The following is a 72,089-nucleotide window of genomic DNA, read 5'->3' on the forward strand; positions in this document are numbered from 1 at the left end:
ATTGTTTTTAAGCCAAAGTTTGGCAGCTTTCAAGACCATGCTCGGGCCGCAATGAGGCACCGCGAAGTCTGAAAACGCCGTGTTTTTTGAAACTAAATTCGGGCTATTTGCAAGACCGTGCTCAGGCCGTATAATCGGGCACCGCGAAGTCTTTTTGAGTAATATTGTTGAATCAAACAAGAGCCACTTTTAAGGCAATACTTTCACGACAATGGTGGTGTTTTATTCTTCAACGAACGGGCTATCTAATGTGTGCCAAAAATGTGTGTCAAGTTGCTCGTTATGCTAACAGAGCTGTTTGTTCAATTAAGATATTTTCTCAAGCACTTGAAGTGCGTAATACAACGTCGCACACTTGTATGCGCTAGGAAAAATATACGCGCTTTATTGTTTTCGAGCTGCGCAGTAGTTGCTTGTAAACATCGTAAATTGTTTTTCAGAATCACGGTACACATATATTTTTAAACCGCGCAATTTCAATATTGTTCAAGAACTTTCTATCACAAAGCTCGGGCAGAATTCAATGTGTATGAAACTGACTCAATGAGCTCAGGCTAAATTTTTTGAGCCGAATGACATTTTATGATGATTAATTTCTCATTTATCATATAATTATTGTAAAGTAGTGATGTCGATATGACGTCTTCAACATCGGAGTTTTTTCATTGATATCTTCGCAATTATTGGTACATATCATGACCAATCCAACTGATTATAAATCACATTTGATGAATGAATTTCTTCGTTCTGTGATCTTAAATCACAACTTGAAAATCAATTTAGCTATCAGAAAATCATATCTTAATCCATAAATTGGAACCAAATGCTATTCATATTTCGGAAGTAAAATATTACATATCTCTTAATCAATTAAGGTATTAGTTGCTGAGATACGCAAAAAATTTCTTACAGATCTAATATCAATATTTTAATCCAGTTACGGATGTGCGATTCATTTACTGTTAACAAAATTTGCAAATCGCATCCACAAATTATACTTGATTCAGATCGTGAATAAGGTGATATGAACTTACATTATATTCAAACGAATTGAACTTTCCGTAAGAACATGAGACTTTGCTTGTTCTAGTCCCACGAATGGCACCAGTTGATCAATCCTAGATCCGTCTTCCTTACGGAATTGGATCAAGGATCGAGTGCAATTAGGAGGATTGGGGTGTTGTTGTTTGTTTTGGGCCCTGATTGTAACACCCTAGGCAAATCCCACATTGCCCACACACATGAGTGATCATGGGATTATAATGTAATACTCACGCTTAAATGACACAACGCGTTTTGGGATCACAGGCAGAGCAGATGTGCGAGTACGTTGCAGTTAAGCGTGCTCGGGCGAGAGCACTACCAGGATGGGTGACCTCCTGGGAAAGTGCTTCTCGTGTGTGGTCGCCAAGAAAAAGCCGTGCGCCTGCGGGCAAAGCGGACAATATTGTGGTCATGTTAAGCTGGGGTGTTACAGAATGGTATCAGAGCCACTCATGTGCCGTTGGGGGTGGTGGGGCAAACCTCATCGAGGACGATGAGTCCCTAAGGGGGGGTGAATGTAACACCCTAGGCAAATCCCACATTGCCCACACACATGAGTGATCATGGGATTATAATGTAATACTCACGCTTAAATGACACAACGCGTTTTGGGATCACAGGCAGAGCAGATGTGCGAGTACGTTGCAGTTAAGCGTGCTCGGGCGAGAGCACTACCAGGATGGGTGACCTCCTGGGAAAGTGCTTCTCGTGTGTGGTCGCCAAAAAAAAGCCGTGCGCCTGCGGGCAAAGCGGACAATATTGTGGTCATGTTAAGCTGGGGTGTTACACTGATGATCATCTTTCACTTTTACAATTAAGTGATCAACCACCCCGACCCGGTCTTGACTCTTCGTTAGCATAATTCACCTTAGCTCAATGTCGAAATTCCTTGGGCGAAGTCACAAGTGAAAATCACAAAGGCTTGGGGCAAATGGTAGAGAATCAACAACCTATAAATGAGAGGCCAAGCTCCCTATTTATTGGATTCAGAATATTCGCGGTGAGCGGATCGTAGATCGTGGATTATCATACATTTGTGCGGATCACGGATTATCGCGGATTATTGCGGATCATCGCGGATTATCGCGGATCATTGCGGATCATCGCGGATCATTGCGGATTCCTATACACTTGTGCTAAAACTTAGTGCAAGGTAGTGCTATATGCACTATCAGTTATATTCTCATTGCTATAAAGAATACTATCAGAAACACATACAACAGGCTAACATATTGTAACATCCTTAATCGGGCCTAGTTGTAAGATTACTATTTTGCCCTTAAGTTTGTATTGCGTTATTATATGCTTTTATTTCTATTTAATATTTATTATTATTAATGATGTGGTTAGGACCAGTTTGTGACAAGGGTCACAGAATAGGTTTGTTTATTTAATTTGGACTCCGTTTGGGTTGCCAAATGACGTACGAAAGATATCAGATAACTGATAAATACCCGTGTGTTGTGAGGTGGGGAATATAGCAGCCTTAAGTGATTAAGTGTAGGATAATACTTTCATTTTCCAATTATTCCCAAATATCACCAACCGTGCCTAACCTTCATCATACATCAAACCCTAATCCTTTAACATTGATCTTGAGCTCAAATTGGTGTTAGAATTGTGTTTGTTATCGTTTACTGAGTCTATCAAGGTAAGTAACATGTGTTTTGTGTTCAATTCGTTGTTAAATTCATAGTTTTGTGTGAGTTTTGTAAAAAGCTTGAATTTGTGTCAAAACAAGTGATTTAAGTGTTGTTATGGTCAAATTTTTGTGGATTTTGAGTCTATAACAAGTAGTGAACAAGTTGTGGTCGATTTTGGTGTTTAAAACGAGCTCTAGATCGAGATTTGAGGATTTCATCGTGAAGTCCGTAGCCTTTGTTCAGTTTCTGATGAAGATGAACACACTGGGCCGACTGTCGGTCGACAGTCGACCGACTGAGGGTTGAACCGACCGACTGTTGAGTGAACCGACCGACTGAGAATTACCTTCGGCCGATTGATGTATTACCAAATGAATCGACCAACTGGGATGGTCAGTCGACCGGTTGTGTCGACCGGTTGTGTCGACAGTCGACCGATTGTAAGGGTCAGTCGACTGGCTGAGTGTCCAGGGCAGAATATTTTACCTAAGTGTTGATTTTTAGCCGTTATGCTGCCCGTTTGTATTTTGATGTTCTGGATGTAAATTTTGAAAGTGCATAAGTGTTAAGCAAAAATTTTTAGCGGATACTTTTTATGACAAAAATTTATATATTGTGTTATTTGATGTTAACGAACAGAAACTAACTTGTGGATATGTTTTTCTCAGGAGAAAGAGAAGATTCAGTGATTAGATAGCTGAATACCTTCTCGTTTGCTGGTAATCGGTGAGTGGGACTAACTGGAGATTATAGTATATAGAAGCATGTTATATTATGATTGTCATGCTTGTTAGATATACTTATTGTTGTGGTTAGTTAGTTCTTGTGATGACTGCATGTTAGTTGATGCTTGTCTGCTGGAGCCCAGTGCGTCCCTATTGTGTGGTAGCCTCGGTAGGAGAGATCAACCTGCGGGTTTGGTTCCTTTGTGGTAGCCTAGACAACCGTGGTGTATATATATGTGAATGACGCGTCCGTCGCGTATGGATTATGTATATATATACGGTGGTGGAGGAACTTCTGGTAAGCCCCAGTCCGATCAGCTGGTGGTTAATGGTTTGGCCGAGCCGCCAGAGTCTCTGTAGACGGCACTTGGGTGATGTTTGTGTGTTAGACTATTGTGACATGATTAGTATAACACTTATGTATGCTATGGCCTATAGTTAGTCGTACTCACTTAGCTTCATGCTAATTCCCCTCTATCTCCTCCCTGCAGGTTGTTAGCTTTTGTAGATAGTGCTTTTGGGAGAAGACGGACATGATGATGTTATGTTTGACAGGGTTAACTCTGATGTGGTCTTTTAGAATATGAACCATGTACTTTTGATAACAGAATGTATTTACGTCTTTTCCTGTTAATATGTAATTTGTTTTAATGACACGTGACATCGGTTTGTACAATTGTTGATATCGTATTTAATTATTATTATTATGCTTCCGCCACGTATTAAAAAAAAAAAAAATTAGCGGTGTCACACATATGAATGCTGATTTGGTGGTCGATTGATCAATCGATCATTAATTAACCTCACTCATCCATCGTCGGAAATGCTTGTGCGATTCCATGAACAACGAAACTCTTAGTCGACAACAAATCTGGTGAAGTTATCTCGATTCTGTTAACCGATAGCAACTGACCACCACCAAAACTAACTGCATTTCCAGTTATTGTAACTTTTTTACCCGGGTACAAACTATTTATCGATTCGCCTTTGTGCATAGACACCAAGTCACTAAAAGAATATTTCTTTGGCACAATATGAGACCTCATCAACTTATTAATCACAAATGAAGGCATTTTAGTAACTTCAATAATTGGAGGTGCAAATATCGTCATCGAAGTTATATCAGGATGGTCATTTATAATCCCATTAAGTACGTTGTATAACGCGAATGCAAACGGTGCATAACCTGATGAACTCAAGAATTTCACCACAAATTTCCATTCAGCTTTAACTTTCAAAAAATCAAGACTCATTTTATTCGCACCGTTAACATTTAACAACACCCGGGTTTTATTATTCGTGTTGCAAATGGGCAACTGGTTGAATTCTTGATGACTTTTGAAAGAAGCAAAAGTTCCATTAACTCCATGAATTACAAGTGGGCCTTGTAGAAACAAGTCTGGATGAGTGATTAAGATGTTATTGATTTCAAGAAGACGGTTTTCAATGTCTTTTTTAGTAATGGAGATTTGTTGTTGTTGAAAGTTTGTAATGAAGCAAGTGTTCAAGGGTTTGTTTAGTAAATCTTGAAAGGTAAGTTTTAAATGTGAGATGTGATAATTGATAAGTCATTGCGGAATCGGGGATTGCGAAAACGGTGGATTCGGGTGTTGAGAGGAAGAGATTTGGTGAGATGTGAAGGAGAGTTGCAAAGAAGTTGAATCCGTTTGATTCAAGAAAATGTGTAGCGTTTGATGACATGTCGAGCGGTGTTGTGGTGGTTGATGGTGAATTGAACTGCGGATTCGAAATTACCACCCATTATCGGAGATGGAGAGGAAATTAGAGTTAATGATTTACGCTTTTTGTATTTTTAGTTAAATGACTGTGTGTGTTGTTATGTGTGAATGGCAGGAAAGTTAGTTTAATTATACGGAGGCCCGATTTATATCATATTTAGGCTTTGTTCCCAAGTTGAAAATTGAAGGGAAATGAAATAAGGTGAAAGGGAAATTTAAAGAAATGGTGTTTATAAGTTTAATGTTGGATAGAAGGGAAAGGATTTGGAAGTGTTATTTGATCTAATTTCTCTTCCACTCATTCCTTCTAAATTGGACGGATCCACTTTCTCCCCCTTTCATTTCATTCCCTTTCCTTCAATTGAATACTCTGGAACATAGCCTTACAGTAGGTCCATTGAGTTTTGGATAAGTTAAGTTTATGCTATTCTTCTCTCTTACATATATAATAATAAAAAATAAATGAGATCACCTAAAATAAAAATATGCAATCTTAGCCATCAAATTTTTTCCAACTACTAAATCAAAACCATTAAAAATTCCATGTCAGCATTATGAACTCATAATCAACAATTTAAGAATTAGACTGACTAAATTACCCATCCTCATGATTAAAAACACGGGAGTGTAACAAAAAATTAGGGGTTATGGAATAGAATCTCATAATGGCAAAAATAGCTCACATATCACTCAAATTTCCTCTCAAAAGGAGACTAATCGTATCAGTTACAGTTCCACCAAGAACTTTCAAATATGTTCACCAGATCGATCCACGGTCGAAATTGATTTCACGATCTGCAATTGGAGCCAGTGCGATGGAACCGCCAACGTTACAATGATGAAATATTCAATTGATTGGAGTCAGTTCATGATCTAAATTAATTCAATTGAAAATGGATGAAAATGATGCTCAACAATGGTCTTAATCCGATCACGGATGTCACATAATAGAGGTAATTCGCTGAATAATCAAAACACCACTAGGATTATAATCACATATATTTTTTACTTTTTTTATTTTATTAAATTTAGGTTTAGGTTAAACGGGTTTCTGATATTCATGAGTTTTTTTTTATCAAATTTATTAAGCGTATACATCTTCATACAGTTCCTATTCCGCCAAATAATTAAAACATCACTAGGATTATAATTACATCTATTTTTTACTTATTTATTTTTATAAATTTAGGTTTAGGTTGAACGGGTTTCTGAAATACATGAGTTTTTTTTTTATCAAAATTTTTAAGTGTAAACATCTTCATACAGTTCCTAATTCGATTTCTCTAATATTCATGCTACTGTCATTTGTTAGCTTTAACATGATGGAAATTCCTGAAACATTGTATACATATTGATACATTAACTCTGGAAGTATCTGTTCTCCAATAAACGATCTTTAGTTAAACAGGCAGTAGGATATATAATTTTATTATTGCCATATACAAATGATTTGTAATGAGTATACTTATCATTAAATGGTTAATCTATGAATATAAGATTATTAACTAAAGTTTTTATTATTGCCTCAGTTTATTTCAATACATTGTAACATATGTTATTACATTAATTAGATGGTTAATACTGATCACATTATGTTTGAAAGTTCAATGACAGTTTTAAGTCTTAACATAACATTAATGTACAGGTAATACCTCAATTTAGTCCAAAAATAACTCGATTTTGATACTATACCATTATAGTAGGAAGTTCATTGACAGTTTTATACACCATTAATATACATGTAATACTCTAATTTAGTCCAAAAACTAACTCGATTTGATATTATCTGTTACAGCCACTTTATTCAAATTTTCCTTGATTTTAGCATCAACTAGTTTATAACCCGCGACTTCAAGGGATTATAGATAAAAACTATCGTAATAAGTATAAATGATGTAATGATACATGTCATTTCTAATCATATTGATTTTTTAAGAACGTATGTCATCTAGTTCAGCGTATTTAGTAATTTGATATATAAAGGGGTTTGTATTATATAGGTTTATTGTGATTTGTGTTAATCTATGTTCATTTATTTTATTAAGTGTCGACAACTACTATAAGTTATATATAAATATGAACATTGTAACAATGTATTCCTTACCTATCATATCGGTTGCAAAAGTGGATGTTGATTTTGTTAAATTTTCTTAAGTTACCTTTTCGTGGGAATGTTCTTGTCAATTTGAGTATAAATTTTAATTGCTCATAAATTCATCGTGTACCCAAAGTAGGGTGTCTTCAAGGTTGTTTACTAATATTAGCTTGCTACCTGAAGCCTTCAAATATGATATCCGAAACATAAAAGTTAAAACTAAACCGGCGTACTTTCTACTACATTTTTCTAATTGACAAACCTAATTTATGATCACATAGTCATTACTAAATGCTACAACATGCAGAATCACATATACGTACATCGTCCGGTATCCGAAACTAAGCACAATTATATTAAAAAGAGATAAAAGAAAGTCCCACATTACAATCAATTCATATGCGAGACCTATGGCACGGAAAAAGCTTCTTAGGGCAAGGATCAGCACGGATGGCAGCATGGACCTTTTCGTAAAGCTCTTCAAAGCTATCTAGTTCAACCTCAGCATTGACGTAGTTAGAAGACTCTGACTAGTGTTTCTTTGTTTCATCTTCGATCAACATCTGTATCATTCAGGAAAAAAATTAATTATAAACTCATACACGAGAACATATGTAAGTGACAGTACATGACAAACAAAAAAAGGTCTTGTATTAAAAACGAACATGACTAACAATAAAAAGGTTTTATATTACAAAAGAAAGAAATGATGTAAACATATAAAAGTGAAAGCAAACAAAAAAATAATATATGAGAAGTGCTCACGTTCGTGTAGGCAGCAACGTGGCCACTGTAGATGTACTTGTAATGAAGTTCAGAATCAAGGCTCTTACCATCCTTGATATAACCAGCAAACCTCTTCTCACTGTGAGGAATTTCTAGTCCACCATCCAAGGCTAACTGTTTTCTTGATATAGTACAACATTACTCGTTAACTGTTATTCTTAAATAAACTAATAGAAAAATAAATATATTTATAAACATAAAGAGAATGAAAATAGAATTTATTGATCGAATGAATATGTACCTTGGGAGCACCAAAAACACGGTTTCCAGTGGTACCTATGAAGTTCCCTGACCTCTTTCTGCATAAATATTGCAGCCTTAGCAAATACCACATGATCCATAAAGTCATCATTTATATAAACCTCGAAGCTTATCTTGTAATTGGACAGCACAATCAAATTATACAATCTAGCAATCAAATCATGTCTAATCTAATTTCAGTTGTAGAAACTAATCCTTACAAAACTGACGTCCACTCGCATAATAAGTTTAAACCCATTTTTGACACTCTTTAATACTTTTCACCAAAACTTGAAAATGTTTTAAGGATGGTTTCTTCTACATGGACACAAAATTCTGAACGCACATCGAAACTGACATAAAGACACACAATTAGTAAAATCAAGTATGAACTTATAGTTGGTTTAAGTGTTGTTACAAACTTGTTTTGGTTTAAGTTACTTACATCGTTATCCAGGAGTACACAACAAAAAGCATTCGATTTGGTGCTTCATGGGCGGCGTGAAATCCATTTTCGGTATACTCTAGCACGAGAGGATTTGGTTGGCGTCATTTGCTTTCAAATTAGTTATCATTGTTGCAGGCTCCATTCTGCATATACGAAACCAAGGGTAATTCAGTTATTACATGCACATGATATGTAATTGCTCCACAAAAGTCATGTCATTCTATCATGTTAGTATCAGTTACTATAATGGCACCCAAAATATAATAATCGTTTGTTGTTATATAATAGAGGTAGCTACTTGTTTTCGCATGTTGTTTGATAAGTTGGATGTGTTAACCCTTCCAACAGTTCTTATTTCACGAAATTGTTTACATCCTTTATGCCAATTAAAGGTTTGTTTAAGTTCCGGCGTATCGCCCAAATTTTTTCATTCGCGTACCACATAAATTAGGGGTTGAATTGTAGATAACTTAACTTTGATGACACAATGTATTTCGTAGAAAAACACAGAAACAACACAATGTAATTTTAAACCTTGGTAAGTGAACAACCTGAAAACAACAAACAGAACACAGCCATTTAAACTTGTAAGTTTGGGTAACTAATATATATGTAGTGTACAATGATACATAGCTTATAAACTGATAAAGAACGCAGTAGCTAATACATATATCATCCAAATGTAAGTTAACACATAATGCTATTATTAAGGCGTCAACTCCCAATAACACATTACAAATAAAAATAACAATAAAGTAAACCTACAAAGACACTTAGGATAATGGATCATATACTGCAGCTTTAAACATCAAGTTTAACAACTTTACCAACAAAAAACGATAGTAAACATAAAACATAGAAAGCAACGCAAATTCTACCAAAAAGGTTAAACAACACCACATTACCTCTTACAAAACAAATGTCCAACAGATTGCAAGTTGAATTAAAATTCAAACAACAACGTGATAACAGCAAACACAATGCAGGTTGTATCTCCATAATACAAATATTACAATACATCTAAACCTATAAGAAAGGTAAGAACAGAACAAATCTTCAACCACAAATACAAAAAAAAAAAAAGTGATTAACTACAAAATAAATCTTAGGGTTAGAATTTTAGGGTAACAATTTTGATGCAATATTGTACACAACTTGGAATCAAATTTATCTATTGAAGAAATCGTGTAAAAGTCCTTGTATTTATAAAAGAATAGACAATTTAAAACGAAAAACCAAATCATATATTGGTACTTACAATTAGCAGAATCGATAGATTGGAACGGCATATCGTAAATCATCATAAATCCGATCACGATTTCATCATAAATCGTAAATATAAGAGGTACAATTCCGATTTACGAATCAATGAATCGTAAATATAAAAGGGTATAAACCCGACGACGAATCAAAAGTATTGAAGAATAGTTTGCTAAAACCAAACAATCAAAGTATTCGTTCAGAATTCTTCATTGTTTTTGATTGACGACTGGAACCTACGAACCCTAGATCTATAGAGAAATAAAACGTGTTTTGTTTTTTAATTGGTTACTGTGATAATGATAATGACCCCGTAAATTCATTTGGAACGGAATATTGAGAGGGTAGTGTTGTCACCCAACAATTGAAATGGATGAGAGAGACCATTGTTGAGTGATCAAGTAATCTAAGGGTTCTTATTAAAAGATGCTCTTTAATCTAATGGTCAGTTTTATTCCATTTAAAATTTTTGAATGTTGATTAGCAAAATTTGACTTTGTTATTATATATAATATAGAATATAGATATAGATTGTTTCTAATTGCTTTGAATGTAATTTCATCCATAAATAGAACCGTGTAGATGTCTATGCTTTTCAACCTTATAAATATGTCCTCCATATTACACAATTCCTCACTCACAAATCAATTCAACACTCAATAGCAACTAAAGCAAAACATCAATGGCAAACATTTCTGCAGTAACCCCACAGAACCAATTCACTAAAGAAAGGGATGACTACAAGATTGAATTGAAGGTACACAATGTGCGGAAGAAGTTCTTTTACTCCAATGCATCTGTTCCATCCTCACTTGAAATGATTTTGATCGACATAGAGGTTTGTAGCTTTGTCTATGTAGACATTTTTTAAAGTAACATCTCTAAATTTATGTTACATTTTTGATGATTTGAAATTGATTGTAGGGTAACAAGATTAGGTCTGGGATTGAGAAGGATAGAATCCGTTATTTTGAAGCTACTTTTAAGGAAGGGCGATTCTTATATCTTTCTAGGTTCAGTGTCATCGATAATATAGATGACAAAATCAAGTTTATCACTAATCCCTACAAGATTATGATTTACAAAACTGCTAAGGTGCAGAAGGCTCCTGAGTTTGAACTCCAAAATGTCATATTGTCACACCCCCAAAATGGACCAGGGGTAATTGTGACCAATCATATCATAACACAGTTGTATAAGCGAGAACGACTCTAAATGAGATGTTTTATTTATTAAATAAACAGCGGAAGCATTATTCAAAGTTTTACATCATAAGAGTACAGTAAATGGAAAATGTCTTAAACAAAATGATAAATATGAATGATGGACTCCATGCAAGCAGCAAAGCATACATCAATCATCTAGTAGCAAGTAGCAGCTAGCTCAATCATCACCTGAGATAAAACACGCTTAAAGTGTCAACCAAAAAGGTTGAGTGAAATTCATAGATTTATAAATAATATCCAAAGTTTTAGACCACAAGATTTAGTTTAAAGTTGATTGATATAGAAATATCAATCTAAAAGTGTTGCTGCATTTTGTAATATCGCTACTAAACAAGTTTACCCTATGACACCTTGTACTGTCAGTGTCGTGGAATCATTATTATGTAACCAAAGACCAACGGTCGAAAGGTTAGAGACTTTACTCTCAATAGGCCTACTCACAATAATTAAGTTTGCATCTAAACGTAGCAATTAACGATATTACGGTGGGGATTTAGCATGAATCAAAGCATGACAGCATAGTTAACAATTTAGTACTTGTGTCTAAGCGTAAAACAGTTATAAAGCAAGCATGTGTCTCACCCCAAAAGTTATAAAACAGTTATGAAACAGTAAAAAGTGGGGCTATGAAGTTCACCTTAATAGCACACGAAAGAATTGAACGGAAGGACGTGACCGAGATCTCAACTAGAGATAGAACGTATGATCAGACATTGCCTAACAGACAATAATATATAGTACTATATTGATAGTAATGGTTCACTAAAGAATTTCCATTTTCGAAAGGTTACTATTTATGGAAAGTTTCCACTTATAGTAATTTTCCAATTTTAGAAAGTTCGGGTTAATCTTTAGCAAGACGTTGTATAACTTTACTCAAACTTCGTTGCTATCAAATAAGTCAGGAATGACCAGATGTAACCGGGGGCCCAGGATTCTTGACCAGAATCTAAGTCATGGCATTCGAGATCCACAAGCTTACCCATAAATGGCAACCTAGACATCATTCACTTACGACCGTGAGTAGCGATGAAGTTCACATGAATTATACATTATCTTTGATTAACCTTCACTTTAGGTGTATACACACAACGAAATATTAATGTACTTAATAATTATATATGTGATAATATAACCTAAGTTTTATTTAATATTTAGTTATTATACCTTAGTATGTCTTATATATATTAAATATAATTACCTTTAAATAAATACCTAAATTACTTCAAAAATAATAGTGTTTTATTAATCGAACATTATTCAAAAATGTCTAAATAATAAATTAAATATCTAAAAATTACATACATAATTTTTATAGTCTTAGTTAATCATATAGATTAGTAGAAAAATTTAAGAAAACGTTTTTATTATATTTTTGTATTTATTTTTGTTTTTACCCTTAATGTATTCACAAAACAATTTTAATTCTACATAATTACTAAATAAACCCAAATAATTATTTTTATAATTTTTATAAGTTTCTATCAGTCTAATAACCTGTAGAAAAATATTTAAAAAAATATTTTTTTTATTATTTTATATTTATTCTTAATTTACCTTCGAATTACATAATAATAGAGTTTAATTATATAATAAATACCAATTCGACCCAAGTAATTATTTTTATAATTTTTTCAGATCTATAAAAGTTTTAAAAGCTCAGAAAAAAATTATATATATTTTATTTTTGGTTAAAAGTATTTATTACGAATTTTACATTGTTTTTACTTTTAAACATTACATAATTTGTATTTAATTATAAATAATATTCCATAAATTATCAAAATTATTTTTATGCATCATAACACTTATAATACTAATTATAACATATAAACATAATTAATTTCAAATTTTACAAAGAATATATACAATAAATATAAATATAAATGACAATATTGAAAAAAATTAATAAAAATAGAAAGTACCTCAAATTTTCTTCAAGGTTTTGAGAGAATAACTTAAGTTTTTGTGTTTGGCAAGAAAAAATGAATGAGGAGCCATGTATTTATAGGTAAAAAATGGTTGGTGAAAAGAAAAAAAAAATAATAAAATAAAGGTGCCAATTTTGACAAAATAATAAAATCATGTTAAAAATGTTTTTAATAAGTTTTTGTTTTTGAAAATATTTAGTCAAAATTCATGGGCTCATTATTTAATTTATAAAAAAATCTTATTTCTTTTTATTTTTATTTTTTTTATAAGCTAAAAATATATATAATGATTAAAATAACTTATCATTTAATTAATAATTATGTTACATATAGTTTTAAATATAATACTCATTAATATTAACTAAAGTTATTTTATATAATTAGTGTAAACTTTAGTTAACAGAACATGTCGACTAAAAATAAATATTTGATCAACGTCGAATTTAATTACGTATGGATAACAACCCTATAGTCAAATTAGTCAATTCAGGTATGGAAATATGAGGGTTGTTATAGTACCTACCCGTTAAAAGAAATTTCGTCCCGAAATTTAGTTGTTGCCATTAATCGGTGTTGTTCGTACATAGACGAGGATATTTATGTTTTATTTGGTTTTCACGTTCCCAGGTATGATCGGGGCCTTGCGTGAATTCCAACGGATAGAATATTGTTCTGTTTCAGGAATTAAAATCATACATACCATAATTTCTACAAGTTCTTCTAGGAAGTGCATTTTATTATTAATGCGGAGATCATTCAAAATGATGATGTTATGCAAGTCATTTCAGTAAATTGGATATATAAAATGTGTTATGAATAATATCGAGCTCATTTAAACCTTGAGCGTTTATGCCACAATGTTAGGGTAGACAAAACAGAGAGTAGTTCATGAAAATTATGAAGTTTGATAGAGATCATCATTGTTTACAACAAGAATATTGTAATGATGAATATAAGTTGAAGAATAAAGTTTTATCACTATTGAATAATATGGATAGAACGATTCGATTATAGAAAGAGTATAAACGAAGCAATCGTAAAAGAGTGAATGAGTAAATTAAATGTTCGCCTTAACTTTTGACGTAGTCACGATTGATTTCCGGAATTCAAGGGATTAAAGGAAATCTTCGTAATCTATAAGATTTGATTATCCGGTATTTACGTAATTTTGGGATTTCTTTGATTAAATGCGGTGAATTGCCTCGATTGCTGTGTTTGGAAATTTTACTATAAATTAGCTTCTTTCGTTTCATTATCTTCACCACTTCTATACTTTCTTCCTAGATTCATACTTCCAAAAAATTTGTTAATATGCTCAATCCCGTATTGATATTTGTTATTATATTAACCATATATACAGTCATGCTTCTTTTTCTTTTACCACCAGAGGAATCTGTTTACTTCTACTATGCTCTTGGGGTTATAGTGTTTTTAATTCTCCCGTGTCTTTATGTTGCTATACGCATTGATATACACGATTTGTAATTTCCGTGTTGTTATCGGGCTTTGTATTTTCCCTTATATGTCGGAGCTCTTTACCTTTTTATTCTGCTCTCGACTCTAAGTTAAGCGAGTAATGGTCCAGAATTTGTAGGTATGAAGTTTCGAATGAACCTAATGTTCTAAGCGTAATATCACGATTTGATTTGGTAAATTACCAAAATTACTGAGGATAGAACTATCAAGAATATATGTTATTGATATGTTCAGAGATTAAGTAGAATGTAAGAGTCGTGTAACATGGCAAATAATGATTATAAAGTCTATGAATCATCATCTTCCATTAAAAATTTAACATGACTTACTGTAATATAATCACGTTGGCCTGACGTCATTATATTATACTAACTCATGCTTCAATTTCCAACATTTCTTCAAAACATTTATAATTTAAACTTGAATTTTACTGAATATAGAAACTAAAATAGTTTCCTTTATAAAGATATCGCAAATAGATACTTAATTGTGGACAAGAATCGTTATGAAATTATCTTCAGAAATATAGAGGATATTTATAACGACATTTTGGAATTTCTAAGTTCGAAGGTTGATGAAGAAAAATTTTTCGCAAGCTTTTAACATAACTTCGGAGCAAGATATTCTCTAAAGATTTCATCGGATCCAGAATTACTTGGATTCTTTGAATATAGGGTTTGGTCCTTGTATTTGTCCTTGGTCTCCTCCATGGTTAGCTCAATCCGTTTTTCAGTTCTAAATTTTCTTTTGAGCTTTTCCAACCTACCATTCTTTATTATCAAACTTTTGGCCATTGAGACCATCTACAATTTTGCTGTTTCCTCTGCATTTATTGCAGCCATATTTGATTCATCAGTCATCAATCCGAGATGGTTTCAAGAAATTTCATTTTTAGATGATTAAACGCTGATTGTAATCGTCAACGGATCTAATGGTTGATGAATAGGCGTTGTTGATTTCAAAAGTAATGAACGATAATTTCGGTGGTTTGATGTGATAATTCATCATAGAATACAAATGAATATAATTCATGAATGTAGTGATCTTTCGGAATGAAAGGATCCGAAACTAATCATCCGGACGTTGTCCATATTGATTACAAACGAATTACAATAGTTGATAACATTGCTAGGTACTTTCCCTCTATATGATACATCTTACAAACGTTGCATTTATTCTTAAAAGGCAATCTATAGTTACATCCAGAATTGACATAATCGCCTGATATTTCATAATATTCAAATGACATAAACCGCCATTTACTTAATAATAGTCTCTATGAACTTCAATGACTCGAATGCAACGCCTTATGATATAAGTCCTTAATAGCCTCAAGTAGTATCCTTAGTACGAGCTAATGCACAGCGGAAGACTTAATTCATACCTGAGAATAACATGCTTTAAAATGTCAACATAAAGTTGGTGAGATATAGGTTTAATGCCGGCAGCGATATATATATATATATAGACCACAAGATTTCATATATAAACATTTTCATAAAAATATTCTAAGTGGTTGAGCACTTGGTAACCATACTTAACATTCAATCACGTCGCATATTCCCTTTAATATGAAATCTTACTACACCGTACCAAGTGTAGTCACAAAACGAAGTACTGTGCAACCGTTGAATACTGGTCTTCCAGTCCGGTTGGGATTGTCAGGCCCGATAGATCTATCAACAGGATTCGCGTTTACAATACCGCTGTAAATATTAGTTACCAAGCTACAGGGAAGTATGCCAGTGGTACAACTCAACGTAGAATATATTTTTCAGTTACTTGTGTCCATAACGTAAATCATTTATAAAAAACAGCGCATGTATTCTCAGCCCAAAAATATTTAGAGTTTAAAAGGGACTATATACTCACTTTCATCTTGAAGATATATATATTTTGACTTGGTCTCCGGTTGATATCACGAACCTATCCATATATAATATATCAATACCTTTTCTTTTTAAACAAACGTCACATATATATACTTGTTATACTTTTAATACTTTTAATAATTCCTTAGTCCGTAGTTAGCAGTTCGATGTTAGTAATTCAATTTTAATGGTTCATTTTTAGATGTTTAATAAACCCCCAACGAAATAATAAAACCCCCATCGTATATGTATTGGTCGAGATTAATCTTGACCCACGGTACCGGTGTTGTCAAATGACGTGTTGCGTACATAAAGTACCGGTGTTGTCAAATGACGTGTTGCGTACAATCATGAGATCTTATGATTAATCTTCTCGTGTTGTTTACGGGTAATCCTGAACCATATAAAATTGAATTATAAGTACATATATATAAAATATCATGTTATCTTAAAAAGATGTGATTTATTTAATTTTTCCCAATTATTTTCGTGGCTAAACTAGTCTTGGATATCCGATTTTGTTTCGGTCATAGTTTCTTCGTTACAACTCCGTTTTCGTTGATTCAACTTGCCATCTCCTTGGATCGAGTCCCTCTTTAAGACTATGAACTGTAAATACCTTAGTTTGTATTCAAAATCACACGGCATAGGTGAAGCTTTAGTGAAACTTATGAAGTTAAACATTTTTGTTACAAAAAATATCACTTAATGACCATTTTTCTAAAAATACTTATACTTTGAATTAAATCATGAAATTTTTATGTGTTAACATATTTATAGTAAAAATCATTTTTCCAGAGAATAAACTTCAAATTCAAAGTTTAAGATGGTTTTTAATTATCCAACCCAAAACAGCCCCCGGTTGCACTCCGACGTCGTAAAAACAGTTTTTAAGGTGTTCTTTGAAAAACGAAGTTATACCTTGTTAAATTAGCATATACTTAAGTTATATTACAGGTCTTGAAGTATTTTAAAAGTTAAGTTAGAAGGATCTATTTAGTTTGCAAACAAGTTTGAAAACTTTCAAACTATGTTCTTGTTGTTAAAATTGTATACCACAAAATATGATAGCTATATATATATGAATCGAATAAAGTTATGAACATAGTTACTACCTCAAGTTCCTTGGATAAGGTTGCTGTAAAAGAGGAGTAAAAAGCTAGAACCAAAAGGGTGATGGAATTGGATGAAAGATTGGAAGTAAGTTTGTGTTCTTGGAAGGATTTCTTGAAGTGTTTTTGTAAGGTTTTCTTATGAGGTTTAAGTGTTGTTTTTGAAGCTAAATGATGGGGAAAATGCTTAGAGATGATCAAGTATGAAGTTAAGAGTATTTTGAGAGAGAAATGGAAGTGTAAGTATGAGAAAATGGGGTGAAGAAATGGTGTGCATGCATAAAAACGTTTTTAGGTTATAAAGGAAAAAAAAATACCTAACTTTGTTTTCTTGCTAAATAATTCATGCTACTTGACAAATGGTTGGTTCCACATGTTTCTTAATCATTTAAGGCTGCTAAGGAGCAGATTTTTATTGGTATATACCAATAGTAAATACATCTAGAAGCTGCGTATGATACGGGTACATATACCCTAGGTATACGTATAGAAATCTTTGAGAAAACGGAACGAGGATTCAAATATAGCTATCTTTTGTAAATATACTTATATTGTTTTATGTATTTAAGTCTTTAAAAGTGATTAAATACATTACTTATACGATATATGTATAAACATTATAGGTCATAAGTATTTAAGTCAAATAACGTTACGTATGGTTATCGTTTTGAAAACTTAAGTTAGTAGTTTCAAAATATACTTATAACTTATTGTTATTAATACAAAATGAGATATTAAAACATTCTTAGATCATGTTAAATATGTATATATACATATATATACACAAACGTATAATTATCATATATTGTATAGTTCGTGATATCATCGGTCAAACTAGACGGTCAAACGTTGTGTAAAACTCTTTTCGAAAACATAAGTCTCAACAATTTGGATTACTTATCATGTTGGTAAGGTTTAATTTATGTAAATATTAATCTTATAAGTATAGAACGATCGAAAAAGTGCGGGTCAACTTTAGGGTTTTTGCTTATCGTGTCGGAACCATATAGAGATTAGAGTTTAAATTTGGTTGGAAATTTTCGGGTCGTTACAGTACCCACCCGTTAAAGAAATTTCGTCCTCGAAATTTGGTAGAGGTTGTCATAAATAACAATAGGAATGTTTTCATGACGAATATGAGGTAATAATGAAATTTTATCATTATTGAAAGATTTAGATAAAACGATTCGGTTATGTGAGACGCACGAGCGAAGCTATCACAAAAGAGTGAAATGAGTAAATATAGAATTGTTGTAATCGATGACGTGATTAGGATTGATTTCCGGAATTTATGGAAAATCTTACGTAATAAGATTTGGTTCTTTGGCGATCAAGATCTTCTTTGATTTAGTGCGGCGATCTGTTTCGATTTCTTTGTCGAATATTTTGCTATAAATCCATTTCCTTCTCTTCCTTATTTCCACAACTCACATCGTCTATCCTTTCTCCTTCAACTCATACCTTAAAGTATTCTTTTAAATGCTCCATCCCGTTCTAATTCTTGTTATACTTCTAACTTTCATATCTTTCATTCTTCTCTTTCATTTATCGCCTGAAGAATCTATTTACTTCTATCCTTTCCTCGGAATTATAATATTTTTAATTCTCCCGTGTCTTTACGTTGCAATACGTATTGATATACACGGTTTGTAAATCCTGGGTGATTTTCGGCCTTTGTATTCTTCATTATTTTTCAAAGCTTCATACTTTCGTTTTCTCTTCCTGACTTCGAGTCAAACGAGTAATGGTCCGGAATTTGTAGATATGAGATTCGAAATGAGTATAGCTAATGCTCTAAGAAAGAAATGGTAATAGGACAAATTTTGATTTGTCAAATTACCAGAATACCCCGGAAAAGATAGAACTGTCAGGATGACATGTTCCTATTATGTTTGAGAATTGGATAGAATGTAAGAGCCGTGTAACATGGCACATGATGATGGTACTGTGAATCATCACATTTCATTAGAAACTTAACATGACTTACTGTAATATAATGAAGTTGATCAAGTTTCATTATATTATACTAATTCATGCATCAGTTCCCAACACTGCTTCAGAACATTCCTATTTTAAACTTGAAGGTTTTAGAACTTAGAAACTAACACAGTTTCTTTTATGTTGTAACGCAGATATTACGGAGAGATAAATATTCTCAGATAAGAATAGTTGTGAAAATATTTCCAGAAATATGGAGAATATGTATAACGGAAGATATGAAGATATCTTATAATATCTAGGATAAGATGATGATGAAGAATATCATCGGGAAAGGTTTAGGATAAGGGGTAGGGTTTTTACTAATGGTTTCAGCAGGCACTGAATCGTTTGAATCCTTTGAAAGCAGATTCAGTTCTTGTGATTTATCTACATCCTCCTTCATACTTTGCTCAATCCGTTTTCCAGTTCCAACTCTCCTCTTTTTCTAAGCTTTACCAACACAATGTACTTCATCATTAAACTTTTGACTGTTAAAGTCGTTTACAGTTTTTGCTGCTTCTTCAGCATTTCAAGAACTACTTCATAGTCCAGGATTTTTTTTCAGAACTTCACATTCGAAATATGTAATTCTTAGGGATAGTCGTTCTCGGTATAACTGGGAGAATTTCTACGAGATTTTCAAAATACTGATTGCGGATCTCGCCAAAGAGATAACGAGTTGCTGGTACGTCTGCTGATGATGTTGTGAAAAAGGTTCTCCGGTAACAACGGCGAAAGGACAAAGTATAAATATTGAGATTATAATAGGAGTAGTCTCACTGAGAAGTCGAAGTGGAGCTGTGACAAAATTAGCTTCTTGAAAAGGAATCGTATGATTGTTTTTGATAATGAATGATAAGGAATTCGACACGGATACGTTTTAACTATAACTTCGGTTTCGAAAATTTTTCAGGTGCATCACTGTATGCATAAATCTTTCTTCCGTAAACGAGGTGCGGCTGGTTCAACTTCTCGATCGAGGTGTTTTCAAGAATCATGAAAAGATTTGAATGAGGATTATAATTGTCGAAGTACAAATGAGGTTTAGGATGAAATCAAGTGGCAAACTTGAAGAATTATTTAGTTTCATATGTTATAATCAATATTTTAATTTAATTCATTTTAATTGTCCAAAGTTAGCAGTCCAATAGTCCGATGGTTCAATGATTCATATATAATTTAATATATAATATTCGAATTAAATAATACGTATCGTGACCCGTATACCGGTCTCGGTGTCGATCACAACTCAAAGTATATATATATTTTGAAATCAACTCCGACCCTGTATAGCCAACTCCCGCCTTCACATAGAGTGTCTACGGTTGTTCCGAAATATATATATAGATGGGTCGATATGATAAGTCGAAACCTTGCATACGTGTCCCGTTATTTAAAGTGCGTAAAAGTAAATAACAGAAATTAAATGATGATAAATAAAATTGCGAGAATGTAAATTGCGATAAGTTAAATGTTAATCAGTTAACTGGGAACAGTTAGCCGGAACAGTTAGCGTGAAATCCTATCACAATTTCAATTAATTAATTCGTTTGTTTCTAACACTTTTTATTTTTGTCCAATGTTTTCTTCATTATGCCACTTGTTGGATTCTGATAGATCAAAATCCAAATATGAAATTTGAATAGAAATGGTTATTCTGTGGTGAACGGATACGTATATCGGTAGTTGTAAGTAGGATAGTAAATGACCGTTGAATCAGATTTAGAGAATGTACAACGTAACTTATTAATGTGAATTCTAAATATTCCTCGGGTACTACCCACCCGTTAAAATATTTTCATCATTAACAGTTTGTACGAAAGAATTTTTAATTACAATCTTTATAAAAATATACTTGCATATATATTTTCTTCAGATGTAATCATAGATTCAATGAGTCAATGAAGTATTAAACTCATTTGATTTATCGTTAATACTAGATTACCTAACTTCTAAAGCATTAGAGATTACATAATCGCCAGGTCGAACGAAGATAAATGAGGTAAAACGATACGTAAAGCGAAGATAATCGATGTAGAACGATATATAGAACGAAGATCATACTCGAAGTTTCGATGAGGTTTTTGAGGTATGTGATGTTGATATCCGAGATACAGTTTGTGATGTTGAGATTTTGGGGGTGACAAAAGTACTGTCGGCGTTGTTGATAGTGATACAGATTATGCTGCTGGTGCTGCTGCTGGTGTTTGTAACCTTCGCACCGTATTTTCTAAAGCCACTACCCGAGCGCGAAGCTCGTTGACTTCTTCTATTATACCGGGATGATTGACAGTTGGAACGAGCGAATGAACAAGATTCGAAATATGGGATATTATGTAATCATGACGAGATACTCTAGAAATGAGCGAGAAAAGGGTGTTTCGAATAGGTTCGCCGGTAAGTGCTTCAGGTTCATCGTTAAGAGGACAATTTGGTGGATGGAATGGATCACCTTCTTCTTGTCTCCAGAGATTTAGTATATTACGAACCCATCCCCAATTCATCCAAAATAGATGATGGGAAATTGGTTGATCCATTCCGGTGACGCTGTTCTCGGAGCTCGAATGGAAATCCATATCGGCGTAGCTATCGAAGTCGGAGGAATTCGAACTGGATGAAGAATCCATCTTGTATAGTCGGAGAAATGAATTTTTGGTTTGGAATAGATTATAGGAGTTGGGTTTGGTACTCTTCAATACATAATTTACATATGTATATATAATATCAAAATCCCATGAATTACGGAGAATCTTTGAAATACGTCAGGCAATGTCTATAGTAACAGATACGCTAAGATATGAATTTTGTCTATACACTATCGATGCACTAAATGCAGTAAGACGTGTCTAGACTTAAGAATGATAAGCAGGCAGTTCCCTAAGGATGATAAGCAGATGATTTCCGACTAGGATTGATAAGCAAAACTTTTGACAGGCAGACACGGTCAAAGTCCAGACTCACTTAATGTATCCTAACAACTACTAGTTAGACACACTAATGCAAAGCCTGGTTCGCTAAGACCAACGCTCTGATACCAACTGAAAGGATCCGAAACTAATCATCCGGACGTTGTCCATATTGATTACAAACGAATTACAATAGTTGATAACATTGCTAGGTACTTTCCCTCTATATGATACATCTTACAAACGTTGCATTTATTCTTAAAAGGCAATCTATAGTTACATCCAGAATTGACATAATCGCCTGATATTTCATAATATTCAAATGACATAAACCGCCATTTACTTAATAATAGTCTCTATGAACTTCAATGACTCGAATGCAACGCCTTATGATATAAGTCCTTAATAGCCTCAAGTAGTATCCTTAGTACGAGCTAATGCACAGCGGAAGACTTAATTCATACCTGAGAATAACATGCTTTAAAATGTCAACATAAAGTTGGTGAGATATAGGTTTAATGCCGGCAGCGATATATATATATATATAGACCACAAGATTTCATATATAAACATTTTCATAAAAATATTCTAAGTGGTTGAGCACTTGGTAACCATACTTAACATTCAATCACGTCGCATATTCCCTTTAATATGAAATCTTACTACACCGTACCAAGTGTAGTCACAAAACGAAGTACTGTGCAACCGTTGAATACTGGTCGTCCAGTCCGGTTGGGATTGTCAGGCCCGATAGATCTATCAACAGGATTCGCGTTTACAATACCGCTGTAAATATTAGTTACCAAGCTACAGGGAAGTATGCCAGTGGTACAACTCAATGTAGAATATATTTTTCAGTTACTTGTGTCCATAACGTAAATCATTTATAAAAAACAGCGCATGTATTCTCAGCCCAAAAATATTTAGAGTTTAAAAGGGACTATATACTCACTTTCATCTTGAAGATATATATATTTTGACTTGGTCTCCGGTTGATATCACGAACCTATCCATATATAATATATCAATACCTTTTCTTTTTAAACAAACGTCACATATATATACTTGTTATACTTTTAATACTTTTAATAATTCCTTAGTCCGTAGTTAGCAGTTCGATGTTAGTAATTCAATTTTAATGGTTCATTTTTAGATGTTTAATAAACCCCCAACGAAATAATAAAACCCCCATCGTATATGTATTGGTCGAGATTAATCTTGACCCACGGTACCGGTGTTGTCAAATGACGTGTTGCGTACATAAAGTACCGGTGTTGTCAAATGACGTGTTGCGTACAATCATGGGATCTTATGATTAATCTTCTCGTGTTGTTTACGGGTAATCCTGAACCATATAAAATTGAATTATAAGTACATATATATAAAATATCATGTTATCTTAAAAAGATGTGATTTATTTAATTTTTCCCAATTATTTTCGTGGCTAAACTAGTCTTGGATATCCGATTTTGTTTCGGTCATAGTTTCTTCGTTACAACTCCGTTTTCGTTGATTCAACTTGCCATCTCCTTGGATCGAGTCCCTCTTTAAGACTATGAACTGTAAATACCTTAGTTTGTATTCAAAATCACACGGCATAGGTGAAACTTTAGTGAAACTTATGAAGTTAAACATTTTTGTTACAAAAAATATCACTTAATGACCATTTTTCTAAAAATACTTATACTTTGAATTAAATCATGAAATTTTTATGTGTTAACATATTTATAGTAAAAATCATTTTTCCAGAGAATAAACTTCAAATTCAAAGTTTAAGATGGTTTTTAATTATCCAACCCAAAACAGCCCCCGGTTGCACTCCGACGTCGTAAAAACAGTTTTTAAGGTGTTCTTTGAAAAACCAAGTTATACCTTGTTAAATTAGCATATACTTAAGTTATATTACAGGTCTTGAAGTATTTTAAAAGTTAAGTTAGAAGGATCTATTTAGTTTGCAAACAAGTTTGAAAACTTTCAAACTATGTTCTTGTTGTTAAAATTGTATACCACAAAATATGATAGCTATATATATATGAATCGAATAAAGTTATGAACATAGTTACTACCTCAAGTTCCTTGGATAAGGTTGCTGTAAAAGAGGAGTAAAAAGCTAGAACCAAAAGGGTGATGGAATTGGATGAAAGATTGGAAGTAAGTTTGTGTTCTTGGAAGGATTTCTTGAAGTGTTTTTGTAAGGTTTTCTTATGAGGTTTAAGTGTTGTTTTTGAAGCTAAATGATGGGGAAAATGCTTAGAGATGATCAAGTATGAAGTTAAGAGTATTTTGAGAGAGAAATGGAAGTGTAAGTATGAGAAAATGGGGTGAAGAAATGGTGTGCATGCATAAAAACGTTTTTAGGTTATAAAGGAAAAAAAAATACCTAACTTTGTTTTCTTGCTAAATAATTCATGCTACTTGACAAATGGTTGGTTCCACATGTTTCTTAATCATTTAAGGCTGCTAAGGAGCAGATTTTTATTGGTATATACCAATAGTAAATACATCTAGAAGCTGCGTATGATACGGGTACATATACCCTAGGTATACGTATAGAAATCTTTGAGAAAACGGAACGAGGATTCAAATATAGCTATCTTTTGTAAATATACTTATATTGTTTTATGTATTTAAGTCTTTAAAAGTGATTAAATACATTACTTATACGATATATGTATAAACATTATAGGTCATAAGTATTTAAGTCAAATAACGTTACGTATGGTTATCGTTTTGAAAACTTAAGTTAGTAGTTTCAAAATATACTTATAACTTATTGTTATTAATACAAAATGAGATATTAAAACATTCTTAGATCATGTTAAATATGTATATATACATATATATACACAAACGTATAATTATCATATATTGTATAGTTCGTGATATCATCGGTCAAACTAGACGGTCAAACGTTGTGTAAAACTCTTTTCGAAAACATAAGTCTCAACAATTTGGATTACTTATCATGTTGGTAAGGTTTAATTTATGTAAATATTAATCTTATAAGTATAGAACGATCGAAAAAGTGCGGGTCAACTTTAGGGTTTTTGCTTATCGTGTCGGAACCATATAGAGATTAGAGTTTAAATTTGGTCGGAAATTTCCGGGTCGTTACAAGGAAGATTACACTTGCTAAAGCTTTACTTGGATTCCGTTATGTCCAAATCAGAATAGGTAATTAAATTTGTATGAAAATGGTTGTTCTTTAGTGAACGGATACATATGTGGATGTAAGTAGTATAGTTACTAATTATTGAATCAGAATTTGAAGAATGTACACTGTAAGATATTGATGTGAGATATAAATATTTCTCGGGTTTTACCTACCCGTTAAAATATTTTCACAATTAACAGTTTGTACAAAAGGATTTTTAATTACAATTTTTATGAAGATATACGTTCATATATGTATTCTTCACGTATAATATAGATTTAATGAGTTAATATACTATTAAAATCATTTGATTTGCGATTGAAGCGAGAATAAATAATCTTCAAAACTTGAGAGATTACATAATCATCGCAGAATCTTTCTTTAATGAAGTTATGAATCAATACTCCATCGTTCATTGTTATTGATATACCTCGGTATATGATGTTGATGCTCGTGGAATTCTTGTGAAATTCACAAGGCACGAATGATGTTTTCTAAAGAGTTTTGAGTACATCGAAAATGAAAGTGTAAAACCAAACATGTATTTGAATAATACACTTAGTTTATTATGAAATGGAGTTTATTATGATGAAGCAGTGATTAACGAGGAATATATATCATAGCATATTAGTGATATGAATTAACCAAGTAGTACATACTATTTAAGATTCACACGTAATAGCTTAATACGAAAAGATTTATTATTGTTCCAAACCATATATATATATATATATATATATATATATATATATATATATATATATATATATATATATATATATATATATATAAGTATACATATATAATTTTCAGGAAGAATGAGTCAATACATCTTAACTCATTATTACTAATATTCCTTGGTATCTATGGGGCGTATGATGTTGATATCCGAGGTACAGATTATGGTGTTTGTTGTTGGTGAAGCTGATGTTGTTGGTGGTGATACTGTTGGTACTGGTGGTGATGCTAGTTATGCTGCTGGTGCTGCTGCTGGTGCTCGTAGGTTTCGTACCATATTCTCCAGAGCCACCACTCGAGCGCGAAGCTCATTGACTTCTTCTATTATTCCGGGGTGATTGGCGGTTCGGACAAGTGGATGAATAAGATCTAGAATTTTAGATATTATATATTCGTGACTGGATACCCTGGAAATGAGGGTGAAAATATTGTTCCGAACGGGTTCGCCGGTAAGTGCTTCTGGTTCTTCACCAAGAGGTGAATTCGGTTGGTGGAAGGGATCACCTTCTTCTTGTCTCCATTGATTAAGTTTACTACGAACCCATCCCCAATTCATCCAAAATAGATGATGACTAATTGGTTGGTTCATTCCGGTTACGCTGCCATTGGAGCTCGAGGAGTTCGAGGAATCATGTGAGAAATCCATATTATCTGATCGGAATAAGGGTTTTTGTTATGAGATGAGTGTTGAATATTGAATGATATATTTGTCTTCTTGATATACGTATATATAGCAAAAAGATTTCCGTAATTTACGGAAGAAATTTAGGAAAAGTGTTAGACAAAGTTTATTAAGATAGATATGATAAGATATAATAAGATATAATGTGTCTATAATCCAATAATAGCAGTATGACGTGTCGAGATCATAAAATGATAAGTATGTAATCTGATAATCTTTCGATTAAAGACTTTTAATTCGTAATGGCCTATTCAGGTCTAGGGGCTTGAGCTATAGGATCCTTTAAATCGGTAATCCAAACCCTTCCATTCTAGAGTTTCGTAGACGCCATCCGTCAAGAAAATTCAATAACGAGAAATAAAAGGTATAAAAGTAATGAATATGAGTAGTGATGACATTATAATGTCTTTGAGATTCTCGATAACTCAATGACATTTTTCGGTTCGCAAACTGATGCATAAAGGCATAAAGCATATAGGTACGTGATATAACAGGGAGTTATATACATTTGAGTATGAATAGTAACAAATATAGGAGTTTCAAAAATTCATAGATAATATTTCATGTAATACATATGTAATACACAAAACCATGATAAATGACATTGGAATGTCGAGAACGGTGTCGCATTTAAATGTAGTGGCGGAATTGAATACTACTTAGGAGAATGAGCAGAGTTCTTAGATTGGCTCGGCATTCTAAGATAAGTAAAGTTTCTAAAGTATAGTGTAGCATTTAACAGTTAAAGGCAACAATTAAAGGCACTATAGTCAAAGGAAGTTGTAGTCCTACATTGCTAAGGTATCTAATTGTATAAGGCACACATAAGATGCAATCCTGGTTCTCTACAACAACCTGCTCTGATACCAATCTGTCACACCCCCAAAATGGACCAGGGGTAATTGTGACCAATCATATCATAACACAGTTGTATAAGCGAGAACGACTCTAAATGAGACGTTTTATTTATTAAATAAATAGCGAAAGCATTATTCAAAGTTTTACATCATAAGAGTACAGTAAATGGAAAATGTCTTAAACAAAATGATAAATATGAATGATGGACTCCATGCAAGCAGCAAAGCATACATCAATCATCTAGTAGCAAGTAGCAGCTAGCTCAATCATCACCTGAGACAAAACACGCTTAAAGTGTCAACCAAAAAGGTTGAGTGAAATTCATAGGTTTATAATTAATATCCAAAGTTTTAGACCACAAGATTTAGTTTAAAGTTGATTGATATAGAAATATCAATCTAAAAGTGTTGCTGCATTTTGTAATATCGCTACTAAACAAGTTTACCCTATGACACCTTGTACTGTCAGTGTCGTGGAATCATTATTATGTAACCAAAGACCAACGATCGAATGGTTAGAGACGTTACTCTCAATAGGCCTACTCACAATAATTAAGTTTGCATTTAAACGTAGCAATTAACGATATTACGGTAGGGATTTAGCATGAATCAAAGCATGACAGCATAGTTAACAATTTAGTACTTGTGTCTAAGCGTAAAATAGTTATAAAGCAAGCATGTGTCTCACCCCAAAAGTTATAAAACAGTTATGAAACAGTAAAAAGTGGGGCTATGAAGTTCACCTTAATAGCACACGAAAGAATTGAACGGAAGGACGTGACCGAGATCTCAACCTAGAGATAGAACGTATGATCAGACATTGCCTAACAGACAATAGTATATAGTACTATATTGATAGTAATGGTTTACTAAAGAATTTCCATTTTCGGAAGGTTACTATTTATGGAAAGTTTCCACTTATAGTAATTTTCCAATTTTAGAAAGTTCGGGTTAATCTTTAGCAAGACGTTGTATAACTTTACTCAAACTTCGTTGCTATCAAATAAGTCAGGAATGACCAGATGTAACCGGGGGCCCAGGATTCTTGACCAGAATCTAAGTCATGGCATTCGAGATCCACAAGCTTACCCATAAATGGCAACCTAGACATCATTCACTTACGACCGTGAGTAGCGATGAAGTTCACATGAATTATACATTATCTTTGATTAACCTTCACTTTAGGTGTATACACACAACGAATTATTAATGTACTTAATAATTATATATGTGATAATATAACCTAAGTTTTATTTAATATTTAGTTATTATACCTTAGTATGTCTTATATATATTAAATATAATTACCTTTAAATAAATACCTAAATTACTTCAAAAATAATAGTGTTTTATTAATCGAACATTATTCAAAAATGTCTAAATAATAAATTAAATATCTAAAAATTACATACATAATTTTTATAGTCTTAGTTAATCATATAGATTAGTAGAAAAATTTAAGAAAACGTTTTTATTATATTTTTGTATTTATTTTTATTTTTACCCTTAATATATTCACAAAACAATTTTAATTCTACATAATTACTAAATAAACCCAAATAATTATTTTTATAATTTTTATAAGTTTCTATCAGTCTAATAACCTGTAGAAAAATATTTAAAAAAGTATTTTTTTATTATTTTATATTTATTCTTAATTTACCTTTGAATTACATAATAATAGAGTTTAATTATATAATAAATACCAATTCGACCCAAGTAATTATTTTTATAATTTTTTCGGATCTATATAAGTTTTAAAAACTCAGAAAAAATTATATATATTTTATTTTTGGTTAAAAGTATTTATTACGAATTTTACATTGTTTTTACTTTTAAACACTACATAATTCGTATTTAATTATAAATAATATTCCATAAATTATCAAAATTATTTTTATGCATCATAACACTTATAATACTAATTATAACATATAAACATAATTAATTTCGAATTTTATAAAGAATATACAATAAATATAAATATAAATGACAATATTGAAAAAAATTAATAAAAATAGAAAGTACCTCAAATTTTCTTCAAGGTTTTGAGAGAATAACTTAAGTTTTTGTGTTTGGCAAGAAAAAATAAATGAGGAGCCATGTATTTATAGGTAAAAAATGGTTGGTGAAAAGAAAAAAAAATAATAAAATAAAGGTGCCAATTTTGACAAAATAATAAAAACATGTTAAAAATGTTTTTAATAAGTTTTTGTTTTTGAAAATATTTAGTCAAAATTCATGGGCTCATTATTTAATTTATAAAAAAAATCTTATTTCTTTTTATTTTTATTTTTTTATAAGCTAAAAATATATATAATGATTAAAATAACTTATCATTTAATTAATAATTATGTTACATATAGTTTTAAATATAATACTCATTAATATTAACTAAAGTTATTTTATATAATTAGTGTAAACTTTAGTTAACAGAACATGTCGACTAAAAATAAATATTTAATCAACGTCGAATTTAATTACGTATGGATAACAACCCTATAGTCAAATTAGTCAATTCAGGTATGGAAATATGAGGGTTGTTATACATATTTCGAGTGGTTACTTACGATGAAGTGAATGAAAGGCTGTTGGCACCTGATGAAATTTTCGATTAGTGATGTGGATTTATTAATCTCATATAAATGTGTAAATTTTTTGGGATTTTTGTAAATAACTATATTTAGGTAAATCAGTGTCTGAAATTCTCACATTCAGATGTTAAATTGAAAAATAATAATATATTTGTCTTATACATCAACAGATGTGACTGGACGGGTGATTAACATAATCAAGTTTAGAACAATCAAAGAAAAGAATGTTGAGAAGAGATCTTTGGAATTTGAGCTGCTTAATCATAGGTAATTAAACTTTAAAATAAAACTTTGTTTATTATTGAGAATTTCAGAAACCTAACATTTTTGCATTTATGTTAACCCCTGATCTTAAAGTAGTGAGCGTATACGATGTGCTTTATGGGTAGAACATGCCATAAGATTGCTTGCATTAGCTAAAGAATATCAAGCAGCTAATACTCCAATCATAGCACTTATCCATAATTGCAAGCTCAAGAATTGGGATAGTAACATTTTTCTTATATTAATAGGAAGTTTAATAATTAAACAAAGTTCAGAGTATTATTAAAGCTTAATCCAAATTTATGTTATTGATCAGAGGGTCTACAAGTCAACAACATCTTCTTTGGAACAAAGGTGTATCTTAATGAACCACTGTCTCATATCAACCTTCATAATGAACTGTAAGTAGTATTTAAAACAATTTTTGTATGTATTCAAAATTATGGTTTAAGATTTATAATATTTGGATAAAATTGAAAAACACCTATTCATCATTATTTTCATCAGGTTTCAGAACAACCCCAACCATGCTGAGCTTAGTCAAATTCTGACTAATTCAAAGGATTTCAAAGAGGGTGTGTCTGATATGCTTACTAAGTTTACGGATGCTGAGGCAGTTTGTGTTGCTGACATTGTGAAGTTACCAATGGTATAAGAGTAAATTATACCTTCCATTACCAATTAGTCTATATTAACGTTCTTGCTTTGTTTATGTATGGAAATGTAAATAAAAAACAATACTAATATCTTTATTTTGTAAAAACATTATATTTCAGGATGTTAGTTTTGTGGTATGTGGTATGATGACAAGAGTGTTTGATACCGATGGTTGGTTTCAGCAGTACTGTTGTAAGTGTGACAAGAAACTTGTGGATACTTACAATGTGGAGTTGGAAAAGTCGGTATTGTGGTGCTAAAATGTAGTGTTGAAATGCAGTAGGTCCCTAAGTAAGAAAACTCACTCGATATGTATAATACAAACATCACTCATCCTATAAGTTTCTATTGTAACCAATGCATTTTTGACAGGATCCGAACTGCAATGGTCATCCAAGATAATACTGATACGTGTGAGCTCATTTTGTTTGATACACAACTGTCTAAGTTGTGTAAACGAAGTGCGGTTTGGTTGAACGCTAGAGCAGGAGTGGTATGAGTTCGTTCATTGCTTATGGTTTCAATCTCTGTATGTGTCACATTGAGCATAGGGTAATTATTTTACATTATTTGCTTATTTTAATTGATGTTTATGATAAATATATACTAAAATGATTACCATTTTTGCAGAACATGGTAAGACAAAAAAGATCAATCAAGATCAATGGTGTCGAACAAACACTCAGTGAAGCGGAAAGGGTATTGCAACTCAACATACTTTTTTTTGTTTACTATACTTTGATTGTATCTACTTTTTCATTTATATTGACTATGTATTTTGTGTTTACTTGATGCAAGTTAACAATGAAAAAAGCTAAAAATGCCGAGTCTGCCAAAAAAACTAGAGAGAGGAAAAAGGTTAACAATTCTACACTTTATCGTAACTATCTTTAAGTATTATATTTTATTCATATATACATACTAAACTAACATTTTATGTTATATTTGTAGGCGTATGTTATCGAATTGGAAGGGAAGATACAACACCTAGAACGAAACATCGAGTTATTAATAAATTCTGAAAATAAGGTACGTTATCAAACTTGAATAATATATGTTTAACATTTTTAGGAGTTTACAAATATACTGTACAGTTTCATATACACATTAAATGAATTGCAGGCAAACAGTACCCAACATTCTATATCAGGTACTTTTTAAACACATTTTTATATCTTATTATTAAAAGAATACCATATGTTTCATCTAAAGAATACCATAGTGTCATTTACATATTAATTATACAGTTTTTTTTTTTTTTTACATTACAAACTTTGCTAACTGTTATAATGATTGGTCATCAAAATTCGACCATCTTATTCTTAGCCTTCACAGACAAGTTTCATCAAACAATACCAATGCACACATTTCACCAATTATTAAACTTATCAACTATCATTACAATGACCTACTAACAAAAAAGAAAGTTCCTGCAAGAATCTGTGTCATGTCTATTGTCAATCTGACATGGATGTCGCCAGCTCAAAGTTATATTATGTGGATTGGTGGAATTCGTCCATCTGATATTATTACAGTATGATTTAATTATCATATTTTTTTTTTAACTAAGATTATGTTAATGACACTTCCCTTTGTATTGTGATTTTTATTAACATTTTATATTAAACATGTTTGAATATTTGGTACATTTTTGTTTTCGGCAAATCGCAGCTACTTTTGAATCACCTAGATTTATTAGAACATCAAGCTGAAAGAATGCCATTACTTAACAAAACAACCATCCGACACGAGTCCAACATTACAAGTAGAGTGTATAACTTGAAAAGAAGTATATCAGAAACTTTTGTTGGAAACCCCTTTGTTAACAAAGGCGATACCATTGCTATGTCGAATTATAAAAATAGCATGTTTGAACAAATTGGCAAGCTATCGACTATGCAAAACTACTTAGATGAGGTAATTAAATATATATTTCCTTTCTTTACTCTTAATATTATATCCCGTACAAATACATTTTAACTTATAAATGTTCTATTCTTATTCATTAATGTGTGAATCAATTTATGTTTATATGACAGGTAAATCAATTACGTGTGCTTACATTCAAACAGCTTCAGAGTATACTAATGATAAAGCAAACGGCTTTCGCTATCTTCACAAATCATCAACACATGAAGAGAATAGAATCATGGACTAAGCTCTGGGATAACAGACCTAAATTCTAATATTAACTTCACTTATTTTTAATATCTTATGTTTCAAATGTTTTTAATATTTTTTTTTCAACATGACGGAATCATTATTATATTATTTCATTATTTTTGTAATCAACCGTATTAGTCCACTATCAAATCCTATTATTTGAATTTATTCATTGCCTTCTCATCCAAAAAAAATCCTGCGAAGTCGCGGGCCTTAAGCTAGTTTAGTTTTATAATAAATTTTAAATTAAAACAAATTACACGGATAGTGCTTGTTGGTTTGTCAAAAATTTTGTGGATAGTCCAGTTTTTTACACGAATACAGGGTTTTGCAAATATCCATATGTTTCAAACTCGCGTTTTGCAAATTTAAATCTGCCTGCAGGACCGGTCCTGAGTGTTCTGTTGCCCGGGGTGAAACGATCAAATAATGCCCCCTATTTTATTTATAAACAAGTGTTCCAAAGCTAATCGATTTATATAACTCATTTTCACGTTATTTTTTTAAATAAATTTAGTGTGACAAATTGAAGATATAAACTACGATAAAAGTGATGAATTCAAGTCTAGTTAAAATCTTTATAGTGTATTTTTTATTTTCATACGTGTTTTAATTAATGCGTAAATTATAAAAGAAAAATATCAAGTTAATGTAACATGTGTCTAAATTATTAGACTATTACTTGATCTATCCCGAAATATGTGTATATAATTCTATTTTTCTTTTTTTTCAAATTAATTATCTACCTTCAAAAAAATAATCAATTTTACATTTTTATTCTCAAACATTTTCTCAAAAATTGACATCTTAAAAAGATTCATTTTCATACTATACCAAAATTTGTCTGTGACACACCAATAAAATAAGACTTTCAAAAAATGACTTTTGTTCCTTTTAGAAATAATTAAATTAAAGAAAATATAAATATCAAGTAGTATGGAGTATTATATTAAGAAATTAGTAAATTTATTTTATGAATTCACATTATTATGACACCTCTATTGTTAGACTAGAATTTCAAAATCCATACGTGATTGTACAATACGCTATATATAATGATATATTGGATTTTAATAAAATTAACAATCTGACAAAAGAAAAATAACTTTACAATATCAAGGAACAAAAGATTTTTTTTCTTTCCAACTTTTGATTTTTCCTTCTTCCTCTTCCTTCCTCCATGAAATTTCTCCTCTGAACTTACAAAAAAAAAAAAAAAAAAAAAAAAAAAAAAAACTCAACTGAACTTACAAAAAAAAAAAACTCAGAACTCCAGATTTACTGCCTCTTAAAATGTGATGCCCGGGTGCGGTCGCCCCTGTCGCCCTACTCTAGGGTCGGCCCTGTCTGCCTGTGAACCGCTCGACCAACTTCAACCGTAACAGCTCCTCCACATGCCTTATGTACATGATGAGGCAATGTGAAACGATAAAAGTTTGAATCTTTGTGGGTTGTGAGATTCGGGGTAAGCTAAGGTCGTCAATAATTTGGGAAGACCGAGATTTTAAATCATGTTAGTATGAAGAAGTATATATCTTTCTTCAGAAACTATAAAACGATACTCAAAATTGACTCGGGGGACTACATTTGTAATTAGCTAATTGCAGGGATTATAATTATAATGTAATTTGTATTTCTATATTGTTTTTTTTTTTTTTTAGTTTTTGGTGTGTTTTCAAGACACAAATACTAGCATCAAATTCATCTTTTTTTCACTTGCACGAAAGCAAAGAATAAAAAGAAAAGATGAAGATGAAGTTGACTACCTTTGAAGTAGATGAAGAACACTTTGAAGTAGATGAAGAACACTTTGAAGGTGTTACTAAAGTGTTGAAGACTAGAGAGAAATTTTAGCGAAATGTGTGACATTAGTTTAAAACATTAACGAACTTATAGTTGATTAACTTACAATTAATTTAATAAACATGTAACGCACACAAGTCAATCAAACAAAGTTAACAATACTAAAGTTCAATTACATTTAATGTTCAATTATAGACAATGAGCTAGGGACTAAACATTCATGGATCAACATAATCATTATAAACTGGAGGTTCCAACTCGGAATCAAGACCCGGCCAAGTCATTTCAATAAACCCGCTTTCAATTTTTTTGCTAGTGGTATAATTTATGAACACGACACAACCCAATTCCACCCGATGTCTCTTGCTTCCCGCCTTTTTAAAGCGGTACGAACCAACCAAATCAAGCCGAAAAACAACCATATCCGTCCCGTCCATCACTGTTGGAAAGGTGCTGTTTGTTTGCACCACGTCTCTTACATGCCTAGTCTTCCCGTTACCTTGATAAAAACTATCAATTTCGTACTCCCCTATAATTACCATCATCGATACATTTGGGAAGTACGAAAATGTCAATTTTATTGGATCGGGGTAATGAATGCCTACAGCAGAATTCTCATTTTGAAGCATGAGATCAAAGTGGATACTCATGTTCGTTAGAGAAGGAGAATTAATGGAATTAATAGAATTATTATCTGGAATTGGTATGGTAAAGGGTTGATCATCAAATAGATTGATTGAAAAAGTGGGACTTGATGGCGAATCAAACAGATATATTAGGACAATCATTAGAGCCAAAGGAAGAAGCACAATGAATGAGCAACATATGCAGCCAAGATTACATGAACCCGAACGTCGCGTCATGTAACGACTAAAAAAATCTAAAGTATAAGTGTGTTTGAATGAAAGTAGAAAACTTTTATGTGGGATAAATAGATAAAGAGAATTGAAGATGATCATATATATATGCATGGAATGCATTTGATACGAGTAAATATTTTATTTTTATTTTTATTTTTATTTTTATATAGGTGGAGAAAGCATAACTGGGGGTACCGTGTTGGTGTTAAATTAATTAAAATATACGGAGTAATTCCGTAAATACAGTAGAAATTGCTGCCAATGTCAACACTTGATCATTGGGTCAACTTCCGTAGATCATTTACCAAGCCCTATTCTCTCAAAAGTCCACCATTTTTTCAATATTGTATTTCTAAGTATGACAATTATAAAACAATTTGGAATTAAGTATTAATTTTGACGAATTGTATTTAATTTTTGACGTGTCTATCATACCTAAAAGGCTAAAATGTATGTATGTATGCAACTTAAATTTGTGCTTGTATAATTTCTTCCTATAAGTTTTGCTTGTAATACATATACAATCTGGATCTAGATATTCTATAAAATGTTATCTACTTTTTAACCGTTTACATTTGTGCATAATACTAACGTGACAAAAACTTTCAACTGTGAAGATGTAGTCATATATGAATCACATTATTTTGACTTTACATTTGGTTATATAGCTAGCATACATTTTTCTTGATGATCACACAAGCGCCAGATCATACATATATTATATTTTAATCAAAATGAAAATTTACACCCTTATTCATTGACTCGATCTATTCCCATTAAGTAATGCCAGTGGAATTTCTCAAAAGTCTAATCTAGTCCATAATCCTTAAAACTTAGATTTCAAGCCATATTCATTTGTTCCTTGCCTTTTTATATAAACTCTTCATCTTCCATCTATCAAGTATCAATCAATCAATCCTCAATATATAGCAAAAAACTAATAATACATATTTTTTTACTCTATAATCACAAAATGGGATATCTCATAAGATGCTGGTCCATAATCATATTAGTCTTAGCAATCATTACAACAGTAATTGTTGTATGTGTCTATTACACCACCCCATCAGATCCTTCATTTACAATCGTTGATTTTTTCGCCTCGGCTCTTAACTTATCAGACATTTCCTCCACTACCACCACCGTCAATCAGACCCTCTTCTTCGACTTGAAGCTCCATAACAAGAATAAGGCCATGGGAGCTTACTATGATCCAGTTCAAGTCACTTTTTCTTATGTCCCTAATATCAAGTTGACTTTTGTTGTAGCAGAGTTCACCATACCAAAGTTTGACCAACATAGCCGCAGAAGCAAGCATGTGAGAGAAACGGTGACTACACGTGGCATAGTTCCTTATAATAGGAATGTGACGTCATCTGTTTTTATTGTGGATGTGTTCACTAAAGTTGGGTTTACGTCACCCGCGTACCGTAAAAAGGGGACAGTTCATGTGGTAGCCAATGTGAGAGTTGGCCAAAATGGACAGAAAGATACAAAGAATGGGATTAAACTCTTTGATTCTGGTGTAGGTGATTATGGGCATGGGTATGGTGGTTTAAGGATGCAAATAGGATTATTGATTATTTCTACAGCCACCATTTTAATGATTATCTGATGGACGATATGTAATATATTATTTCTATATTTGCGATAATATCATTGTTGTAACCTTTTCTTTTAAGGAAAATCAGCTCGGATACACTTTTTTTCTAAACTTTTATTACATTCACTAGAGCGAATAGGCCCTTTAGGGGCGATTTATCTCGCCGCAGCTGGCCCCGAAAATCGTTGCAATAACCTTTTGCGGCGAGACGCAAATACACCGACTCCGTAGATTCGCTACCGGAAGTCTTTTGTGACACCTATTTGCGGCGATATTTAGTGGGACCCACACTTTTAAAGTTATCTTCTAAGTAATATGTTATATGCATCAATGATTTTGTAAGGAATATATATATATATATATATATATATATATATATATATATATATATATATATATATATATATATATATATATATATATATATATATATATATATATTGGACCAATCCATGGATAAGCACTAAATGGGGCACAAACGGGATAAGTAAAATTTCAAACTTTTTTTTTTAAAAAAAAAACGATCCTTTAATATGCAAATAGAAGAAAACGAAAAAATTTTAAAAAGTTTTTTAACAAAATCGTTCGAAAATCGATGATGAATGGTAAACATCGATGATGAATGGTAAAATTAACCATTCATCTGGTTAATTTATCATTCATTTTGTTCGCGATGAATGATAAAATTAATCAATGCTAAAAAAAGCAGATGAATGGTTAATTTAACCATTCATCTGTTTATGATGAATGATAAAAAAACAGATGAATGGTTAATTTAACCATTCATCTGGTTTTTTATAGCATTGATTAATTTTATCATTCATCGCGAACAAAATGAATGATAAATTAACCAGATGAATGGTTAATTTTACCATTCATCATCGATTTTTGAAAGATTTTGAACTTTTTTTTTATTAAAAAAATTGATTAGAGGTGTATTTTAATGCAGAATTATGAATGTAAAAAAAATAAAAATTTATTTTGCTTATCCCGTTTGTACTCCTTTTAAGCTTATCCATGGATCGTGCCCCTATATATATATATATATATATATATATATATATATATATATATATATATATATATATATATATATATAGCATCCAACGCAAATACAGTATAATTTCCAAATATAAGTGAAAATACGTAAGATCATGTTAAAAGAGTTAATATATGTTAAGGAATAAAGCACGTGAGCCCTAACAAGACTTGATAACCATAGGTTATCTAACCTAATGACAACAAACGGATTAAAGTGAAGAACACGAAGAAAAATAGCAAAAAACGATAAAACACGAGAATTGAACGAGGTTATATGTAATCACGAATGATTACTTTAATCCCCAGCCACCAAAGAGAGTTCTTTTATTGATAATTTTCGTGGATACATGTATGGTCTATAATATGATGTTTAAATAGGCAAAACTCAACAAGGAAATAACATAACGAACAAGAAAACAACTTAAAGAACAAGAAAACACGGTTTTGGAAACTTTGGCCCGTCAGACCCTAATTCGCGATGGCGAGTTGCCTCCTCTGATTATTCTCGCGATCACGAGAATCACATCGAGCAGAAACTCCAGTCGCGAGTTTCAGGCTCGCGATCTCGAACCCGTGCAATAGTTTTTCGTTTTCTTGATTCCTTGTTTAACTCGATTCGCACTCCCAATAATCTCCCACTCGAAGAGACGTTAAACAACACCTATCTTTAACCTAACACCATCATTACCATCATCATCCCACAGCAACAACTTGACCCGCTAATTATACCTCCTTTTCATACCGTCGGATTTGCACCCGAATCACGCCGCACTTCACCCGATAACCTTCGAGCAAGTGAAGTCTTTTGACACCAAAAAATACCGCTGAGCTATTCGATCCTTTTGTTACTAGCTTAGGAAACAAGAAACTCTCTTTGGCTATGGCACATACCTCCTTAGTTTTGGAGATAACGGGTCGTTTGAGTCCGACCCAACTCAATCAACTCCATCGCCCAAGCGATCTACCCGTACACAATATCATCCACTTGATTTATCTTTCCAATAAAGAATAAACCTGCCGGTAGAACGGACACATGGACATTGCCAATTAAGACCTTGCACGAGCGCACTTTCGCACACTTAATCGTCCACTTTAACACATTTGCTTTCACCATTGGAACACCGACAACATACGTGCGCACGTCTTTTGACAAACCTGATTTTCCATTCCGCGCCAACTCCCACTGCACACATGTATCATTAACCATGACTCTTAAGAAAACCTCGTGTTCATCAACCTCGGTCGACCGCAAGAAAGTTACCATTGATGAAGATCTTTCCGAAGTGACGAAAGCTCTAGTGTACCCAATTCGACCCAAATTTCCACTAGCTTCAACTTCCTTTGAGCTCTCACTCAAGCAAGATCCCTCAACAATAACGGAAAGCATTAGCACACTAGGACTTTTGACATCTAATAAATCACCTAGCCCTTCCTCCTTAGGTACTTCAACCATATACATGGTTCACCTTTTATACCCGCGATCGACTACGTAATCTCCCTTAAATACTACACACTTTTGATTCCCAAATAGAAAATGATAATTATTGTCACCGAATTTCCCAACCGAGATCAACCGACTCTTGAGCTTTAGAACGAACCGCACATTCCCTAAGATTCAAGCATAATTCAAGTGTTTAACCACGAGATCACCAGTACCAGCAATATCAAGTGTACTCTCATTCGCAACTCGAACCCTATCGGAGTATTCCTTGAAGTTCACCATTGCTATGCTGGTGGTTATTACAGGGGAATATCAGTTGAATTGAAATATATTCAGCTTTCTCATATGCCGTATGCAGATGACATTCTCATTTTTGGTGATTGGTCCAACAATAATGCGACAAGCCTGGTCAACAACTTTGTAAAGGCCTCAGGCCTTTGAACTAATCATTCAAACAGTAAGTCATATGGCGTAAAAGTGGATGGAGGTGAGGTAGCAAGATTGGCGAGGCTGGTAGGCTGTAAAATAGGTAATATCCTCTTTACTTATTTGAATTTACCTATGGGTAAGAGAATGGGTCATTGTGGAGCCTGGAAATAATTTCGCCCAGTTATTTACATTGGAGTTAAACCCAATTGCTATGGTAGCCAATCGAATTATTAGAAATGAGAATAAGGCCACAACTTATCATCTGTTACCCGCTTTCACCACTCACCGCCACTAGCCGCCACACACTAAGAATTATAGGGAGCAAATCGCCATTGGGGGTGTTAGTCACTACTGCAACGATCGAGTAACGAGAGATGGTGGTCCCATATTAATTTTACAATGGTATTTCTAAGGAACTAGAGGGGATGAATAATTCCTTAGTGATTTGTTAAAACTTTTTCGATCACTTTTTTTTGTCTTAAGATCAAAGTATGAGTTTTAACATAAAATTGCGTGTGTTTGCAAAAGATAAACTCAAAGAATACAAACACAAGGATGTATAGTGGTTCCGGTATATGTTAACTAATCCACCTTAATCTGTTCATCGATTCACTAATCGAGAGTTATCTTCACTAGCTTTCTCCAAATACGGCGGATATGCGGTTACATCAAAAGCTCTTAAATAAGCTACATCATCACCATCTTCGATCACCCCAAAGACTACCTAGATCTCACTTGTCTTCACCTTAGACAAGCACCATATTTCTTACTAGAAATTTAACCAACTTCCTAATTCTCTGTAAGGAAGAGGGATGATTAAGTACAATGATGTTCTTACCACAAGAACTAACCTAAAGTTAGTATGTCACCCACTATTACAATTTCTCTAAAGAGAACTATATTACTTCTTTGATTACTAACAAAGAATGTAGTTTACAAACTCACGAATGATAGAAATTGAGCTTTAGAGTTTACACATAATTATATTAATTACGTAGAATCTCTCTTTCTCTCTTAATCATGATCTCTCTAAAGATGTGTTGTTGAAGCTTAGGAGATCAGCTCATATTAATTTGGAAGTGCGTTGGAAAGAGGGTGGTCTTCAAGTTTGGAAAATGTTGGTATTTAAAGGAAAGGAAAATTCTCTCAGATGGTGCACGATTGACTTCACGGCCGACCGTGCATCGACCTTGCTCATACTGGACAGCTTTTTAATAGATCCGTTGGAGCTCTTTTTTCTTTGAATTTTTTGCTTCTTTAACCAAAATAGAGCTTTCAAAAGATGGTTATTACACCTAGAAGTCCTTAACCTTCATCTTATACTTTTGGATACATTCATTGAAGTGGACATGAGCTTGCTAAAGAGGAAAGTCCAATGTCCTTCTTTTATGTCAGTAATTTCCCATTATGGCAAATGTATATTTTTAATGCTCTGACAACCCACAACACTCCAAACATCATATCTCATGTCTTCAACAATTTGTCAATACTTTGATGGACGTATCTTGCCTCATTGGTTGCTTGAACAAGTCAAATGAGACTAATTTGAATCTTGTAAAGACTTCTGTGGGAGTTGCATTTATCCTTTGACAAACCACAACAAGCCAAACACCATATCCCATGTCTTCAAACTATTTGTCATCATTTGATTACAAGTATATGCATTCATTGATTACTTGCAACCCTCCAAATAAGACCCATTTGATTTACATGAAGACTTCTAGGGAATTACATTAATCATAAAGAGATAAGCATACTTAAGCATGTAAGTAATGTTTAATGGTTAATTAAGTGGAAAGGATCTCTTTAATTGGGACTTTAATGACCATCCTAATCATTTCATTACTTTAATTTATATTTAAAGAGATGACTTTGAAAAAGAACTTTTAGCAATACTTAAGTGTTTAACATTAATCACAAGCTAAAAGCGTCATTAAGACGTCATTAAGTGTGATTAACCAAGATTAGAGTTTTAGTGACCAAAACTCATTTGAATATGAAAGAGGCAACTATTCTAAGCATGTTGAAATAAGTTTCATAAATTATAGATGCCACGAAGTAGTCAAACATTATTTGATCAAAAATTCGGACAGAGAAAACTGCGGTCGACCCACGGCTGACCGTGGAGTCGATCGTGCACCTTGTTCCTCAGAACCAAGGTACAGGGCATCCACGGTCTGACATGCGGTCGACCGTAGACCCTGCCGTGCTCCTCCAGTGTTTTTCAAATGACTCTTTTTGACTTGTCTATTTTGTGTATTGGTCGTTTGCTAGAGATTGTGTAAGCTTGTGAACTTGTGTTGTTCTATACGTTGTTTAAGCACATAAGACTTGGTGTCATCATCAAAATAAAATGGTTAACATTTGAATATTATCATTGAATCACTAACCAACAGTATTATTACCGTTTGAGCAACATTTTTGTTTTTTTAAATAAAATATTTAAACTTTATAAATATACGTACTCTTCAAACCATATTCTTACTCAAAATTCATTCCAATTTCATTCCAATTCAATTTATACAACAAAAATGTCTCAACCTAACAACAATGATTTCTTCAACCATATGTTAAATAATCCAATCCCGTCACCAAATAATTCATCATCGAATCAAGCTAGCAATTCTTCCCCAAGTCAAGCGATTTTGTTTCACAATTCGCAAAAAAAAAAAAAAAAAAAAAAAAAACGTATTTTATAACCAACAATTCATTCAACCACAACAACAACTACCATATCCACCACAACAACAACAACAACTACCATTTCAATATTATTCACAACAACTACAATACCCCTTCATTCTACAACAACAACAACAATTCTTTCCACAAAAAACACCATACATTCCACAACCTTTAACACAACCGACACTTAAAACCATATCCGAAACTCAACCCGAAACACAACTCGAAACCGAATAACAAAAAGCAAAAAAGAAAAGGCAAGAAAAAAGTAACCGGGGCCGAACCAAATGAATGCTCAAGACGTAAACTTATGCATTGGACTTCGGAAGAAGAAAAAATCTTGGTTGAACGTTAGCTCGACGCTACGAAAAATCCGCAACTAGGAAACTCTCAAACTCACGAATCATTTTGGAATACGGTTGTACTCAACTATAATTGTGGCTCTGATCGCAAAAGAAACAACGATCAAATAACTAGGAAACGGGGGAAAATAGCACAAGAAATCGAACTTTTTGTTGCTATTTATATATAAAAAAAAAGAATGGCGAAGTGGAACTAATAACGAAGATGTCATTGAAGTTGTGCGTTCAGAATACCAAACACGTCAGGGTATAGGTTATACACACGAGGAAGCATGGAAAGTACTTCTTGAGTGTCCAAAATTTTATATGCCGGAAGGCGTAGTGAACACTCGAAGACTTCCACAATCGGAAACCGATCATTTTGCGAGACGAGGAACCTTTACTGGTTGATCCAAACCTGAATCAAACAAAATTATATGAGGATGACCCGATCCGTCGTCCACCTGGTCAACTAGCTAGTCGAAAACGTTGTAAAAGTGACGGTTCATCCAATGCTGCTTCTTCGCGTTGCTCATCCGATGAGGTTCGTTCTCAAATCTTGGAAACCCATCAAGAAATTTTTTGAACTCAACAAGAAAAACATCAAGGGTCATGTTGGTCCCTTGATTAACAACAGGAGTATTGTAGGGGGGGTGAATACAAATTTTTTTAATTAACTAACCAATTAAACACAGTTTAGTATTCAAGCATGAAATTTAAATAGAGTCAAAGGTAATTTTTCAACTGTTATTCTTTATTGATTAAATCACAAAGAATTACAACTATCCTTGGCGGAATGATAGTTGGTTGATACAGATTTACCTAAGTATAGCTATGAGGATAAACTTAAAGCTATTACACGTTTTAGACTCTAAATAACAAAACCCACACCACTAGTTGTTACAATAGTGGATACAACAATTTATAGTAGTCCTATTAACCGTATAATGGTTCTATTGTCCACTGGTACATAGGATGTCTGTACTTGTGGGGACAACTGCATCAGAGAGCGTGCTCTCCTCTTTCCTCTTTGGTAGCTATTTGCAGGAACACCCCAATTTGGTTTGGCATCATTATTCATTTAAACAAATAGAGTGTTGTGTTCCCTAGGCATTGACAAAGTATAGCACATGTTTGCACATGCGTTAAACTTCTGCATTCCCACGTGGTCTTGTAAGGTCACTTGTCAGCCGCCGACGCGTGTTCTTTCCTGTTCAACTTTTCTTTGACTTCTGTTGAATAGTACAATTGATGTAGACCACTCAGGAAACCACCATGCTTGTAATGGAGTATGGCTGTCTTGTGTTGTATGATGCTTACGAGGTTTACTGGTTCTTCTTATGCTGAGTCACTTGATATTTTTGAATTGCTAGGTACTCATCCTGTGCTGATTCGAAGAATACACTCTACCTTGTGCTGGTAGACTAGGCAGCATACTGAACACTTGACACAACAATATTTGCTGTCTATACATAAACAAACTTGTGCTGGCTGCACATAACATTTTAGTACAAATAAATTACAGTTTTGTCATAATTAAATCCTTAATTATTTTGGAGACTCAACAATCTCCCCCTATTTTATGATGACAAAACTTATGACATTTAGAGAAAACACTAAAGCCAGCACTGAGGAACCTAATGAAAGATAGACAGTAAATTTGTCCCTTTTAAGTTTGTTTTTGGGATCTTTTGCTGAGTTATCTATATCTTATAACTTGATATGATTTTGAAGATAAACTCATTTCATTTTCATTACAACATAGTATATATAGTAATTACAAAATATCATAATGAAAAATGAAATAACAAAAGACACAATTTGAGCACTAGAAGGCTATCTGTCTCTATCTTTATCCTTTTCTAGTTCATCACCAGATAGCTCTTCTTCTTTCACTTTCCAGGCAGCCCAGGCTTCAGGAAACAAGTAAGGCAGCTCAACAGGGTCATAAACTGGAACATGAGGAGGTAGAATGATGGGATCTCTTCTGTGTGGGCCTTCACCAGTAGATTTCTTTCCTTAAGGCTTTTAAGAAAGTACTTCTTCTACGTTTACTACTGGTACATTCCCAAATTTTGTTGCTTTGTTGAAGAGCTCTTGGAGTTCAGGCTTCAATGTATCTTTAATACCACTTTTAGCCTTACCAATGAAGTATTCCAATATCGCCATCCATTTACTGAATCCGAAGGTTCTTAATTCGGTGTAGTCTACCCTCTCTTGAATGTTATCTTCCCTGCTGATACTGAAAGCTCTTTTTGTGCCTCTGTGCATTTTGATGATCTTGCTGGGATCTGATCTCATGTTCAGTACATCACCATACTTGCTCCTATAATAGTGATCAGATAGCTCTATTGTTCGTTCAGTTTCTATAGGAGCAGTAGCAGGTACTTTCTCAGTAGCTTTCAGTTCATCAAGAGCTTTATCTTGTTCCTTAACAATAGCTTTGGCTAGCTTGAGGGACTCAGCCTCTTGCTTTCTATCAGCAGCTAACTTAGCTTCTTCCTCCTGAAGCCTTAGCCTCTCAGCAAATTCAGTATCAGTATCCTCCCTTCTTTGCCTTTCAACTTCTAGACCCAAAAGATAGTCATCGGCAGTAATGTTCAGGGATTTTGCTGTTTCAATCATTTTCCTGCCCTCAACAGTTCTAAGAGCATCGCAATATTGCCTTAGATCCATACCCAGTTGCTGAGCCTAATGAAATTGAGCATTCTCTTCATCAGTATGTAGCCTTTGACCACTGTTATTTAGATACACGCCAATTTCAATGCCATAAGTTAAGGCAGTGATGTAGAATGGCTGATCAAGAGGATGATGTAGCAATCTAACTTGGCGTATCCTTTCATAAATAGCTGCTTGTATTTGCTCAAGCAATTCAGGTACAGTGATCTCTAGCCTGTAAGCTTCTCTTTCATCTGGATTCATCCTTCTTAGATCTGGCTCACCTTAGGCAACTGAGTCATCTTCCCAAGTTATGTGTTTATCATGACGTTTTGGGGAAGATGGAGGATACATGATTGATTCTGCTATGCCATAAGAACTTACTGAGAACTAATTAATACGTTCATACTGTATTCTGTCAAAATAAGCAAGAGTCCGGGAAGAGATAGGTGATTGAACAAACAAATGATCTCCTCTGCCCCAGACTGTAAAATCAGTAGGATCAACAGTATCAGTATCTTGTTAAACACCCAGCTCAGCCCCCTTGGCTAGGTCTTCAACACTTGTTTCACCCAGCAACACATTACTGGCTGGGTCTTCTATCACAGCACTCCTTGCTGTGTCTTCAGTACCAGCTGACTGATTAGTATCAGCTGGCACAACTGCCACAGTATCTTCATCAGCTGCCTCAAATAAGGGTCCTTTCCTTAGGGGCTGGTTGTCCCTAGGAGCAGATTTCATCCTTTGTTTGTCGATTGACATGGGTTCAGTTGATGGTTCTTGTGTTGATACTGGTTCATGTGGAGGTAGATAGGGAACAATTGCTAAGTGCTCCCCCTGAGTATCATCGTCATCAAGGTTTATAATTTCTGCTGGCTGTTGTAGTGTAACTGGCTTAGCAGAAGATGCTGGTCGAGAGGAATGGCTGGTTTCTAACATTTCATCTAGCCATTTCATGAATACATCAGCTCTCACTCCTCCTAACTCAGTAGAAGCTAAGTAATCTCTCATCTGTTCAGGTGTCATCTTCTTAATTTTATCTGCTCGCTCAGCATACATCTTTGCTTTCTTTCTATCATATTTGATCATGAACTTAGCATTTCTTTTCAAAGCAGCCCTTTTGTGTTCTTCAATGCTGAGTAGTTCATCATGAATTTCACGCTTTTCAGGATCGAGGGATCGTACATGCTCAATTTTTTGTTGTTTCAGAGCAGCATACACCTCAATTTTTGCATTGAAAGCAGCATCTAGTTCCTGCTGTCTCTTCTGGTGCCTCTCCAGTTTTCTTTTCATTTTACGTTCAATGGTTTGAGAGACAGCAAAAGATTCAGCAACAGCCAATTCAGAAACATCACTGGGCTTACTGCCAGAACCAATATCATCTACAGATGTGGCAGACACACTGGGTTGAGATTCACCAGCTGCCTGGACACCTGCTTCAGTATGAGCATTGCTGGGCTTAGTGCCAGAACCTTGACCAGCACCATTACCACCATCACCATCCCTCCTTTGATGTTTTAGAGCCTTTTCATGCTCGTGCTCCCCCCAGATTGTTTTCTCTTTTTAGATTGCTTTTTAGACTTCTTCTCCCCCTTTTTGTCATTAGCAGGAGTAGAAGCAGGAGCTGGAGAGACTTGTGCATCAAGGTCACTATCAGACTCAGGAATAGAATAAGAAAATCTGTTTCAGTCAGCATCAGCATGCGTATGGCTTCAGTCATTCTATTAACAAGAGTAGTGCGGATGATGCGTTGTAGATCTGGTGTGATCTTGGCTATTGTTCGATAGACAGCCAGGGTGGAGATGGCAGCCACCTCATTAGCATCAAAACTGCTGGTTGAGGGGCGATCACTAGCAGCGACAATAGGACTACCTCCGTGGGGTGGTGGAAGTGGAAGGTCATAATCTGACTCATCACCATGATCACCATCATTTTTACCTTCACCCGAAGGTTTAGAACCACTGGTATCCTTGTCAGCATCATTATCAGCATCATCAGTTAGATCCACTGGTTTGTCTTTGGAGCCAGTCACAGTATCAGTCACATTATCATGAGTGACTGGCTCGCCCTTACTAGCACCTTTATCAGCATCACCATCAGATGAAGAAGATGATGAGGAAGAAGCTGAAGAATCAGAAGGTACTAGCGAATCAGGGACATTCTGCATCACACACTTACCAGTAGTAGGATCGATGATGAACTTGAGAGGCCTCCAAGTACCAGGCCATGGAGAAGCAGCTGGAGCCATACCAAAGAAGTGGTAGTATGGTTTCTCATTAACTTGTTGTAACATGGCCAACCTCGCATATACTTTTTCTCTTGCTGGTCGATCAAGCTGAGACAGTAGTGCAGTCAGCTCTTCTCTAGGTAATTTGCTGGCTGACACTAAGGCAGTTTGAGGATCAATAGTCAACTGATCCACCAGCAAGGTAACTCTAGGAGTGATAGATGCTCCCCTATAGATGAAGTTAGGTATAACTTCATCAGGATCTAGTACCTGGCACACATATGGTTTCTTCTCAGCAGAAGCAGTAGCCTGAGAATAATCAGTAGTGGCAGTAGCAGAGGTACCAGCATCCAAAATGGGTTCCGTAGAACCAGTAGCAGCAGCGGATGACTGCTCAGAAGATGGAATAACAGTAGCAGAAGCTGCAGTATCCATCTGTGGCTCTTTTGGAACATAGCCAACATCCTGAAGAAATGAAGGCCAGGAAGAATCATCATAATCATGTGAGCCACTACCAGTAACCACTTCAGTAGTAGTAGCAGTTGGAGGAGTAACAGTGGTAGTGGCCGCATCATCAACATCAAGAACCTCCTTAACAATATTATCAATGACCTTTTCGAGTACAGGAGGAGGTTCCATTATCATCTCCTCAACCACTTCAGAATCAGTGGTTGAAGTAGTAATACCAGAGACAGTATGAGGAGTAGCAGAAATATTAGCAGTAGCTAGCTCCTCATTATCAGTAAGAGCAGTGGAACCAGCAGCCACATTGTCTCCAGTAGAGCCAACAGCAGTAGAGACAACAGTACGAGTATCAGTACCACCAGTAGATAAATCAGTAGCACCAACACCAGTAGCAGAAATGAAGAGCTCATCAGTAGAAACAATAACATCCTTTTCTTGCTCCCCCTCTGCCTGTTCATCTATCCTGCTAAGAACTGAAACAAAAGAACATTTTATGTTAACAACTGTAGAACTAAATAGATTTGACTCAATAATTGCATCTGTTGTTGGTCTCTGGGGACAGACTGGTGATTTAGTCAGCCCTTCAATTGAGACAGAGTTAGGTGTCTGTAAGTACAGCTGTAACTCTGCTGACTCATTGGTAACACATGTTGACCCAGATAGTGTAAGAGTTCTGGCTGGTAATGATGTAGGAGTGAGACTCTTAACATGATCCAAGTAACATTTAGGCTGTGCAGTGGCCAGAGCTGATTCAACACGATGAGGAACCAGCTCAAGACTGCTTTGGGGGTCATTTAAGTTCTCTGCTGGTTGTACTGTCAGCAGAGGATATTACGTGATGTTCAATTTAGAAAAATGTGAAAGTGCCTGGTTAGAAGAGTATGAGTTTCTACTCTTCTTAACACTAGTTTTAAAACCAGTCAACTTGGGAGCCAAGTTTATATCTTTAACTCCATTTTCATTTTTCAAGTCAGCAGTTAAAAGATTTTTAATTAAGTTAGAGATTTCTACTGTTTGGTCTAGAGATGCACCAGGTTCCATAGCAGCTTTCTTTTCAGAAGCAGCAGTTGAGACTGGGGTAATCCCTCCTGTGGTGTGCTTGGAGCCAGCTTTAGCTCGTTTGGATTTGCCTGTTACCAAGAAATAGTTAAGCAACAGATTCCAATACTAGAAGTGGGTAGTCAGTATATAAGACTATGGCTGTTCTTTATTATCAGAGAGCACTAAATTCTAATACAACTACTACTTTACCAGTATGTGAGATGGTGGCTGTACTAGTTAAGGTAGCTGGCTTCTTCCTTTTTATAGCTGGCTTTCGCTGAGGTCCCTCTCCATCAGCTGGTGCAACACCAGAGGCAGTCGTTTGGTTTACTCCACCCCGAGCAGCAAGATACTCGAGCATGCCTGGTGTTAAACTAGTATATGGAGCAGCAGGAGCATCTTTTGGTATTCCCTCTTGTTTTGGAGGCAGGTCGAATGATTCATCAGCAATCTGCTGGTAAGCTTCACCCAGCTCATATTAAAAAACAAGGCTCAAGAACCTTGAAAAGGGGATTAGATGTGTTCGTTTGGGTGCAAGCACCATTTCCCTTAGCCTCAAATAGATTACACGAAATAATCAATATTACGGTTGAACAGCATCCCGTGACCAATCTTCAGCTTAATATCTGAGCACTGATCAAAACTTCCAGACTTCTGGCTGATACACTGAGTCAGCAACCCAAAGAAATAATACCATAGAGGTGGCATATGCTTCCTCAATGGCGTATGAGCTACTGGTTGAGTGAACCCAATAATTTCCAATACCTCCCTTCTAAACTCATCACTGGTCGGTGAATTAACAAATGGACCACTGGGTAATTGAAGAGCACGTCGGATGGCGTCAGCAGTGATGGATTAGGTTAGTATTTCAGTCACCATGCCACGAATACATGGAACGTTCTGTGGAGTGGTGGCCATGGTGGCAGTATACCAGAATCTGGCCAGGCAGGCTGGATATAAACGTGAAGGTACACCTGTAATAGCTCTAGCCAGAGGTGATTGCCGTATATAATCTATTAACATTTCGTAGCCCATGTTGGCTTTGGATTTTGGAATGGATAGGGCATGAGCAGCATTACCTCTCGATAGGCGAATGGTTGTGTGTTCTGGAGCATTTGCAGCCCTAACAAGGTTGGGGTGCAGGTTGAACAGAGGACCCTGTATAACTTGTTCCTCAACAGGTGATGATTGGTGTTGTTGTTCTGCCATTGATGAAATCGTTGAAGATGGATATATGAAAGATTTGAAGATTTTTGAATTTAGAGAGAAGAGTGTGTTTTGGTAAGGTAAATCAAAAAGTTAATAACCGAAGGTTATTATGTGAAAAGGATCGCCTTATTTAACCTTTCGGATTGGTGGAAAAAGTGCAGGATAGAGAAAATGGAAACTGTCATCTGCAGGCGCGTGGGCAGATGTGACAGACTGGCACGTTTTCGAGGGGACACAGATTGTTGACATGATGTATAATCGGCTTGAACACTCATACCTCCCATTAAGCATTAAATGCAGCAGTTTTCAATTCAAAAAAGAAGTTAAAAACTATAAAATAAAATTTGTATTAAATACAAAAATTCTTGTGACATTGAATATGTAATGAATTTAATTTTAAATCATTGGGAGTAAATGAGTTTCAGATTTAAGGTATCATTTAAGTATTGTGAGCTATTTATTATTTCGTTTTGAACATTGAATAACCATGATATAAAAGACCTTGAGGTGCTGTCTGTTTGACATGTAGGCAGTAAGTGAAAGAATTTGTGACTTACTGGTTTACCCTACATGTTATGGAGCCAGCACACCAACAAAGTTGCCTTTTATTTTAAAGTTCAAGCATACCCAGCTCAGAGATGAGATAGTTAAAACGTTTCTCATCTAAGGGCTTTGTAAAGAGATCTGCTAATTGCTGGTCTGTTAAAATAAAATGTAGCTCCACATCTCCTTTCTGAACATGATCCCTTATGAAATGATATCGAACGTCAATGTGCTTTGTTCTAGAATGCATCACAGGATTGTTGGTAATAGCAATAGCACTTGTATTGTCACAGTAGATTGGAGTTTTTGTAACATGAACACCATAGTCCTTCAGCTGGCTTTGCATCCATAGTACTTGAGCAGTACAACTACCAGCAGAATCATATTCTACCTCAGCGGTAGATGTGGACACAGTATTTTGCTTTTTGCTCGTCCAGCTGACTATCCTACCACCCAGTAACTGGAAACCACCAGTAATACTTTTCCTGTCTATTTTACACCCTGCAAAGTCAGCATCTGAATACCCAGTTAGCTCAAAATCCTGGTCTTTGGGATACCAAAGACCACGTTCAGCATTACCTTTCAGATACCTAAATATCCTTTTTACTGCTAGCAAGTGTGACTCTTTAGGATCAGCTTGATATCTGGCGCAGAGACATGTGACAAACATAATATCTGGTCTGATGACTGTAAGATAAAGTAGGGATCTAATCATATGAAATGTCCCGTTCATAATAATTATAAACGTTTCATATTAATTAATTTCGTTGCCAGGTTTTGACCTCTATATGAGACGTTTTTCAAAGACTGCATTCGATTTTTGAAACAAACCATAACCTTTATATTTGCTATAAAGGTTTAAAATATTACGAAGATTATCAAATAATGATAATCTAAAATGTAGCGTTTTCACACGACCATTACATAATAGTTTACAATAATATTACACAACAACTTAAGTCTTCGAATGCAGTTTTTAAACAATATTGTACAAGTATGCAGACTCCAATCCTGTCTTTCTTTAGCATGCAACATCGGAAGCTCTTAATAATCACCTGAGAATAAACTTGCTTTAAACGTCAACAAAAAAGTTGGTGAGTTATAGGTTTAACCTATATATTTATCAATCGTAATAATAGACCACAAGATTTCCTTTTCATTTCTCATAAATACACATCTCATATCAGGCATTTCGCAAACTGCATAGAGATAAAAATCATTCATATGGTGAACACCTAGTAACCGACCTTAACAAGATGCATATAGAATATCCCCATCATTCCAGGACAACTTCAGACATGATAAATTCGAAGTACTAAAGCATCCGCGACATGGATGGTGCTTGTTAGGCCCGATAGATCTATCTTTAGGATTCGCGTCAATTAGGGTGTCTGTTCACTAATTCTTAGATTACCAGACTAAAAAGGGGCATATTCGATTTCGATAATCCAACCATAGAATGTAGTTTCGATTACTTGTATCTATTTCGTAAAACATTTATAAAAATTTGCCTGTATTCTCATCTCAAAAATATTAGATTTTAAAAGTGGGACTATAACTCACTTTCACGGATTATTACTTCGTCGAAAAATAACATTTGGCCACTGGTCGATTCACGAACCTATAACAAATATATACATATATATCAAAGTATGATTGAAATATATTCACAATATGTTTTATTATGTTTTAATGATTTAAGTTTATTAAGTTAACAGTCCAACGTTCGTAGTCCACAATTAGTTGTCCACAGTTAGTAGTACAGAAATAAATCAATATATATTTTCTCGAATCAATCCACGACCCAGTGTATACAAGTCTCAGACTCGATCACAACTCAAAGTATATATATTATTTTGGAATCAACCTCAACCCTGTATAGCTAATTCGAACATTACCGCATATAGAGTGTCTATGGTTGTTCCAAATAATATATATAGATTACGTCGATATGATATGTCAAAACATAGTATACGTGTCTATGTTCTATCAAGATTACATAATATATGTTAGAATACATGTATAATACAATATAAGTTAGTTAGGATATGGTTATTATAGATTTTTGTCAATTCATCCCGTAGTCAAATTAACCATGTTTAACCAATTTTGTTTTACCCATAACTTCTTCGTTTTAAATCCGTTTTGAGTGAATCAACTTGCTATGGTTTCATATTGAACTGTATTTTATGAAACTAAACATAAAAAGTATAGGTTTATAGTCAAAAATAGAGGTTACAAGTCATTTTTGTAGAGGTAGTCATTTCAGTCGAAAAAAATGACGTCTTGATGACTATTTTGAAAAACATATTTCCAATTTGAGTTTAACCACGATTTTTGGATATAGTTTCATGTTCATAAGAAAAATCATTTTACCAGAAGAACAACTTTTAAATCAAAGTTTATCATAGTTTTTAATTATCTAACCCAAAACAACCCCCGGTTTCACTACGACGGCTTATGTCCGGTTTTACGGTGTTCTTCGTGTTTTCAGGTTTTAAATCATTAAATTAACATATCATATAGATATATAACATGTGTTTAGTTGATTTGAAAAGTCAAGTTAGAAGGATTAACTTTGTTTGCGAACAAGTTTAGAATTAACTAAACTATGTTCTAGTTATTACAAGTTTAAATCTTCGAATAAGATAGTTATATATATATGAATTGAATGATGTTATGAACATCATTACTACCTCAAGTTTAGTAGGTAAACCTACTGGAAGTGACAAGAAATTATTTAGCTTCAAAGGATCTTGAATGGCTTGAAAGTTCTTGAATTAGAATGATAACCTACTGTAAATAACAGAGGTTTCTTGATCTTAGATGATTACTTGGAATGGATTAGAAAGCTTGGAAGTAGACTTGCAAACTTGAAAGTGTTCTTGAAGTTTAGTTGAGTAGTTGTTTTGAAAGTTAATCTAGGTTAGGATTTATGAACTAGATTGAGCTAGATTTTGTTGAAGATGATGAAGAACACTTAGAACACCAAGAGAGAACTTGAGAGAGATAAGTTTGATGCATGAAAGTTGAAAAATGAAAGTGTTATGATTGGTGAAGAAAAACGTGATCCTACACTTGAATATAAGGTTCCATTAGTTTGTATTTTTGTTAGATATTTCATGCTAGTTGCCAAATGATGGTTCCCACATGTCTTGGTGAATCACAAGGGCTGCTAAGAGCTGATTATTGAAGTGTATATACCAATAGTATGTACATCTAGGAGCTGTGTATTGTACGAGTATGAATACAGGTGCATACGAGTAGAATTATTGATGAGAATGAATGAGAATGTAATTGTAAGCATTTTTGTTAAGTAGAAGTACTTTGATATGTGTCTTGAAGTCTTTCAAAAGTGTACTAATACATCTTAATATACTACATGTATGTACATTTTAGCTGAGTCGTTAAGTCATCGTTAGTCGTTACATGTAAGTGTTGTTTTGAAACCTTTAAGTTAACAATCTCATTTAATGTTGTTAACCCAATGTTTATTATATCTAATGAGATATTAAATTATTACATTATCATGATATTATGATTGATAATATTATGATGTATGAATATATCTTAATATGATATATATACATTAAAATGTCGTTACAACGATAATCGTTACATATATGCCTCGTTTTGCAATTCTTAAGTTAGTAGTCTTGTTTTACATATGTAGTTCATTGTTAACATGCTTAATGATATATATAATTATCATCTTATCATGTTAAATATAGTGTAACAATATCTTAATATGATACATATATATTTAGTAGGACGTTGTTATAACGATAATCATTATATATATCGTTTCGAGTTTCTTAACTTAGTAGTCTCATTTTATGCATATAACTCTTTGTTAATATACTTTTTGAGATATTTACTTATCATAATATCATGTTAACTATATATATATATATCCATATATATATATTATCATGTAGTTTTTACAAGTTTTTAACGTTCGTGAATCGCCGGTCAACTTGGATGGTCAATTGTCTATATGAAACTCATTTCAAATAATCAAGTCTTAACAAGTTTGATTGCTTAACTTGTTGGAAACATTTAATTATGCAAAAATAGTTTCATCTAATATATAATCATGGAAAAGTTCGGGTCACTACATCATACCTCTATATTCAGTGATATTGACTGGTTCACCATTGGGATCAACATCTATTTTAATAGATGCTGCCATTAGGGTTCCTATATCTTTTAAATAGGTCAGACCAAATTTCTTTAACATATCTTTGATATATTTATCTTGACTTATAAAAATTCCAACATCAAGTTGGTTAATTTGCAATTCTAAAAAGTATTGCAAATCTCTTTGTAAGCTCATTTCATATGTCTTAGACATAAGTTTTGAAAAATCTTGACAATGTTTCTCATCTTTAGATCCATAAATAATATCATCCACATATATCTGTACCAGCAAGAGATCACCATCTATCTCTTTTGAGAATAGAGTGGTATCAATTGTTCCAACTTTAAAACCTATACAAGTGAGATACACATGAAGTGTCTCATACCATGCTCTTGGTGCCTGTTTTAGGCCATATAGAGCTTTGTCTAACTTGTAGACATGGTCTGGATATTTACTGCTTACAAAACCAGGAGGCTGTTTGACATAGACTTCTTCTTGCAGCTTCCCATTTAGAAACGCAGACTTAACATCCATCTGGAATACCTAAAGTTCATCTTAGCAGCATATGCCAAGAACAATCTAATAGCTTCCATCCTAGCCACTGGTGTATATGTCTCTTCATAATCCAATCCTTCTTCCTGTTTGAAGCCCTGAGCTACCAATCTAGCTTTGTTTCTAATTACAATCCCATCTTCATCCATTTTGTTCTTGAAAACCCACTTAGTACCAATGATCTTTTTAGTTTCATCATCAGGTTGAGGTACCAAAGTCCAAACCTTATTCCTATTAAACTGGGAGATCTCTTCTTGCATAGCTCCTGCCCAGCTAGGATCTTTGATTGCTTCTTCAGAACATGTAGGTTCAATGGTAGATACAAAATTTACATGCATACAAAAATTGCTGGTTGCATGTCTTCTTGTTTTAACACCACTTTCCAGATTACCAATAACTTGTTCAATTGGATGCTCCTTTGTCCATCTTGTGTTATGAACAGGTGAGCTTGTTGTGGAACACACAGCATCTTGATCATCAGCTGGCTCAGAGGAATGAGCAGCAGTGGGAGACAGCTGTTCATTATGAGTGTAACCAGTACCAGCTTGAGATCCTTCAGAGCCAGTAGACCTATGCTCAAGTTGTAACACTTCTGTAGAGCCAGTAGGTCCACCTGGTTTAGACACAGATGGAACAGAGTGTTCAATCTCATCATCAGAGAAGCCATCAACATGGATTGGTGAGGGATTTGCAGCTGGTTCTTCTTCATCATCAAGAGCTTGCTGAGTTGGCTCTTCAAATAGTAACTCCTCATCTTCTTGACCAGAAGATGAAGTAGGGGCAGTTTTATCAAATGTAACATTATTGGATTCTTCAAAACAGCCCTTTCTTTTATTGAAAACCCTGTATGCCTTTGACATATTGGAATATCCTAAAAATATACCTTCATCAGCCTTAGCATCAAACTTGCCTAGCTGATCCCTATTGTTTAGAATGAAACAGGGAGTGCCAAATACATGAAGAAATGAAATTGAGGGTCTTCTGCCTTTGAGAACTTCATAAGCAGTTTTCTGATGTCTTTTCACTATTAAAGATCTATTATGGGTAAAACATGCAGTGTTCACAGCTTCTGCCCAATATGAATTTTTAAGCCCAGACTCAGCCAACATAGATCTTGCTGCTTCAATGAGAGTTCTGTTTCTTCTTTCTGCAACACCATTCTGTTGAGGTGTTCTCACAGCAGAAAAGTTCTGTGAAATACCTTTGTTAGCACAAAATTCTTCCAAAGTAGCATTTCTGAATTCTTTACCATGATCACTTCTAAGATGCTTCACCAGTTGCCCATTCAGTAGTTCTATTCTTTTGATAAAATTAATGATTTCATCAGCAGCTTCACTCTTTTGCTTCAAATAGAATACCCAAGTGTATCTGGAATATTCATCAACAATCACCAGTGTATACTTCTTTCCACTACAGCTGGCTATATTAACAGGACCAAAGAGATCCATATGAAGTAGATGAAATGGTTTCTCAACAGATGAAATCTGCTTTGACTTGAATGAGGCATGGTGATGCTTCCCTTTTTCACAACCAGGACACAATCTATCCTTCACATAAGACATTGTGGGTAGCCCATACACCAACTTTTACTAGATAACTTATGAATATCTTTGAAGTTGAGATGTGAGAGTCTCTTGTGCCATAACCACTTAAGGTTGTCTGCTGCCTTTGAATAAAAACAAGCATCGGTTGTTGTGACTGCTGTGTTCATGTCAATTTGATACATGTTCTCATGTCTTTTTGCTGTCAGCAGTGGCTTCCCTGTCTTATCAAAAATAGTGCCAATCTTCCTTCTAAACTGGACTATCTTACTTTTGTTTGTCAGTTGGTTTATGCTGAGTAGATTATGTTTAAGCCCAACGACATATGCTATATTTGAAAATGTAACATTCCCATTTGTTAAAGTACCAAAACCCTTTGTGTAACCCAACGAATTATCTCCATATGATACAACTGGACCATCCTTTTCTTGATAGTCTATCTGCAGGAACTTACATCCAGTCATATGTCTCGAACAACCACTATCGAGATACCAGATTTGCTTGTTTTGAATGCCCTGCACAGTAGCTAAGAGATTAGTTCTTTTTGAGAACCCATCCAAGGATGGGTTCTGGAAGGGTCATCTTTGATGATCTCTTCCTGTCTGCTGATTTGCTTGAAGAGGCAGCAGCAGATGGGGTTAGGGTTAGAGTACACCGGTTGGCTAAGTGAAACTTGTTGCCACACTTGTAGCATTTTCTCACATTTGGTATCGGTGACTGGTCATACACTGAGTAAATTGGTGCAGTAAGATCGGGTCTACTTTTAGATATGGCAGCTATGAGCTGGTCAAGCTTGACAGTCATTATCTCAGTGATAGATGACTCAGCACATGATTCCATATTTTGGTTCACTTTAGCTTTTCCCTTAAGAGCAGCTTTCTTTTTGGAACCAGTACCAACATCATGGTATACTGCTTTGCCTTTGTTGTTCGACGAGCCAGTGTAGGAAGTTACTGACCCGTCAGCTGATGCTGGACGATTCGTGTGAATCTTGATTGCTGCCTTTGACTTGCCAGTATTGCGTTTTGCTGGTTTGTCAGCAGCTACTGGTTGACCAGTACAATTTTCATCAGCTGGCTCAGTATTGGTGGAATTTGAACATGAAGGGGAATCAATTGTTTTTGACTTTCTTTGGTTGTTTTCAGTGATTTCCCTTTTAATCCGTCTTTCCTTTGGAGTCATGTAGTAAATGCTTGAGGGATCAGTAATTTCATCAATTGAAGTACTGGTTTCCTTAGCTTTTACTTCATTCTCCAAGATTTCTTTCATGGACAGTGGTGGGGTCTCTGAAGGTCTGACAAACTTATTTGTTAAGACCATCTTACCCTTAACTATCTTGGCAAAAGTATTTGGCAAGACAGCTTCAGGATCAGTTTCGAGAATGAGGTCCATGTAAGTAACTTCTGCAATAGCAGCAGCAGCATAGTCACCAGCAAAGAATGCTTCAACTTGGGCAGGCACCTGCTCATTCACACATTTTGCTGTGCGTTGAGCAGATGTACACCAGGAAGCAATAATCTTTTTGAAATCGTTTAGCTGGTTCTTGACCTCTGCTGCCTCAACGTGAAGAGACTTTAAAGAAAAATTTTGTTTTTCAAGTTTTGAAATTTCATCCTTCAAGATCTTAATTTCATCCGTTTTGCTTTTAAGTTTATCATTTAAAGATTTGTTATCATTTTTCAAAACTTCTTCACGTTTACTGCCTCTACATAAATTAACTTTTAGGTAGTCAAACATTTTAGCTTTTTCATCATCAGTATAAGTTCAAAAATTATCAACCTTATACAGCATTTCAGATTTCCATTGAGGTGAATCCTTTTTCCGATCAGCTTCCCTCATATCAGCCACAAACGTACTACCATTATCATCCTCATCAGACTCCTCGACCTCTTTGGCCATCAAACACAGCTTTTTACCAGAAGCATAACCAGCATCATCATCATCATCATCAGTATCACTGTCAGAAGATGAAGAAGAGCTGGTTTCATCTCAATCATGATGCTCAGCAACTAGAACCTTTTATGGCTTCTTTCCCTTCTTATCAGCCTTTGCACTTTCCTTCATCTGAGCCTTCATAGCTTTGTACTTGTTCTTGTACTTATCAGCTTTTGAGAAGGAGTTAGCATGTGATGTTGAAGGTTTCCTGGACATGCATTCAGCAGCAAAATATCCAACCTTCCCATAATTGTACCACTCAGATTTAGGACCCTTGATTGATTTGCTGCTATACCTAGCACTTGGTTTCTTACTCCCTTTATATGACTTGCTGGTTCTATTACGATTAAACCTTTTGAACTGCCTAGCCAGCAAAGCCATACCTTCAGCAAAACCTTCCATATCATCTTCATCATCACTGCTTTCTTCAGACCCAGTACCACTATCCACATCATCTTCAGCTGACTCTTCTTCAGCTGTCAACTTTTGAACCAGTAAAGCCTTTTGAGCTTTCTTTTTAGCAGCCATAAGAGCAGTATCATCTGTTTTAGAAGATTTTGAAGTGGTGGGGGCAAACTTAAAATTTTCTTTCAAGTTTAGTTCAAGTTTAGCTTCTGCCTTCTCATGGTTCCTGTGACATCCCAGGTAAACGTTCCCCGTAGCATGATATTGTCCGCTTTGCCCGTAGCCGCACAGATTTTTCTTGGCAACCACACACGACGAGCACTTTCCCAGGAGGTCACCCATCCTGGTAGTGCTCTCGCCTGAGTACGCTTAACTGCAGAGTTCTCATGAGATCTGCTGCGCTTGTAGTCCCAAAACGCGTCATGCTAGGAAAGGTCTCCACACCCTTATAAGGCATGCTTTGTTCTCCTCTCCAACCGATGTGGGACGGATGTTACAATCCTCCCCCATAAAGGGACACAGCGTCCCCGCTGTGCACATTTGGTCCGGGGCCTGGCTCTGATACCATCTGTGACATCTCAGGTAAACGTTCCCCGTAGCATGATATTGTCCGCTTTGCCCGTAGGCGCACAGATTTTTCTTGGCAACCACACACGACTAGCACTTTCCCAGGAGGTCACCCATCCTGGTAGTGCTCTCGCCTGAGCACGCTTAACTGCAGAGTTCTCATGAGATCTGCTGCGCTTGTGGTCCCAAAACGCGTCATGCTAGGAAAGGTCTCCACACCCTTATAAGGCATGCTTTGTTCTCCTCTCCAACCGATGTGGGACGGATGTTACAGTTCCAAAGTATACCATAGAGGGAAGACATGTTAAAGTTCTTTAAAGTCTGGGTGGTTCTTAGAGGGTCAGTCACTGGTTTCCATTTGGCAGACAATAAGTCAATGAATTTGTTTACTTGTTCAAAATCAGTATATGTGATTTTCAAAGTAAGCAGGTCAGCAACTAAGGAGTTAAACCTAATGAATCTTTGCTTAAGGGTCTCATTCTTATAGGAAAAGAACATTTAATACTCTCTTTTCAAAGCAATAATCTTGTTCTGCCTAACCTCATCCATGCCTTCATAAGTAACATCTAGATAGTCTAACATAAGCTTAGCATTCAGTTTTCCCTTAATCAGTTTGAACAGGTGATTAGGTAAAGTTATAGCTAACAGAGTTCTGATTTTAGGGTTAAGTCCAACACGACGTTTGTCCTCAGTATCCCATTCAGATGAAGGGAGAACAACCTCCCTGCCTGGGACAGGAGGAGCATCTGCAGTAGCTGGAACACTTGCAATGGTTTCAGTTGGGACATATGGACCATCTGTTGCAATACCAGGCATGAGTGGATCAATAGACTCAAGATGAAGCATGAACCTTGCCTTCCAAGTTTCATACTCCTCTTCATCAAACTTGGGTGGTCTATTGGATGAGCCATTTTCAAGGTAAGTTGTATTTGAATATGCGGCCATATGAGAATTCAGATCCAAGATATTAATTTATCAAGACTGAAGCTCTGATACCAGTTGTTGGTCCCTTGATTAACAACAGTAGTATTGTAGGGGGGGGGGGGTGAATACAAATTTTTTTAATTAACTAACCAATTAAACACAGTTTAGTATTCAAGCATGAAATTTAAATAGAGTCAAAGGTAATTTTTCAACTGTTATTCTTTATTGATTAAATCACAAAGAATTACAACTATCCTTGGCGGAATGATAGTTGGTTGATACAGATTTACCTAAGTATAGCTATGAGGATAAACTTAAAGCTATTACACGTTTTAGACTCTAAATAACAAAACCCACACCACTAGTTGTTACAATAGTGGATACAACAATTTATAGTAGTCCTATTAACCGTATAATGGTTCTATTGTCCACTGGTACATAGGATGTCTGTACTTGTGGGGACAACTGCATCAGAGAGCGTGCTCTCCTCTTTCCTCTTTGGTAGCTATTTGCAGGAACACCCCAATTTGGTTTGGCATCATTATTCATTTAAACAAATAGAGTGTTGTGTTCCCTAGGCATTGACAAAGTATAGCACATGTTTGCACATGCGTTAAACTTCTGCATTCCCACGTGGTCTTGTAAGGTCACTTGTCAGCCGCCGACGCGTGTCCTTTCCTGTTCAACTTTGTCTTTGACTTCTGTTGAATAGTACAATTGATGTAGACCACTCAGGAAACCACCATGCTTGTAATGGAGCATGGCTGTCTTGTGTTGTATGCTGCTTACCAGGTTTACTGGTTCTTCTTATGCTGAGTCACTTGATATTCTTGAATTGCTGGGTACTCATCCTGTGCTGATTCGAAGAATACACAACAATATTTGTTGTCTATACATAAACAAACTTGTGCTGGCTGCACATAACATTTTAGTGTAAATAAATTACAGTTTTGTTATAATTAAATCCTTAATTATTTTTGGGACTCAACAGGTCAATTATGAAAAGAATGAGTAAAGTGTTTAAAATTCTCAACACAACCATCAACCCATTGTTGCCTAAACGAGAAAAAAAAATCTTCAAAAATATCGTGAGAGTATGCTATCGGTATTGGCACCATATGAAGCCAAAAACAAAGACGGATAAGACGACGAAGACGAAAAAACGACTCCACTCAAATAATTTTATTTATTTAAATTAAAAATTTCGTCTTTTTAATTAATTTTTTTTATGTACTGTTTTTTATTTATATAATGTAATGTTTTTATTTAATTAATGTAATGTTTTTTATATATATTTTAGTAATGTTATTTATATTTTGTATTTAAATAATAATTAAAAATGGGTTAAGTTGAATGGTGGAGTTTATGATAGGGAGGAAATAGTGAAAGTTAGTGAAAAAAATGTTAAAATGTGTTTATGCTGATGTGAATGAGAGAAGTTCAGTGAAAAAATAGAACGATAGGAAGCAACCCATGGTTTTAAAAAACGGTGGAGGCGTACGCCTCGAGACACGCCTTAGTGCGTTTTTGAAAAAATAAGTTTTGGAACGTACGCCTCTGTGCTATAATTAAATGTACGCCTTTTTTTTCCTGAGGCGGATCGATTCTTTGAAGAGGCGGTTCGATTGATGAGGCGTGTGCCTCTTTGTGTTTAGCAAAAAAGTAGCAGGAAAATTGGAAGAGAAGGAAGAAGAAACATTGAAGGAGGAAATTGAAGGAGGAAGGAAGGATTTTGACCTGTTAACGTTGATGTTTCATCGGAAGAGAAGGAAGAAGAAAAATACCTGAATCGGATTTAGACGGTGGAGGTGGTGGTGGTGGCGGAGGTGGTGATGACGGCGGCGACGATTGCGGCTATGATGGTGGCGGTGGTCGCTGTTGAAATGGTGGTGGTGGTCGTTGTTGATACTTTATTGAAATGTTTGTTCTTCTATTTTATTAAGGATTTCAAGAAGATCAACAAAGTATATCTTTATATATTTAAAATATTTTAATTTCTTTTATCTTTTATTAAATTTCAATTACAGCTCCTAGTACTAAATTTGAATAATAAGAACAAACTTAATATACACTCTTGAAACTTTAATAAAATGACAATAACAGCCCTTATTATTTATATATTATCCAAATATATATATATATATACTTATTATTAAAATGTCAGCATAAATCAACTCCGCCTCGAACGCAAGGGCGGAACTCTTTTAGACAAAAGAGGGCCTTGGCTTTTGACATAGAACTATGTTTTTAGTGGTTATGGGTAAAAAAGTACATGGTGTTTTTGGATTCAAAAAGAGTACAGTCTGTTTTTTGAGAGTTCAACCATATCCCAAATGAATATATTGTCAATATCATCACTTTCATCTTGGCTTTTGACATAGGTATGCTTGTTATGTCCTTTTTTTTTTTTTTTTTTTTAACTGTAACTATTTAAGTCAGCAAGTGTAAATAGCTTGATGGTTTAATTATTAAAGCGACCATATAAGGGCAAAGACATTTAGTTGTTTTGGTTATCATAAATACTCCATACATAGTTTTAGTTAGCTATTCTTGTTAAACATAGTTTTAGTTAGCTATTCTTGTTAAAATTAATTAAATTAGCTTTAGCTATTTTCAATAATTGTAGCTTATGTAATTATAATTAGCTGTTAGCAAATTGTAGTTTATAATCATAACTATACTTCGTCAGTTGGTGGCAAGATGCAAGTCTCTAGCAAACTAGCAAGTTTTGTATATACTTTTTTTTTTATTAAGGGATGTATTGTAAACAAGTTAAAATAGTGCTCTTCTAATGGCCTCGTTGAAGTAGTGACGATGTTTATATCGTAAAGATGTTCACGTTTTGGCCCTCCCAGACACAAACTTCAAGTTCCGCCACTGCTCGAACGTACGCCTCGGTTCGGCTAGAGGCGTACGCCTCGGTTCGGCTAGAGGCGTACGCCTCGCTTCACAGAGGAAACGCCTCGAGGCGCGTTTCCGTTTTTTCAAACCTTGGAGTAACCTAATGAGGTTCAGGGAATATGGTCATGGAAAAGGGAAATCAGAGGCAGAATCAAAGATAGAGTTACAACACAAGCGCTTACTTATCGAATAAGAGCTGAACCAGTGATATCAAATAAACATGACACATGGGAGCTGGAGTTTACACTCTAAAGGAATAAGCTTGCCAATGGAACTTTGGATCAAAGGGCATCAATTCTTAAGCAGTATGTGCTTACTGATACAAGGATTCTTTCAAGGATTTGGAGTTGTCTACTGTTGGTGTATTTATGGGCTTGTGGAGTTGTTATCAGCCCACTGCTGGTGGGTTTTGTTAGCTTATTTAATTTCGCGAAAAAAAAAAAACAAATAAATAAATAAATAAATAAATAAATGAAATTAGAATAAAGAGTAAAACCCAACCATTTCCCCAGTCAAACGCATGCTTAAGGGAGTGAGACATCAGATCGTTTAAAGAACAAAAACAAATGATCTAACATACATTCTGAAAATTGTAAGTAATTGCTACAAGAACCTTTCTGATAATCCATTTGCTTCCCAAACTTCAGGATGAACCAATCTCTGGTGTGAACAAGATTGCGTAGTCTAGCTACTAAACTAATTAACTAATTTATCAGATTTGAAATTATAAATAATCACACTAAGTATAATATAAATATAAGTATATTCCATTCCATTTTCAATTATATATAAAAATTGTAAATTCTAAGATACTAATTTACAGAGTAAACAATACATATGTATTTATTAAACTAATAAGTCGTCACTTTTCACCGTCTCTTCTCCGAGTGACCCGAATGTAACAATAAACCGCCGCAAAAGTGACCGTCACAAGTCCGCCGATGATAACTCCGCCGCCGGCAACCGACGAGTGATGATGTTTTTCAGTTGTATGTATCAATTCCTCGCCCTGTTCTTCTGGTGACTCTGCAGGTACTAAAGAATTTGAATATTCAACCTCGTGTCTAACTGATAACTGAATCGGTCTGGTGGCAGTTGCTCGTGAAATCAATATTGCTATTAATAAAACACAAAATAAAATAGGTTTAATGGTTCCAGCCATGTTGAGATTTTAAAGAATAATAAGGTGTATTTGTTGCTGAAAATTGGGAGAGATCTAGGTGAAGTAGTTGCAAGCTTAACTCAAAGACATGTATTCATGCGTATATATAAAGAAATATGTAAATTAAAATAAATAAATATTTAATTAATAAAATAAAATAGTGAGAAGGTGTGGTTGGGATTTGGGAGGCAGGACGGTGAAGGTGAAAGTGATGACCAGAGGTATGCAAGCTGTAATATTTACGGTATGTTAATTTTACAATAATTTCACTCGTTTGGAGGATCTATTTTGGTTGTTTAATTAATTAAATATTAACAAGTCATTAATGCAACACATTTATTGATTTTTTATTCTCTAGAAATATACTTCGTGTGGTTTGTAAAAAAAAATATATACGTAGTATATATATATATATATATATATATATATATATATATATATATATATATATATATATATATATATATACTCCGTGTTGTTTATTTTTTAAAGTATTGATTGTATGGTTATAACTTATAAGTAGAGGTCAGTCTCATTAAGGAATCTAAGCTTTTTGTAAGATCACAAGACACTATTAGTTTGAAAATTTTGTGTAAAAATATTCTTTAAATTTTATATAACACTACTAAATTTAACTACGAGACTCCATATATTTTTCAAATTTATAACATTTTCTTTAAATTGTATAGGATGCCTCTAACTTTAAATAATCAGACCTTTTCTAATATTTTAAATTTGTAATTTTTCAAAGGTAAATAATCATTAAAATAACATTAAAATGTAATTAGTATTAAAATAATCGGGACCTCATTAAATTTCATTTATGGAATCGCCACTGTCAAGTCTTATTTATTATTAGAAAAAATTACGCTGTTGGTACCTGTGGTTTGTTCACATTTTCATCATAACACTTAAACTTTGTTTTTTGTGTAGTTGGTACATCAACTTTGCTTAACTATCGTGATTGGCATATCAACCTAACTGCAGTCAAAGTTTAATGCTTAACCCCTCACATGTGTCATGCATGTGAGGACAAATTTGTCTATTTTCTATTATTTTAATCCATTTAAATAATATGCATTTATATTTAAATAGGATAAACAATCCACCTTCATAACAGCATTTTAAACACTTGAAGGAAAATTACACTAAATAATCTTTCCAATTCCTTCCCTTTCTCTCAAAACTAAAACTCAGTAATATCAAATCTCTAAACTTTCTTTTCACTACATTTTTCTTTTCTCTAAAATTAAACTTGGAAACAAAGCTTAAGACCAAAGGTAACTGTAACGACCCAACCCATTATTCAACCGAAAACACGACCTAATTTTTTTTTTGTAGGACAGTGCATCTGGACGGCGTCCAGTACTGAAGGCCAGGACGGCATCCAAGCATCTTGGACGGCGTCCAAATGAACTGCAAGTTACTGACCAGTTTTCCCATTTCACGCGAGCGGAAAACCCGCTTCCCAACACTTTCTCACGAAACCAATTATCACAACACTTTATAATAAGTAAAACTAAGAAGTTTTCACAATAAAACCGAGGTTTACATCACCGGGCCCACAACGACCCATTTTACGAATTTCGTTCAAAATACAAGTTTCGACCATTCGAGTTTTAATATCCAAACGACACTAGAGCATGGTGTTTGGGGGTTAAACTACCCAATTCTTGGTCAAACTTCAAAAGCTAATCACCCAAGAGCATCCCCTATCAAAATAAAGCGGGAGGCCACTAATCCATATAACAACCCGGAAATTTCCGACTAAATTTAAACCTAACTTTTATACGATTTCGACGATTCACGAACAATTATTTGTAAATAATTACGCATTAATTTGATATATTATTATTAATGTCCCTTTTAAACAATATATCAATAATTAATATCATTATTATCAGTATTGTTATTATGATTAAAAATAACAATAATATTATTACTATTAACAAAATTATTATTACCATTCATCAATTAACATAATTTATATTATAATCATTATTATTATTAAGAGTATTACCATTATTATGATTAATATGATTATTAATGTTATTAACATAATTTATATTAATATCATTATTGTTGATTACATTAATACAATTTATTTTACTATTGATAATTATCAATATTATTATTATTAATGATATTAAAAATATTATTATTATTAATCTTGTTATTAATTCTATTATTAATAATATTTTTATTATATTAATAGTATTATTATTATTATTAATATATTTATTAATTATTAATATTAAAATATATATAAAAAAAGATGTATACCTAAATTAGGTAACTGCTTTTAATTTTTTTAGATCGTGATCTATTTTTCTTTTATTTTTTTAAAATTGTGATCTGCTTTTAATATTTATTAAATCACGATCCAGTTTTATATTTATCATATGTGCATTTTTTTATTTCTACTGGTAATGTTTCTGTATCTATCTGCTTGATTTAATTTCCAGTGAACAACTTCAGTTATATAATGAATCGATTAGTTTGTGAATTCATTCAACTCTCCATCATCTTTATCAATTATCAAATCTGAAATCATTTATTTATTTATAATTTTTTTTAAACAGCTCGACACCTCTGTATTTGAACTCAAATTGCAAAGGCTCGATTTTATATTGTTTTTCAAAATCTAGAAATGTAGTTGTGTTAGGATTCGTCTATTCAAACTTTCTGTAAAATCCCAAGTTCGAATTCCTCATAACGAATCCGAATTTTGAAGTCAAAGTTTCTATTTCAAAAAGTCAACGGATTGTTCTTAGCAAAATTCGAGTTCGTTTTGAGGGTTTAATTTAAATTAATGACTCAGATAGTTTCTAATAATCATTTGCAATTTATTTCATGTTTTAATCGAAATCTAAAATAGTCCAGATTTCAAAATCAAGTTTTAAGTTCATATATTTTTTTTTCTCAAATACAGTGACTGTTACTGCTTCTTTTATATTTTTTTTTATTTCTGATACGATTAATCCCATAAATTCCATTTGATCAATATCATTTCATATCACAGCTATTTAAATCCTGTTATGGTTATTAAAGGGTTGTTTGTTCGATCAGTTTTAGAAGAAGAAGAAGTGGAAAATAGAAATAATATAAATATAATTAAACTCTAATAAAAATTAGAAAAATAAGCAGCAGCTCATGGGTTAAGGGTGTTAGCGTGGTAACGAGAGGTCGCGGGTTCGATTCCCGTTCATGACATTTTTTTTAGGAAAGCTTTTAAGGTAGCAATCTACTTTTATTATTATTATTATTATTATTATTATTATTATTATTATTATTATTATTATTATTATTATTATTATTATTATTATTATTATTATTATTATTATTATTATACTACTAATATTATCATAATATTATCATTAAATGTTATAGTTATTAATATTATTATTACAAAAAGTATTAATTATCATTTAACACGATTATAATTACAATTAAGACTATTATTATTGTTACTACAAATATTATTATCGTTTAAGTATTATCACTTAGTATTATCTTTATTATTATTACTAAAATGATTATCTTTATTAATATTATTATTATTAAAAAGTATTATCATTATTATCATTTTTACAAAATTATTATTTTTGCTATCATTTAAACTATAGTATTATTTTTACTACTAGTATTGTTATTATTAAAATTATTATCGTTAATATCATTTTTACAAAAATTAACGTTTTTGCCATCATCAAAACTATATTATTATTATTGTTATTTTAAACCTTATTATGATTGTTATTATCATTTTACTACTAGTATTATTATTGTTGTTACAAAATAATACAACTCATTATTCATTATCATTATTAATATTATTTTATCAAACAAATACTTATATATATATATATATATATATATATATATATATATATATATATATATATATATATATATATATACACACACACATACACAGAAATATATAACGATTGAAATAATATATATAAACTTATTCGATTACAAGTATATGTATTAATATATATACTTGATATAGGTTCGTGAATCCGAGGAAAACTCTGCACTTGTTCAGTGCCATCATACTCGTAAAATACGAAATGCAGTATCGTGAGTTTTCATAGCTCCCTTTTTATATATATTTTTTGGGCTGAGAATACATGCGCAACTTTTATAACTGTTTTACATTTAGACACAAGTACTCAAACTTTTATGCTATATACATGCTTTGTCATGCTAAATCCCTGCCGTAATATCGTTAATTGCTGAGGTATAAAATACAAACTTAGTTATTGTGTGTAGCGCTACTGAGAGTGATGTCTCTAGTCAGTTGACCGTTGGTCTTTGACTACATAATAATGATTTAACGACACGAATAACAAGTGTCACGGGGTAACTTTTGTTTAGTCGCGATATTACAAATTCAGCATTACTTTTAGATTGGTATTTCTATATCAAATCAACACTTTATATTGATATTTCTATATCAACTTTATTAAATCTTGTGGTCTAACACTATTATTGAAATCATATTTATGATAAACCTATGAACTCACCAACCTTTTGGTTGACACTCTTTAGCATGTTTATTCTCAGGTCTTACATAATGCTTCCGCTGTGTATTTGCTAATTGAAAGCAACATTTCAACGAGTCATTCATGGATAATTTGAAGGACTTGCATTTGCTAATTTAATGATGATTGCTTGCTATGCTTGGAGTCTTCATTACATATCATATCAGTTAAAGACATTTAATGCGTTGTTTATTAAATACAATGTAATCTATTTATCTTCCGCTGCAAAATTCAATATAACGTCTCATATAGAGTCGTTCTCGTTTATACAACTGTGATTTGATGTAATTAGTCACAAATACCCCAGGCCCTATTTGGGGGTGTGACAATCCAGTCGAATACCCTTGCCTTTATCCAAGCCGGAGCCTAAAAAGATAAACAACGAGAGGGTAAGCAAAACGCTTAGTGAATGCAATAGTTATACATATATAACCTACTTACTTGCAATCACTTACACAGATACCTCAGACACGCTAGCATTTTAAATTAGCATACCATTTCAACGTACAACGCTAAATCCACGATATCACGAGCTAGCACAAACGATAGCATATAACACGAACAATACAATATACTATACTACAACACACAACCATGGTTAACCATTCATACAAGGAGATGGTGCTTGCAAAGACCATCGGAGTTCGCAACATCCATTAGTGTACTTAACACCGCGTATCACTAACCCCCAGGTGGTATCTTAACACCGCGACTAACCCACCCTCTATGATATTGTGGTATCTTAACACCGCGACTAACCCACATGTCATTAAATCCCAGAGTGGCGTCTTAACACCGCGACTAACCCACTCATTACATATTATGTGGTGTCTTAACACCGCGACTACCCCACATTCCATTAATTTTCGGAGTGTATTCTTAACACCGCGACTAACCCACTCGTTACGTATTATGTGGTGTCTTAACACCGCAACTACCCCACATTTCATGCCACACAAATAAATACATTATATACATACTTGCATAATTATTCCACTCACCTTAATGATTCGGTGACAGTTTTATACTTCCGCAAGCTTCAAAGCAAAGTACCTAATACATTAAATACTCAATCAACACACAAACTAGTTGGACTAAACACCAACAATTCACTCATGTGCATTCAATGACTTAAATGCATTAAATGACCCATTTATATCAAAACCGTCCATTTAAGGTCAAGACCATCATAAATCACTAAAAGCTAGTGATTAAGGTCCAACAACACTAACTAATACCAAATTGGGGTTTTTCATACCCATCTTTCCCAACTAGGTCAATCATTATCCACTTGACCATTTTAAAGTCAACACACCCATTTCGGGTCATCCACTAACCCAATTAACACCCATTCACTTAATAACTAGGTGTGCTAGTAATTAACTAACTAATTATGACTCATAAATTCATTTATCATTTCAAAACCCTAGGTTAGTCATCTTTGAGTCCTCATGACTCAATCTTACCCAAAATC

At 33.8% G+C, this 72,089-nt stretch overlaps 1 protein-coding gene and 2 pseudogenes across 1 annotated transcript; 1 reads left to right on the forward strand and 2 right to left on the reverse strand.

Moving 5' to 3' along the window:
* Positions 1 to 4,215: 4,215 nt before the first annotated feature.
* Positions 4,216 to 5,760, reverse strand: LOC139849516 (fasciclin-like arabinogalactan protein 21; annotated as a pseudogene).
* Positions 5,761 to 7,435: 1,675 nt separating this feature from the next.
* Positions 7,436 to 10,225, reverse strand: LOC139848107 (large ribosomal subunit protein uL18-like; annotated as a pseudogene).
* A 27,002-nt stretch (positions 10,226 to 37,227) lies between these two features.
* LOC139847543 (uncharacterized) lies at positions 37,228 to 37,869 on the forward strand. The gene has a single exon (XM_071837222.1). The coding sequence runs from the start codon at positions 37,228 to 37,230 to the stop codon at positions 37,867 to 37,869; it is 642 nt and encodes a 213-aa protein (XP_071693323.1).
* Positions 37,870 to 72,089: the final 34,220 nt, after the last annotated feature.

This window comes from Rutidosis leptorrhynchoides, chromosome 5 (assembly GCF_046630445.1).
Source record: "Rutidosis leptorrhynchoides isolate AG116_Rl617_1_P2 chromosome 5, CSIRO_AGI_Rlap_v1, whole genome shotgun sequence".
Lineage (NCBI taxonomy): Eukaryota > Viridiplantae > Streptophyta > Magnoliopsida > Asterales > Asteraceae > Rutidosis > Rutidosis leptorrhynchoides.

Coding starts and splice junctions, on each gene's coding strand:
- LOC139847543 (XM_071837222.1), top strand. CDS start 37,228: ATGGGATATCTCATAAGATGCTGGTCCATAATCATATTAGTCTTAGCA.